This window comes from Bos indicus x Bos taurus, chromosome 1, assembly GCF_003369695.1.
Source record: "Bos indicus x Bos taurus breed Angus x Brahman F1 hybrid chromosome 1, Bos_hybrid_MaternalHap_v2.0, whole genome shotgun sequence".
Classification (NCBI taxonomy): Eukaryota; Metazoa; Chordata; class Mammalia; order Artiodactyla; family Bovidae; genus Bos; species Bos indicus x Bos taurus.
In genome coordinates, this window is record NC_040076.1 from 127,427,218 (window position 1) to 127,499,306 (window position 72,089).

At 39.9% G+C, this 72,089-nt stretch overlaps 1 protein-coding gene across 5 annotated transcripts; it reads right to left on the reverse strand.

The window, feature by feature from the left end:
• Positions 1 to 5,554: 5,554 nt before the first annotated feature.
• On the reverse strand, positions 5,555 to 41,654 carry SLC25A36 (solute carrier family 25 member 36). Of its 5 annotated transcripts, none has more exons than XR_003511575.1 (8): positions 41,359 to 41,654; positions 38,775 to 38,934; positions 28,375 to 28,539; positions 21,093 to 23,377; positions 17,182 to 17,284; positions 13,354 to 13,420; positions 10,667 to 10,956; positions 5,555 to 9,451 (listed from the first exon to the last, which is right to left on the reverse strand). XR_003511575.1 is itself a non-coding variant. In XM_027544830.1 (8 exons), exons 3-8 carry the CDS (start codon positions 28,428 to 28,430, stop codon positions 9,258 to 9,260), a joined length of 786 nt encoding a protein of 261 aa, XP_027400631.1. In that variant the 5' UTR covers positions 28,431 to 28,539; positions 38,775 to 38,934; positions 41,359 to 41,627; the 3' UTR covers positions 5,555 to 9,257. The 5 variants fall into 5 exon arrangements, 2 of the variants coding, with proteins under 2 accessions (XP_027400631.1, XP_027400622.1); XR_003511574.1 differs by lacking the exon at positions 38,775 to 38,934 and adding an exon at positions 17,963 to 18,039 and having other exon boundaries at positions 41,359 to 41,653; XM_027544830.1 differs by lacking the exon at positions 17,182 to 17,284 and having other exon boundaries at positions 21,093 to 21,193; positions 23,300 to 23,377; positions 41,359 to 41,627.
• Positions 41,655 to 72,089: the final 30,435 nt, after the last annotated feature.

Below are 72,089 nucleotides of genomic sequence, written 5' to 3' on the forward strand. Positions count from 1 at the left end.
AACCTTCTCTAGGATAGATCACATCCTGGGCCATAAATCTAGCCTTGGTAAATTCAAAAAAACGGAAATCTTTCTAAGCATCTTTTCTGACCACAATGCAGTACGATTAGATCTCAATTACAGGAGAAAAACTATTAAAAATTCCAACATATGGAGGCTGAACAACATGCTGCTGAATAACCAACAAATCACAGAAGAAATCAAAAAAGAAATCAAAATATGCATAGAAATGAATGAAAATGAAAACAAAACAACCCCAAACCTGTGGGACACTGAAAAAGCAGTGCTTAGGGGAAAGTTCATAGCAATACAGGCATACCTCAAGAAACAAGAAAAAAGTCAAATAAATAACCTAACTCTACAGCTAAAGCAACTAGAAAAGGAAGAAATGAACCTCAGGGTTAGTAGAAGGAAAGGAATCTTAAAAATTAGGGCAGAAATAAATGCAAAAGAAACAAGAGACCATAGCAAAAATGAACAAAGCCAAAAGCTGGTTCTTTGAAAGGATAAATAAAATTGACAAACCATTAGCCAGACTCATCAAGAAACAAAGGGAGAAAAATCAAATCAATAAAATTAGAAATGAAAATGGAGAGATCACAACAGACAACACAGAAATACAAAGGATCATAAGAGACTTCAGTTCAGTTCAGTTCAGTCGCTCAGTTGTGTCCGACTCTTTGTGATCCCAAGAATCACAGCACGCCAGGCCTCCCTGTCCATCACCAACTCCCAGAGTTCACCCAGACTCACGTCCATCGAGTCAGTGATGCCATCCAGCCATCTCATCCTCCGTCGTCCCCTTCTCCTCCTGTCCCCAATCCCTCCCAGCATCAGAGTCTTTTCCAATGAGTCAACTCTTCGCATGAGGTGGCCAAAGTACTGGAGTTTCAGCTTTAGCATCATTCCTTCCAAAGAAATCCCAGGGCTGATCTCCTTCAGAATGGACCGGTTGGATCTCCTTGCAGTCCAAGGGACTCTCAAGAGTCTTCTCCAACACCACAGTTCAAAGGCATCAATTCTTCGGCGCTCAGCCTTCTTCACAGTCCAACTCTCACATCCATACATGACCACAGGAAAAACCATAGCCTTGACTAGATGAACCTTTGTTGGCAAAGTAATGTCTCTGCTTTTGAATATGCTATCTAGGTTGGTCATAACCTTCCTTCCAAGGAGTAAGTGTCTTTTAATTTCATGGCTGCAGTCACCATCTGCAGTGATTTTGGAGCCCCCCAAAAATAAAGTCTGACACTGTTTCCACTGTTTCCCCATCTATTTCCCATGAAGTGATGGGGCCAGATGCCATGATCTTCGTTTTCTGAATGTTGAGCTTTAAGCCAACTTTTTCACTCTCCACTTTCACTTCCATCAAGAGGCTTTTCAGTTCCTCTTCACTTTCTGCCATAAGGGTGGTGTCATCTGCATATCTGAGGCGATTGACATTTCTCCCAGCAATCTTGATTCCAGCTTGTGTTTCTTCCAGTCCAGCGTTTCTCATGATGTACTCTGCATAGAAGTTAAATAAGCAGGGTGACAATATACAGCCTTGACGTACTCCTTTTCCTATTTGGAAACCGTCTGTTGTTCCATGTCCAGTTCTAACTGTTGCTTCCTGACCTGCATACAAATTTCTCAAGAGGCAGATCAGGTGGTCTGGTATTCCCATCTCTTGAAGAATTTTCCACAGTTTATTGTGATCCACACAGTCAAAGGCTTTGGCATAGTCAATAAAGCAGAAAGAGATGTTTTTCTGGAACTCTCTTGCTTTTTCCATGATCCAGCGGATATTGGCAATTTGATCTCTGGTTCCTCTACCTTTTCTAAAACCAGCTTGAACATCAGGAAGTTCACGGTTCACATATTGCTGAAGCCTGGCTTGGAGAATTTTGAGCATTACTTTACTAGCATGTGAGATGAGTGCAATTGTGCGGTAGTTTGAGCATTCTTTGCCATTGCCTTTCTTTGGGATTGGAGACTATCAGCAATTACACGCCAATAAAATGGACAACATGGAAGAAATGGACAAATTCTTAGAAAAGTACAACTTTCCAAAACTGAACCAAGAAGAAATAAAAAATCTTAACAGACCCATCACAAGCACAGAAATTTCAAACTGTAATAAAAAATCTTCCAGCAAACAAAAGCCCAGGTTCAGATGGCTTCACAGCTGAATTCTACCAAAAATTTAGAGAAGAGCTAACACCTATCCTACTCAAACTCTTCCAGAAAATTGCAGAGGAAGGTAAACTTCCAAACTCATTCTATGAGGCCACCATCACCCTAATACCAAAACCTGACAAAGATGCCACAGAAAAAGAAAACTACAGGCCAATATCACTGATAAACATAGATGTAAAAACCCTTAACAAAATTCTAGCAATCAGAATTGAACAACACATTAAAAAGATCATTCACCATGACCAAGTGGGCTTTAACCCAGGGATGCAAGGATTCTTCAATATCTGCAAATCAATCAATGTAATACACCACATTAACAAATTGAAAAATAAAAGCCATATGATCATCTCAATAGATGCAGAGAAAGCCTTTGACAAAATTCAGCATCCATTTATGATAAAAACTCTCCAGAAAGCAGGAATAGAAGGAACATATCTCAACATAATAAAAGATACATATGACAAACCCACAGCAAACATTATCCTCAATGGTGAAAAATTGAAAGCATTTCCCCTAAAGTCAGCATCAAGACAAGGGTGCCCACTTTCACCACTACTATTCAACACAGTTTTGGAAGTTTTGGCCACAGCAATCAGAGCAGAAAAAGAAATAAAAGGAATCCAAATTGGAAAAGAAGTAAAACTCTCACTGTTTTCAGATGTCATGATCCTCTACATAGAAAACCCTAAAGACTCCACCAGAAAATTACTAAAGCTAATCAATGAATACAGTAAAGTTGTAGGATATAAAATTAATACACAGAAATCCCTTGCATTCCTATACACTAATAATGAGAAAATAGAGAAATTAAGGAAACAATTCCATTCACCATTGCAATGAAAAGAATAAAATACTTAGGAATATATCTACCTAAAGAAACTATAAAGACCTATATATAGGAAACTATAAAACACTGGTGAAAGAAATCAAAGAGGACACTAATAGATGGAGAAATATACCATGTTCATGGATTGGAAGAATCAATATAGTGAAAATGAGTATACTACCCAAAGCAATCTATAGATTCAATGCAATCCCTATTAAGCTACCAACGGTATTTTTCACAGAGCTAGAACAAATAATTTCACAATTTATATGGAAATACAAAAAACCTCGAATAGCCAAAGCAATCTTGAGAAAGAAGAATGGAACTGGAGGAATCAACCTGCCTGACTTCAGGCTCTACTACAAAGCCACAGTCATCAAGACAGTATGGTACTGGCACAAAGACAGAAATATAGATCAATGGAACAAAATAGAAAGCCCAGAGGTAAATCCACGCACCTATGGACACCTTATCTTTGACAAAAGAGGTAAGAATATACAATGGATTAAAGACAATCTCTTTAACAAGTGGTGCTGGGAAAACTGGTCAACCACTTGTAAAAGACTGAAACTAGAACACTTTCTATACACAAAAATATACCTAAAATGGATTAAAGATCTAAATGTAAGACCAGAAACTATAAAACTCCTAGAGGAGAACATAGGCAAAACACTCTCCGACATACATCACAGCAGGATCCTCTATGACCCACCTCCCAGAATATTAGAAATAAAAGCAAAAATAAACAAATGGGACCTAATTAAACTTAAAAGCTTCTGCACAACAAAAGAAACTATAAGCAAGGTGACAAGACAGCCTTCAGAATGGGAGAAAATAATAGCAAACAAAGCAACTGACAACTAATCCTAAAAATATACAAGCAACTCCTACAGCTCAATTCCAGAAAAATAAACAACCCAGTCAAAAAATGGGCCAAAGAATTAAATAGACATTTCTCCAAAGAAGACATACAGATGGCTAACAAACACATGAAAAGATGCTCAACATCACTCATTATCAGAGAAATGCAAATCAAAACCACAATGAGGTACCATTTCACGCCAGTCAGAATGGCTGTGATCCAAAAGTCTACAAGCAATAAATGCTGGAGAGGGTGTGGAGCAAAGGCAACCCTTACACTGTTGGTGGGAATGCAAACTAGTACAGCCACTATGGAGAACAGTGTGGAGATTGCTTAAAAACTGGAAATAGAACTGCCTTATGACCCAGCAATCCCACTGCTGGGCATACACACCGAGGAAACCAGAATTGAAAGAGACACGTGTACCCCAATGTTCATCGCAGCACTGTTTATAATAGCCAGGACATGGAAGCAACCTAGATGTCCATCAGCAAATGAATGGATAAGAAAGCTGTGGTATATATACACAATGGAGTATTACTCAGCCATTAAAAAGAATACATTTGAATCAGTTCTAATGAGGTGGATGAAACTGGAGCCTATTATACAGAGTGAAGTAAGCCAGAAAGAAAAACACCAATACAGTATACTAACGCATATATATGGAATTTAGAAAGATGGTAATAATAACCATGTAAACGAGACAGCAAGAGACACAGATGTATAGAACAGTCTTTTGGACTCTGTGGGAGAGGGAGAGGGTGGGATAATTTGGGAGAATGGCATTGAAACATGTATAATATCATATACGAAATGAATCACCAGTCCAGGTTCGATGCATGATACTGATGCTTGGGGCTGGTGCACTGGGACGACCCAGAGGGATGGTACGGGGAGGGAGGAGGGAGGGGGGTTAGGGATGGGGAACACGTGTATACCTGTGGCAGATTCATGTTGATGTATGGCAAAACCCAATATTGTAAAGTAATTAACCTCCAATTAAAATAAATAAATTTATATTAAAAAAATCATAAATTCAGATTCCTTCCTCTATCACAGCTCCTGGTAACTGGTAGTGAACACACATTCACAACATTTAAACTCGAGACATTTGAGCTAAGTCATACCAACTTCAACCATTATTTTGCCAGTATCTTCACTCTATATACTATTTCAGTTTTCACAAAGAATACTGTAAGGAGGCTAAACAATGCCAGCTTTAGGCAAATTGAGAAAAGGAACATGGCAAAGTTTTCCTGGTTTCCTTACCAAAAAAATTAGGTGAAGTTTGATGGTTGCTACAATTTGGGAAAATCTAAAAAAACCAAAACAGACAAAACATAAAGTGGATAGGCACTACAAACACTTACAAATGTATTTCAATCTACCACATGTGGATTCATTCAGCTATTCTAACAAGTTTCCAGCTCTTTTCGAGTTTAATTTTTAATATTCTTAGTTTTCTCAAAGGATGAAACTAGAAATTTCTTCCTGAACTAAGAGTGGGATCACTTGACCTTTTAATTGCCAGAGACATCTATCACTAAGTCTAGCAGGTGGGACACTAACAATTGGAAAAAAAAAGGCAATGCACTTTTGCTCTACACATAATCATAAGAAAGTATGATTATATTCTTACCATACCAAATATTAGGATACATTATATGAAACTAAAAAATGAGACATTGGATTTTCATAAGTATATTTTAATTTTTTGAATTTTAACAACTCAAATGAAATTCAGCTAGTTAACATAAATACAGAGTAAATGCACATAATTTACAGCCACATAACAGGAATGCAATAGCAAACCTCACATAAATGGTCAAAGAATATCAACTCTTTGAAGTTGTTTAGCTACAACTGACAGGTCATAATTTAAATGTTCACATATGCAGGGGTACACATTCAAAATGTTTATTAACACAAAAACCGAGTAAAAGAGGAATCTTCAGTTTCTAAAAGGAGTAGCATAAAAAGCAGAGTATAGATTGAGAAATGTAAGGGCACAATGGAGAAGAGATTTGTGTAAGCTGAAAGTCTGTACACTGTATTAAATACTTTTAATTAAAATCCCTTTCCAATTTAAATCATTTAGAAATATCTGTATTCTTAGGAATGTTGAAGTCATGATCAATACTAGAGAAAAAGGCTGAACTATTACATCCACCAGCCCCAAAGGGGTCCTGATAGTACTAACAGTCTGGGCAGAAGGGCATGTAAACAACAAAAGACAGCACAGACAATGCCGGAAGATTACAGGATAAACTGATTCCTAGCACTTAATTCTTTCAAGGTCAAATCAATATTTTCAGTGATCTAAAACAAATCTAAAAAATGCTGACATATTTATACTCCAGTAAAAGAGTAAACACTCATTATTCTTAATAACCCAAACTCAGCTAGTCCTAATATAACCATGCTATTCCATAATGGGCATTTGGTTTTAGGAGACAGAGACATAGTTAAATAATGTAAATGATATTCTCTCTTGGTGTCAGTTTAAAAAAATCAATTACTTGGGGGTCCCATCTAGTAAGATTGGTTCCGCAAAGTAACACACATAAGGAAAACCAAGCTTTGGTGACAGTTTTTTTCCCTGGATTTAAAAGCACTGTGTGGTACCCCACAATCACAGGTTGGTGATTCTCAGATGTGCACTTGGAAATCTAGTAAACTGTTTCTGTGAGCCAGAAGTACCAGAGTTTTATCTGCTGCTCTATGAATATGCTCTTCAGTGTGTACCGCTTTAAACTGAAAGGATCAATTCCATTTTCTGAGAAGATTCTCAAATAAAAGTACATACCAATTTGAAGAGTGCTGACTACCTTTATACAGTAATAAAGTTATCTGATAGATGAAAATAAAACACAGAATAAAAAAAAGTTTCAATGCTTTTTCTTTTTAAATGTCTACACCCCCCCAAAAAAAAAAAAAAAACCACCTCCCAAGAAATGTTTCAGACAGACTTTATATACAATTTATATATATATATATATATATATTTTGTTAAATTATCTCTGTCATAAACTGCAGCAGATTGTACTTTTGGGGGGACAAAACAATTAAACATCATCGCTCCTTTCCAGTTGTTGCACAAAGAAACAAAGTCTGAGACTCTAAGATCCTTTTCTTCCAGCACAGAAATATACTCACTTTTAAAAGCTGAACACAATGCACTAAAAGGTCAAGGTCAATACAAACACAAACAGGAACAGAATATGAGTTCATCCTTGAAGGACACTTGTTATGAATTTGCTACAACTAAATAAGATGTTCCTTAGTTGCTGGTTTTCATATCATTCTTAACCATTTGTGGGTATTCAGATCACTAAATTATTGAGTCTCTTGTACATTCGATACAACTAATGTTTACAGATCTTCACAAGGCAAATGGCACTGTATTAGGCAGTATAAGCGGCACCTGAAAATCAAAACACTATAGGCTGACACTTTCACTACAGATTTAAGTTATAAACCCTATTACTGCTTTCTTTTTTTGGCATGTTTCTCACAATAAATGTCAAAGCTGATATGAATAATCCCAAAGGTAATGAAACTGAATTTGCCTTTGGTCTCCAAATAGACTGGAATACTAATTCCAATCGAAGCACCTCAAAAACATCCAGTTACTGTTGATTACAAGGAAGTTAAGAAGGTGGAGGAATTTAACAGGGCACTGCGTTTCACTGGTGACAGCAGAGAAAGCTTGCAATGACATGCTACGTTTTTTAATGTTAGGGGCACTGGAGTACACATAAGAATACTTAAAACATTTATTATATTAAAGATCCCCCAAACAATATACCTAAATCCCAGAAAAAAATGTTATGAATACTGTTTCTGCCTAATACATTAACCAACGTTTTAAAAAAATAATCCAACATGGGAATCCTCTCCTACTCACACCCCCCACCCCCAACCTCCCAAAAGGCCACAAAGTGCATTCACAAAGAGTCATTCTTAAGATAAAGCCATTGCACACAATGCACAGTTCATGTATACTGAAATGAGTACCACACTGGAGTTCAATGGTATAAGCTTCATACACCAGTATAACAACAACCATGAGCAAAAGTCTTTAATATTATAGACTTACAGCAAGTATCTTCACAAGGGCCATACATATAATACAGTATTAAAAGGTGCAGTTGATCTCAACAGCAAAATGTAAAAGCTATCTCTTGTTAATACACTTAATCTGAATTAACTTGCATTTTTTTATGATTTACCATTCAAGAAATTAGGATGGAATAAATTTCTTATGCAAAGTAGTTTGTTCATTTATAAAACTATAAGTCAATTAGGATCACTATCCACTCAATCAGATAACAGAGGCCCTTCTTCTATAAATGTTTATGCTGCCCTGGATACTTATATAATGTTGCCTTAAGAAGAAAAACACCTTTTAAAGGCAAAGCTGAAAACTACCATTTTCTCTACTAAATAACGCAATGTATGAAGATCTTCCAGAAATAATCCAAAGGTTCAAATTCTTAATGTGAAACCAGAGAAAGATCTAGAAGCAGTACATTTTTTTTCACTTTAAGAAAATGATACCTAGGTATGATGGGTGATAATTCAACTTCATAATTAATAAGTCACTGAAGAGACACTGCATTCATTCATGTATCATTAGGTTAGACAAGATAAGAGAACATGCTCAAGTTGTCAAAATGGCCAAGATCAACATTTTGCTGGCTTATTTTGTCCCAATCTATTACCATTTGAGTTGATACACTGGGCAATTTTAGTGTTCACACTGGGCTAAACATAACACACCTGTGAGCAGTAGAAACCAACACATTTTTAAACTAAAAGCAAGCACAATATTTAGATACTACTTCTTTTGTCAAAAACAGTGACTACTAATACCAAACAATTAACTTTAAAATACAGTGCCAAATCCTCTCAAGGAAATGTAAATACTAGTATTGTTACTTTCCAATTTCATAGGAACTATACAGAAGTGGGATGTTAGAAATTTACAACCGTTAATACTTTCTTTGGATAGTTCTAGTATATAGTTACGGATGGCTTTGTCTAGAAGACTGGAAAAGTGCTCATGGAATAAACACTGTACTCTGGTTGCCATAAATCAACAAAATGCCAATAGTATCCTGTGGCTGTGACAGAGAAAATGGCAATTTTGAGGAAGGAGTGCTTCTAAAGGCTTTTTCTTGGAGGCAGCCACGGTTTTTTCCCCCCACATTACTAAAAAGACTAAGTAATGTGGTTACAATTACTTTAATTCCTACAAGCAAACTTCCACTTAGGCATAGTTCCATGTTCCCACGCTATTTTCCTTCTGTCCGCCATGCTGGCTTTGGTGCTCCATGGTCCAATTTCTCTTTTGGTCTTCCCTCTTTACAGCGTAGCAGTTTGGCGGTGCTATCCATTGAGCAGGTAGACCACCAACTCATAGGTGGCCATCATAATGGCTGTGTTTGGAATCTGTCTCACCAGATGAGTTGTCAGACCACGGTAAAGAGACCCATAGCCTTCTTCTTGAACAAGCAAAGATAATGTCTGAAAAAAGGATCTATACTTTGTTCCCTCTTCACGCAGTCTTGTTCTTACAACTTCTGTATAGGGGAAAAAAAAAAGTCATTTTATGTAAAATGTTAATAATATCTTTATACCCTCCTAATATTGAGCACATTCCATTTATTAGATTGTAAGCGTGAGCTCAGAATAAGCGAGGAGTGATTTTTTTAAATGTAACTTACTGACACTAGTTATTTTAACAACACCAAACTCCTAAGTTAGCTAGCTAAAATCATGCATATTAATTATAAAATTTCATAGGTTCCTGAATGGAACCTATGAAAGAAGACAGAATAAACAAAAGTATCTGCTGCATACTAGATATAGATAAAAGGGAGAAAAGATGTGATTAAAAAAAAAAGGTAGAACAGGAATGATTAAAAAAAAAGGTAGAACAGGAAAGAGATTACAGGTGGTATCAAAGATGAACAGAGGACTTGCCTGGTGGTATACTGGATAGGAATCTGCCTGCCAATGCAGGGGCCATGGGTTTGATCCCTGGTCGGGACACATTCCACATGCCAAGGAACAACTAAGCCTGCGTGCTGCAACTACTGAGCCATGTGCACCTAGAGCCTGCGCTCCACAACAAGGAAGACAGCGCAATGAAAAGCCCCCGAGCTCACCAAAACCATGAGCAGCCTCTGCTCGCCACAACTAGGAAAGCTCTCATGCAGCAACAAACATAAACAAATCTTAGGGGGAAAAAAAGCCTTATGCTACTCATACATATTAAACCCCATTATGATGAACTGTATTGTTATACTATAATTCAATAAAATGGTAAAATGTTCTAATAAATGGGCCACTGGCTGAAGTGGGAAAATATTTCAGAGTTAATGGATTTACTCATACACATTCAGGGTTTCCCTGGTGGCTCAGTGTGAAGAATTCTCCTGCCAATGCAGGAAATGTGGGTTCAAGCCCTGGGTTGGGAAGATCGCCTAGAGAAGGAAACTGCAACCCACTACAGGCTGGATGGCATCACTGACTCAATGGACGTGAGTCTGGGTGAACTCTGGGAGTTGGTGATGGACAGGGAGGCCTGGCGTGCTGCGACTCATGGGGTCGCAAAGAGTCGGACACAACTGAGCGACTGAACTGAACTGAACTGAACAGTATTCTTGCCTGGGAAACCCCATGGAAAGTAGTGCCTGGCAGGCTACAAAGACTTGGACATGACTGAGAGTCATGCGAAGAGCTGGACATGACTGAGCAACTGAGTAACAACATACATCATCCCGTCTTCCTACCGTGTGGATATGCTATACTCGTGGCACATGTTTTTGAGGTGGCGGCAGCTAGCATCATTCCCACAAAATCGGACACTTCTTTTACAGACTCTTCTTCATTTTCCATTGTAGAAGCAATCTTATATTCCAGTAGTTTTTGCTTAATACTTTCATATATAACAAAATGGATAACAGTCTCTGATATGCCAGCATATGAAGCAGACATGCCCCTATAAAATCCTCTAAGTCCATCTGTCTGATACACTTTACGGACACACTCGAAAGCACCCATTCGCTTTTCCCCACGGTTCCTGAAAAGCAAAAAGGAAAAAAATCTTATTAACATAAAGTAGTACAGGTTTTTAAATAAAGTAAATACAATATACAGGAAGAGGCCACTATAGTCAAGAGTAACCCTCTTTAATTCATGAGGAAGTACAAATGAGAATTTAAAAACATCTAGAGTTCCTATTCTTTTGTCTCAAATCTGTCACATCAGACAGATAACTTATAAGGTAGTTTATTTTACTGAATGCAAAACACACTACATTGAATCTCCAGTTTCATTGAAGTTTGTATTGTAGGAATAAGCAACAAAATCCACCATGACTGCAGCTCAAGAGAAAAACAAAATAAAAACCCCTCACATTATATTAAATGCAGTTCTAAGTTGAGAAGATTTCTTTAGCATTTAATAACACATAAAAAGAATGACTGAGACACCAATGACAACAGAATATTAAGAAGTACAATTAAGGTAATTTCAGTGCACCTGAGGGATTCTTCCAAGCCCACCCAATTTCTCCCCAAAAGTCACTGGGTGAATTTAAGTCAAATTTTCTATGATCCTTTGAAGGTAATGGCTGTCTCTTTTACCTCAGTAAATAGTGAATGAGGACTTCTACAGTTATCAAGTATTTATTGAGCACTGTGCCCAAGACAACTTTCTTAGTGCTGCTTAAGGGTGCAGCATCTACTCTTGGATATAATTTTGAGTTCATAAAAATATTTATTACCTTCATTATGATTCCCTCAATAGAACTTTATCTGTAAGAAATGGGTTTAAACTCTACCCACAGGGAAAGAAATAGAAAAGTTGACTGTTTATAAATTATATACAATCTGCTTATGATGTAACAAAATAAAATCACAACTAAGACACCCACCTGATAACCTACAGATAACCTCCAACTTTATAAACTAGTAACTGTCTTGAGTAACTATCCTCAACTAATGGTACTGAATAAATACCTTCTTGGTTGAGTGATCCATGCAACCAACTGTAATTAGTTTCGGCTGTCAGACTCTTTCTTACAAGAAAGTTAAGAGAGCTCTAAGTCCTAAAGGATAACATGCAAACATATCCGTCCTATTCTCGGTCTCAGTGTTGGAAGGCAGCACACCTTCAAATCAACCTTTCATTAACCCTACTCCTAAGCCTAAAAAATTGTGCTGGCTTTACTATTACTTTTCACCTAAATCTACCCTCTAAATACTGAAGCATACATTCCCCTGGTAGTTTATAATAGTACAATACAGACTGGCATCTCATACTTTTTAACCTTTGGGTTATCTTATCTACCACTACCTTTCAGTTCTCTGACTTCAAAATAAACTTTGAGTCTTGCCATAACACTGTACTTAAGGTTTCACTAAAAATTATTCCAGATGAAACAACGACTAGACATTTCAAGTTTCCAAGTGACATACAATTCCACATGACAAAATGCAGAAAACATATCTTTAGGCAGGCATAATTGTTAAAAGATTTCTTAGATCAGTTTTATTTATAATCTACAAGATGAACACTAGGCTTCCCAAACCCTAAAATATAAGAAACAGTGAAAATCTTTTATATAAAGCCTACTTCAGGCTAAAGAGTTAAATTAGTTTCAAAACTATTAATGTGATTATTATTATTACAACACACCAGACAGGATCATCTCTCTCCTTAAAAAAGTGCTACCCTCTCCCCATCCTTCATTCTGAAGGCCAATGGGAGCTGAGACGGCAGGACTCTAAGCTATACCGCTTCTGGCCTTTCTCTCAGTTCCCAGAACCTGCCACAGGCACTAAACTTAAAGATATGTGAGGTGTGCACTGACTAGTGCCTCTGCTTAAAATGGGTTCAAAAACCATTCATTGACTATTCCACTAAAATTGGTCCTCACTGTTTCCAGAGATATCTCTAGAACCTACCAGTACCTGTTCATTACAGATACACTGAATGAATGAATCTTGCTGCCATAAAGTGACTGGGGTAACAGATGAAGTTCATGAATACTTGAGAGCTAAATTCCATGCTAGAACACTCTGCTGTACAAGGTTCTTGAGTTTGAGCAATGATCTTCAAAGACTCAGTCTAGACTCACTGATCATGTAGTTAGTTAATTTAGGTATTTAGAAGGGTTGATTATAATCAAACATGGGGTGAATGAAAGTATCACTGCTCAAGCTAGATCAAGAGGTCCTTTTTCTTCTTTTACTGAAAAACACAATGCATAATATACTTTCTTTCCTAGAAATTCTCATACCTGCAATTAACATCACTTTTGCATCTGATGGTACACCTAAGTTTCAAAACCAAATAAAACAAATTCAGCAGCAAATGAGGGCAAAAACATGGTTGGATACCTGGCACTGAAATCTCACTGATATAAATTTATAGAAAAAATTTTGTTGAAGCCAACTTTAATGAATTAACATACCTTGCATCGAGCTGTAATCGAGTCTTTATAAGCCAAATGGGGTTGGTCGCTGTGATTGCGGTAAAACCTAAACAAACATGTTTAAAATGAACTCTGGTAAAAATGAAGAACACACTATTAACCTCAAGGTTTTTTAAAACTTTATGTAAGTCTATATTTTAAAAAATGCATATAAATATTTACCTATAAACTGATGTATGCTTTACACTTTTGTTTTACAAATCCATTCACAACCATGAACATTTATACTTTATTTTCAATTTAGTCTCAAATTCTGACTCATAACTAAAAAAATTTTTAAGAACAAAATCTGATTATATGTAATTCATCTTCCAATACATTCAGAATACCCTCTGGGCACCCTCTACTCTCTAAATTTAGAAACCCATTTTTGCAGACACATAGAAATTTTGTGTATTCTAGGGCTTTTTAGCATGCAAACTCTACAACAGCTACTTGGGGTCCAACTAACATCACAAATCACTATGTTCAAAATGGAGTCTACATAAACGTCAGCATTTACCAATATTTGATCTTAAGTTGACTATATGACGAAAGAATTATTGTTTGGCCTTATGAATACTTTATGTAACCATACACTTATTAATACTGTTAACATAATGGTATCACACAGATATGGTTTCTGTTAAAGAATTAAAAAGGGCAGATCTATTTTTTCGTCCACTTAAAAACATACAAAAACTTAAACATACAAAAAGTTACAAATCAGAACTTCCCTTTCACTTTGAGACACTGAAGAGAGAAACTGAAGGTAGAAGGTAGCTTTATTATACTTTAAAACTAAAGTACTATGTATTAACTATCAGTGTGGAAGGGTGGTCCCCTAAGGTGGCTCATTTCAGGTAGTAAATTAAGATCTCTTCTATGTTTCTAGGCTAGTGCGTATCTTTTACTTGCTATCTTCCTAGAGCTACGGAAAAATAGCACATGAAATGCAATCTTGATGATGGAAATTTATGAAGATTGCCTCATCTATACAAAACAGGGTTTTCATAATATAATGCTTCTGAAATATTTAAGATTAGCTGCTACACAAATTTCATAGAATAACCTTTCATCAACCTACATTTATTCAATTGGCCTTTAAATTCAGTGAAAACTTACATGCAAAAATGTCTAAGGATCTTAACTGTTAATACTTTCTATCAAATACTAGCAGGTCAAGTACATTATTTTTAGAAAGGCTTTGAAATATAATCAGCACACTAATATTAGTAAAGTACTTTCAGGAACAAAAATGCTGTGGTACTACATTGTTTACTAATTGGAATTTAGTCTCACAGGTTCTTTCCCCTTCTATAATGTCAGATCATTAGCTAACTCAAATTGTACTCCTTTAAACCACTATATTAATACTGCAGAAATAGCCAGATGTTTCACAAAGAGATGCTCAAATTGAATCTATTATCAACTAAGATAAATGAAGCAAAAGTTTGGTTTAATAACTCCTTTAATAATTTTTTAATGATTATATAGTCTCCATTTCTCTTAAGTGCTTTTAATGCTACATACATACATATAAAACTAGAAAGGGATCAACAATTTTGTAAGAATCAGCCAATACCAAAACAATAAAAATTGAATGTGCTGAACAGGGTGTCAGGAAGATGTTTTAAAAGGTTCTTTTCATGCATATATTCTTGATAAAAGGAAAGAGAAGAAAACTATGAAACCAGATCAGTTTAAATATTTTATTTGGAATAGATTTGTGCATGGCCTGGCTTAATTAAGAATAAAGTCTCTTGAATCTCATTTTTCTAAGTGAAAAAGTCAAACTAAAGATATTTAAATTACATTGTATATTTAAATTACATTCTAAAGCAAACGTGAACCTGACATCAGAATTCTGATCATATCCCTAATTTAATAATTCTTTATTTTAAACCTAAATATCTGTATTAGCTAAATGTCTGTACAGTAATATTAGGAGTTTATCAACAAAAGGCCACTAAGCAGCACAAGCCAACAAAATACTCTGCATTACTCAAAATAGTTTTTATTAATTACTCTGTGGAAATTTTAAGGAAAAAATTTGCTTTTTATTAAACTTTGAAAGCCTAAAACTGGGTATCAAACTTAAGCATCAAAGCTTTCTAAAAAAATAAAGTTCTATGTCTAAAAATATAAACTGAGTACCTAAATTTATGAACACTCTTCCAAGTCTCAAATTCCTCAATTAGAGGCTGAAAAAACCCCATATATGAAAACTTAAAAATATTATAATACATATTTGTAATTATTACTAGGGATAAATTTTTAATTATCCATAATTAAGTTTTAATTGTGCTTTGTACATGTTAATAAACAATGATAGGAAGCAAACAACAGGTATTTCTCACTTAACTAAAATTCATTTCCAGATACAGACTCACCTATGGAACGTGACACACTAAAATTTAAGTGAAAGAATGACATCATCTTGTTCCTGAAGAGTCTGAGCTTACTACAGCTGGGACTCCCTCGCCCAGTAAAAAGCTAGCTCAATGAACACACTGCCTCACTGTCAGCGAACCATTAACGTAAAGAAAATAATCGATATATAATCCACAGGTTTTTTAGCTATTGTTCCTTTACCAGCTCTGGTCCTATTACATTCTTTTAACTGAAAACATTCTAATAAATTACAGAGACAGTATTAGGCTAATGAAATCTAGAAAACATAATCTATTAGTTAAAAAAAAAACAAGCAGGAAGAAACAAATTTATTACTACCTTTGAATTATATATGGTAAGGTGATTTGAAGCTGACAAACAGCTTAAGTTAAACACCTTCCTACTTCTTTTAAGATAAACATACACAAAGCTACTGGGAATGGTTCCCCTGAAATTTAGACATTTCCTATTACTTTTATTTTGGCATTAAAATTTTGTGACATTTTGATAATATGCTATTTCATATTAATATTCTGAGTACCCTGTTAAATATTAAAACTGACTTATCTATTTGTAGGTTAAAAAGAATCAATATTGCTCCAGTCAATAAAAGCAAAATGGCAATATACTGGCCATACTATTAGTAATATGGTTAATATTTTATTAGAAAGTTTAAGAAACCTTTTAAATGTAATTTTTAAAGTTTTGTTTCATTTAAGATTCTATTTGATAATGTAAACCAATTAAAAACCAGAACAACAGAAATCCACATAATAAACTTGCTGAAAATGTCTATTTCATTAAGTGAGTGATACCTGTAGTATTGCATTTGCAGTACTTTTTATTAACTTCTGTAAGAACAAAGCCCACCTAACCTTTGAAGAGAAATATATTAAAAACAAAACAAAACAAAAAAAACACAAAAAACTAATTAAAACTAAAATAAGATCCCATATATTCTTATCCCATATTTGGAAAGTAATGGTAGGTATTAAGATCAATGTTTTTGCAAGAAAGTAGAAAGCCAAGTATCAACAGACAAGAATGGAAAGCACTGTATTAGGCTTTTAAAACATGTTATACTAAACAAAGAGAACTACTATTTTCTAAAAGTTGTCAGATGGTATGATACCATTTACAGCTATGTAAATCTTAAATACTATTAAGGAATTCTTTGGAGGTCAAGGCTATTATGGCCAAGCTAAAGACCCCAGGCTTTTATTAACAATAACTGAAAAGTTACTCCATTCTTCCTTCTAGAAGGAGTATTATCAAGGAATCAGAATTAAAGTTTTATGAAATACTCAGATAATGCACACACAAATTCAGGAAATAAAAATTCATTTCCCGCCTTCTATTCAACAGCTATTATAAATTCCCAGGGTGTGTTTCTTATAACTAGAGGCTGCAAGAGATGCTCAGATCAGTACTCACGAGGTTTAAGTTAGTCCATATTTCTACAGGAAGTGACCTGCGGATGGGGAGCATGAGATGACACGATCTCACTCTTTTCTCGGGAGAAATGTACAGTAAATGCCTAAAATAGACACAGGCTTTTCTGTATCATAACAACAAGCAGTGACCTCATCAGAAACACGTGTACAAAATGAATCCCATTGGAAGGATTTGAGAAATATTTACTGTGAGATCTAACTTTTGAAAATTTTAAGTTAAAAAAGAAAAAGGAATATCAGAATGGGCCATAATTTTTTTGTTTTTAAAGTACCGAGTACTGAAAATTCTGCCATCTGTAGCAGTTTTGAGAGTCTAAATACTTACCCAAAAGAAGATCAATTCTGCCTTAATGAAAAAATGCTAACCTTGTCAAAGTGGAAATCTAAGAAAATATTCAGAGCAGACTGTCATATCCCATTTTCCTACCATTATTATTTACCATGCTCAGAGCTGAAATCACAAAATTTTCTGTTTTTTAACAATCAGCTTATTTGGTAAATCTAAAAACCACAACAACAAAAAACCCAGAGGAGTTCCTGGCAGTCCAGTGGTTAGGACTTGGCACTTTCACTGCCATGGGCCCAGCTCTGATCCCTGGTCAGGGAATCAAGATTCTGTAAGCCACACAGCATGGCCAAAAAATATTTAAATTAAATTAAAAAAAAAATAAGTAAAAATTAAAAAAATAGAAAATTCAAGGAACTTCATTTTATAACTATAATTTTTTAAAAATGTAACATATAGGTGGCTACAATAGTACCTTTCACTTTCTGTACTATGATCAGTAATATTGCACATCCATTTTTATGAAATATTTTGTATTCAGTTTCTTGTGCTCTACGAAACAAAAAACAGGAAGAATGTTTACATGAAAACACACAAAACATCTAACCATCCATCTAGCTGAATAAACTGCCAGGGATAAATTATTTTAAAAAATATTTTATAATGTAAAACAAAATTTCTATTTAATGAGTAAAAATTTAACATTAAGCTTTAAGTCAAATAGAAAATGTACCTTGAACACTATTAACACAAACAAATAAAACCCACTAGTATCTAGGAAATGTTAAATGATTACATTATTGGTATTTAAAAAATTAAGCAATCACTGTGTAAATATATTATCCAATAAAAATCAGAATTCATTTCTCTTAAATCTATACTGTTGTATATAAAAGTATATATAACCCAGATAAAAACTTTGGAAGACTGGGAGTTACTATAGAAGAAAAAAATTTAATACTATTCTTTCTGTATACACATCTTTGTGTAGGTGTATACAGAGGGATATGCAAACTCATTTAAACAAAAACACACAAAGACCCTAAAGAAAATAAATACCCTTGATGATTAAGATATATTTAGTCTGCCAAAGGTCATATGTGGGGTGAGGGGGGAAGGTAGTGTAACAAAGTTACTATTACTTAACCTGATTAAGTAGCCTCACAACTAGAAAAAAATTTTTAATGCATGAAAATTTATAGCTCAAGTTGAGAGTTTACAAATTCTTACATTATTTCCTTGAAACACTAAAACAAATGAAAATAAGACAGCCTTTAAATAAACTGTCCTTTAAATTAAATAGGCTTAGTATTCAATTTCTATGAATAGAATGCAAAAGGCAACTTAACCAAGAGGTTACTTGGAATAAAAATTATGTACATGATTACTAAACCCTTAAGGCATATGCTATGTGATGTGGCAAAATCTTGCAGGCATTATCAACAGTGGTACATTTTTGATACTAAAGTGACAAGGTTAGCATTTTTTTGAATAGTAAGAAAACAAATTTTCAAATGGCTGCCTCTAAGCACTTTGCACCCCAAGTTCATATTTTGAAGACCTCTAAAAATGATCCTGAAGAAAAACCAGTCTAGATTATTACAAGAGTGAAGGGGGCCAAAGGCTACCTTAACAAGTCTGCACGGGACCATTCAGTTTCACCAACCATGTAGCTAGCTATAAAAACTGCCAAGCTAAATATTATTGCTCATGAACAGGTGCAAAGAAGCTCTGAAGGTGTAATTCTCAGAAAAAATCTAACTGCAAACAAATGGAAGAAGTATTTTCAAATTACACAAGTGTATAGTACAATATTCTCTGAACAATGTAAGTCTTTCAATTTACCAAAATTCAAGAAATTCAAGTTGGGAAATAGTATCAACGCATAGATAGAACAAGTTAATATTTGTACACATTTGAGAAAAAAAGTACAAAATGGCAATTCCACTGAAAATCTTTGCAATATGATACAAATACAGTAATAAATTTTGATGAGATAGTCTAATGAAAGATGTTCCAGTGGGAATTGGTTTTCTGAAACCCTAAATTTGCAATACTCAATATATTAACAACTATCCTCAACTTAAAATAATTGCTTACCTACTTTCTTGGCATCAAGTCTTTCAAAAAAGAAAGATTAACATTTCTTTACAATTTTCTGGGGTTAAAAAAACAAAAACATGAACACTGATAATCCAGAAATATATTCTTAAAGACCCTAACATAGTGGTTATATAGCTTGAAATTAGCCACTAACTTTATAGACTCAAATTTGGAGGGAAAAATCATATATATTCATATCCAACATTTATCAAAATACATTAAAAAAATCTAACTCTCTGTGGTATTAAAGAACTGATTCTCAAAATATAACCTATGTAGAGCAACCCACTCATTCTAAGAATACGGTAATGGAGAGTCACATAAACTATCTAACTTGCCTAAGATTTCTTTTCTTTGCTAAAGAGTATTTCACCATCTTGATCTTTAAAGCTTTACTTTCCAGTTTTAAAACTCTGTGAGTCAGTCAACAATAAACTAAATATAAAAAGCCATAAAAATAATTTGTAAGGTATGTACTAGATTGTATGGCTATTGACCTCTCGGAAATTAGTATTTCAAACTTACACTTAGTTCATTAATTATGTGGTTGAAATGGATCCAATTTATTTCTAAACAGAAAACAGTTAACTCATTATCAAACACCTGACATTCAATTTCTCAATCAACAGTTGAAAAAGGTAGTTATAATTTGCTTTATAAAGTCACAGCATAATTTAGAAATGTGAGGCATGATTAAATATGTGACAATCTCAGAACTATAGAGAATTTTCTGATGAGAAATAAAGGTCATGGCTTTGTCTAACATGCATGGCAGCAAATGATTTCAGAACCACATTGGTCAAACCAATCTCCCAGCTTATCTTTAATGGCAGTGCAGAGGTCCAGGACTAGCTGTTTTAATTCACAATCATATATTCTCATGAATGATGATGAAAGAGTTCCTGGAAACATTTCTAGAGCAAGCTTGTACACACACCTGGTGCACAGCTACATTTTCAGTGCTATCTTAGTGTGATTTATGTGGAATGCTAAACATATTTTTTAATACATACATTATAACAACAGTTATCAGTAATACACCACTCGCAAAAATTTCAGCATTTGAGCACAGGACAAAATGAATACTTTACCAAGAACTGCCGGCACATTTCAGACAGAAGCCAAAACATGCAGCAAAAAAGGAAAAGGCACTAACAGAAATTGAGGAGAAAAGAGTAAATTACAGCTCTGTAATTTTAAGTATAATTATGGTTGGATTCTTAAAACAGTTAAAAGTGATCACAAACTACACAAGACAATGTAAATATTATATTACCTGCATGTATTACAAACTTCTAAATACATAAATGCCAACTGACAACAGATTTTACATATACTATTTAATCAAATTTATGGTATACTAAAAAATGTAAAAATCATGCTTGCAGATGTGAATCAATGAAAGCACATTGCCTTAACTTTACAAGGTTAAATTCATCAAAAAGCAATATTAAGTCTCTAGGTATCAGAAAATTTTGTTTTTTAATATCATGTATTCATACCTGCCATTGCAGCTGAAATCATGTGTACCTGGGTAGAATCAGGATCAAATAAACCATTCAACTTTTCCTTGCAGTTTGAATAAGCAGCAAAGTATATGGCTCTAAAATAAAGATTTAAGTTTTGTCAATAAGCATGTTGCTTAATTCATAAGATTTAAATGGCATATAAATTGATCTTTATTATTTCAGAATCCAGAAATCTAAAAACATAATCTTAAGTTATTATTTACATTTTCATGTAATATCTACATATTTTTTAAAAAGACCATAAAGTATTTTTTGTATTGACTCGTTAAAGATAAACTTAAATGTAAAGCATTCTCAAACAGATGCTCATATCTCAATATTTTAACAGCAACTGACTGAAACAAAAAGTGTTTGTATAAGACTTTGATGATCAGAAAACACATGAATAGGCTGAAAGGCCTATACAGCACTAAGGGTAAGTTAAATACACCTAAGTAGATGTGATATGGGTATTTTATGTTGTTTTTGAAGAGAGGAAGGCAGAACTGACAAATAATCAAAGCGAATGTTCAACAATTTTGACACATTGAGCTACATATCAATCTATGCTACACAGAGAGTAGTTTACAGCATCCCTAAACCGACAGAACAACTGCAAAAGAAATCAGTCACACTGGGTCATATCAGGTATTCTAACATTTGTAAACACTGAATTAAATTTGTAAATATTTTCCCTGCTAACTTATTGTGACTTTACGCATTCAACTACCTCCTCACTGTTCATAGCCTTCGGGGCATTGAGTTACTTGCTGCTGTATCAAATATCTTGTTATTTTCCAACAATCCTGATTGTCTAAGAAGGGAAAGAGTAAACAAGTAAAAATGGGGCAAATGTCACTGTTGTGTGTTTCTTTAATGTGCTTAAGAAAATACGGAAGTCAATAAAACTGAAGATGAAACACTCTATTTCATAAAAAAAAAAAAGGATACACTGAATGATATCAAAGTAGTAAGAGGAATAAACACTGCATTACTAGATATGAATAAGAAAAAATGCACCCTCATGAGAAAACGGGCAAGGAATATGCATATGTAATTCACAGAAGAGAGATACAAATGAAAAACAGTTACGAGGAGGAGGACATGAAAGCACCAAAATAAAACATGTATTAAAACAGTGAAAATCATGGCTAGTCTATTTGGCAAGTATTAAAATACATGGAGAGTTGCCAACATTTGTAATATGTGGATAAAGAACAACTAATTCCCTACTTGAGAATAAAAGGATGGCATGCCTTTTCAGAGGGATCTGAGCAATATTCGCTAACTTTAAATGTTCATATGCCCTTCTGTCCAGAAATTCTACTTTTAGGTAACTATCCTAAAGAAAAATATTTGCTTAAGTACTCACAGATAAAGGCACAGCTATGTTTCCAAAACCATTGTTTTTAACAGCAAGAATCTGGAAATAAATCTAAAGGTTTACAAATAAGGGGGTCAATCACACTATACAAGTTTTAAAAAACTCAGCGATTTTCATGGAAAAAGCTTCAAGAAAAATTTGGTGAAATAGTTCAATAGAATTCAATTTATATAAATGATAATAAACATATATACTGTGCTTTTCATGTACACAATTAGCCAGAAAAACATAAAGGAAGACTTTAAACCAGACTTTTATCATAGCTATCTATCTATGGGCAGGGCAGACTAACTGTGTGTAGAAAGGTACGCTGGGTGAGAGGGGATGTGTTTAAGGTGACATGTCAAGCTTTACGCTACACATTTTTTTAGACCTCACAATAAGAATGAATTTTGGATCAGGTTTTAAAAAGAAAGAGCCCACAAGAAGTTGAAATCCCATGAATAATGGGATCTGGTTCTGCTACACTGTTTGGATACAGAGACCTGGGTACACATTTTCTGAATGTGAACTCTGCTGTGTTCTATCATGGAAAAAGTCAACCTAAGATAAAAAGATATCAGAGAAAAAAGACAAAATATTAAGGCCTTTTTGGTTTTTTTGACTTGGTGCAAAGACTGCTTCATGACAATGTCATACATGACAATGACCACTGAAGTCCTCACACTCCACATGATACAATCTGCCCATCCTTTTGGATGGTTACTGACACCCATCTGTCACAGTGCTCCATCCTTATCATCTTGACTTCTCGTCAGCATCTTCTCTCGTTAAACTTGACTGCCGCAACTGAATTAACTTAAATGTATTTTTTTACCTGGAAGGGGCCACCCCCACCAAATTGGGGCCTAATCCTCTAAATAGGGAACGAGGCCCTTCTTTTTCCAAGATCACCCTGAAAGAGAAAAATATTATTTAGAAAGGAATGTCCTTCAAAGTGTGGTACTTTATTTATACAGAACATATAAAAGTCTAAATCTCCTATGTTTGTACTATGTTATAACTGCTCTTGTCAGTACTCCTCACCTCACTTATGAAAACGTGCTTTCCTTGACAAAGCATATAATAAAGATATAACAGATTTACTAGTGAAACTCCATTCAGATTCTTTCCTGAAAGTTTCAGAGACATAATCATCGATATAGATTTCTACATTTTCATATGATCATGCTACTCTTTTCTTTAATCTCCTCCATTTTACTATCTTTACCAGCAACTTCAATTCCCAATTAGAAATGCAGTTGCTTCCTAGTATTGGAGATCCCTTGATACTGAACACTATCCCACTGCAGCAATATGTTATCCAACCATTTTAGTGAAATGGCAAATACCTACTAATACAGTACTAATCTACTAGTAATTTACTAATTAATCTACTAATGTTAGTACCCTTACATTCTTCAGGGTACTAAAATGGTTAGTCTGCTACTCTTTCTCCCTCTAATCAGTTAACATTTACTGAATAGTTACTGTGTAAAAACTAAACACAGTAAGGAGATAGAAAAGATGGTAAGGACCCTGCCACTGAGAAATCTGCTGTCCATTTGTGGAAAAAAGAATTAGGCTGAAGTAAGTAATTTAACAGAGCATATTAATAAGTAAATACTAAACACAGGCTCAGCAGGGAGAGGAACAGAGAGGCATGTCCAAGTTATAGAAGGCTTTCTGAAGGTGAGTTATTAAATGAGATGTGGAGGTAAGAAACATAGATTGATGAAGTGTAGGTATTTTAACTCAGAGTTAACAGACTAGGCCAGTGGTTCTGAAGCATCTATATGCTTAAGAATGACTGCTTGAAAGGCAGTTGAGCATAATGCATAATTAAGGGTCTGAATTGTGGGGCCTTAATATAAGGCCCAATTCTGGTAACTGACTAGTTGTGAAACATAAAGTAATGACCTTTCTCTTATTCTTGCTTTTCATCAACAGTAAACAGAAAAACAATATTTTCAGGGGGGAGGTAGGGTGGTGGTTACTATGAGCAATGTGTGCTATGTGCTAAGTCGCTTCAGTTGTGTCCAACTCTGTGTGATGCTATGAACTGTAGCCCGCCAGGCTTGCCTGTTCACGGGATTCTCCAGGCAAGAATACTGGAGTGGGTTGCCATGCCCTTCTCCAGGGGACCTTCCCATCCCAAGGATCAAACCCAGATCTCTTATGTCTCCTGCACTGGCAGGCGGGTTCTTTACCACTAGCACCACCTGGGAAACCCAAGTTAATTAAAAAAAAAAAGAGCTTAAAAGAGTACCAGGCTTAAACACTTGATAAACCTCAATATTATCATTATTATTGGAGCATTTGTTCAAAGTTAAAATTTCTTAGATTATGCCCTTAAAGTATTCTGATTCAATAGGTACAGGACAGTGCTTAGCAACTTGCATTTTTACCATGCTGCCAGATGACTGATATAGGTGATACAGAACACTTTAGATAAAACTAGGTTAGACAGAAGCAGAATTAAGAATGACAAATTGTAGAACACATTTAATAAATTTCAGTGTTTGCTACTCCCTTCTGTGATAAATTCTTTTGAGAAGTTAAGAAAGGTAACTGTCCTTTAAAATAAACAAACATTTGCAAACACTCACAATATTGCACACAATTTCAACCTAATTTATAGATCTCTGGAAGTTCATCCACGAGTCCCTAAGAAACTAACAGAACCTAAGGGGGAATTCCCAAAATACCTGGTTTAGAAGCCACGAAACACTTCATACCCACTAGGATGGTTACATAAAAACAGATGGAGTAAAACAAAGGCTGGTGAGAATTTTTATTTTATATTTTGGCAAGGAATTAGAAACCTCATTCATTGGTGGTGGGAATGTAAAATGATGCATCCATTCTGGAAAATGGTTTGGCAGTTCCCCAAAGTGTTAAAATGACCCAGCAATTCTACTCCTAATACAATATTCAGTTCAGTTCAGTCGCTCAGTCGTGTCTGACTCTTTGCAACCCCATGAATCGCAGCACGTATATATCCCCCCAAAAAAGAAAACATGAACAAGAAAACAGGTTTCTATAATGACATTATTCACAATACTCCCAAAGGGGAGACAATGCAAATGTTCATCAACTGATGGGAGGATAAATACATGTAGTACATACCCACACAATACAACATTTGGCAATAAAGAGATGCTTGCTACAGCATAGATGAACTTTGACAACAGGCTGAGTGAAAGAAATCAGGCACAAAAGACCACATATTACATAATCTCATTTACATAAAATTCCTTGAATATGCAAGTCCTTAATGACAGAAAATAGATTAGTAGTTGTTGCCTAGGGCGGGGGGTGGGGGGGGGGTGGCGAGGAAAAAGAGAAAACAGGAGTAACTGCTAACAGGAAAGGGTTTCTTTTTGTGGTGATGATGAGTATATTCTAAATTTAGAATGTGGTGATGTGAATATACAACTCTGTGAATGCAAACTCTGTGAATATAATATACTAAGAACAACTAAACTATACACCTTAAATGGGTGAATTTTATAATATGTAAATTATCTCTGAATAGAGATGATGGGAAAAAAGGAAGAAGCCACAAAACAGATTGATTGGGGAAAATATGGGAATACGAAGAGAGGTTAAGGCAAGAAAATGCAGACTTGGAAGTCATCTGGGTACTGATGATAGGTGAAACATTAAACTGACTTTGTACGTGGGGGAGTCCTAGGCAGCACTAATCGTAAAGAATCCACCTGCCAATGCAGATGATGCAAGCGACTTGGCCTTGATCCCTGGGTTGGAAAAGATCCTCTGGAGAAGGAAATGGCAACCCACTCTAGTATTCTTGCCTGGGAAATGCCATGGACGGAGGAGCGTGGTGGGTTACAGTTCCTGAAAAACTGAGAAATTAAAACAAAAACCAGAGGGATTCCTATTAGTTCCTCTGAGGAAAGTCAGAGAAGGCAAAACCACTGAAAAATGAAATAAAAAAATATAGTATGGTCAAAAAGGTCAAAGGAAGAATTTTAAGAAGAGGAAGTCAGCGGTAATGTCAAAATCATGGTATTAAAAGATTATCATTAACCACATAGAAGTATTTATCTGTAACTATGGCAATGTTAACCTGAAATTGTTAACAATTTTATTCGGCCTACTCAAGTACTTAGCTAAGTTTGAAAAGTGATGAAACCTTTTAGTAGTGAAAGTAAACACAAAGTATGAGTTTACTTGCTACCACAAAATAAACACTACTGAACTAAGTTCAAACAGATTATGTCCCAAGTGAGCCGATAAGACAGACACACAGGCCTTGAGTTACCCATGCTTGTGCTTGGTCGTTAAGCTGGGTCCAATTCTTTGAAACCCCATGGACTGTAGCCCACCACACTCCTCTGTCCATGGGATTTCCCAGGCAAGAATATGGGAGTGGGTTGCTATTTCCTTCTCCAGGGAATCTTCCCAACCCAGGGATCAAACCCACGTCTCCTGCATTGGCAGATAGATTCTCTACCACTGAACCACCCTGGAAGCCCATTCAGTTAAACACTTAAGTTCAAACATGTAAAATCCAATTTCAATAGTTAAAAAAAAAATTTTTTTTTACTTATTTATTTGGCTGCACTGGGTCTTGGTTGTGGCATGTGAGATCCCTGACCAGGGATCAAACCCGGGGCCTGTGCTTGGGGTGCATGGAGTCTTGTGGCACTGGACCACCAGGCAAGTCCCCCATTTTCAACAGTTCTGAAATTTCAAATCTAATTTGTAATATAATCAAGTATGACAGAATGTAAAACACATCTTTTTCAAACCACCAAGAAATGCTAAACACTAAATTACATTTTAAAATCTGCTTTAAATCTTGGTTATATTTAGGCTGTTTAAAAATCAGACTGTCATTAATGGGAAATAGATGGGGAAACAGTGGAAACAGTGCTAGACTTTATTTTTCTGGGCTCCAAAATCACTACAGATGGTGACTGCAGCCATGAAATTAAAAGACGCTTACTCCTTGGAAGGAAAGTTATGACCAACCTAGACAGCATATTCAAAAGCAGAGACATTACTCTGCCAACAAAGGTTCGTCTAGTCAAGGCTATGGTTTTTCCTGTGGTCACGTATGGAAGTGAGAGTTGGACTGTGAAGAAGGCTGAGCGCCAGAGAATTGATGCTTTTGAACTGTGGTGTTGGAGAAGACTCTTGAGAGTCCCTTGGACTGCAAGGAGATCCAACCAGTCCATTCTAAAGGAGATCAGCCCTGGGATTTCTTTGGAAGGAATGATGCTAAAGCTGAAACTCTAGTACTTTGGCCACCTCATGCGAAGAGTTGACTCATTGGAAAAGACTCTGATGCTGGAAGGGATTGGGGGCAGGAGAAGGGGACGACAGAGGGCGAGATGGCTGGATGGTATCACTGACTCGATGGACGTAAGTCTGAGTGAACTCTGGGAGTTGGTCAGGGACAGGGAGGCCTGGCGTGCTGCGATTCATGAGGTTGCAAAGAGTCGGACACGACTGAGCGACTGATCTGATCTGATCTGATGTGTGAGTACTTTGAAAATTAAAAACACACACACAAGAATTAGTATTTAACATTATCACATTTCAAAAACTAAACTGTTTTAGAATTCATAATCCAAAACAAAATAAATGCAAAGTATGAGTTTATTTTGATATCTTTCTGAAATGTATCTTTAGAAAATAAATCAAATGGATAAATGTAGAAAAATATTTTAAATGTACATAATTTGGAAATAATATTACATTTTATATTATCCAATTTGCTTTTTCTCTCCATTAGGGATTGCTGTTTCTACTGAACAGGTGAGGGTAATTGTCATTAACTCTGTAAAACCTTTTTAAATATGGCAGAATATAAATAAGACAACAAGGCTATCATTAAGGTAAATCAACAACAACAAAAATTAATGAATATTGTGCTCTCACTTTAGACAATGGAGCGGTCCAGGAGACACTACTCGATTGACACTGGCTCCAGCCATGGTGCTCAGCTGAACTTCAGAGATATAAAGTGTCACAGAAGATGACTGCAGCCGTGTTTTCACAACTTCCAGTGGACATGTCAGAATAGCTCCCACTGTACCACCACATCTACAAGAAAGTACAAAGAACAAAACTCTACTTAATTCATAAATTAGTACACATGCACAGAGCTATGACATAAAATGAGCAACTGGGGCTTTGAGAAGGTACTAAAATCTACAATTTCTGTATTTAGGAGACTAAATAATTTTTTACATGTTTCATGTATTTGCACAGAAACATTTAGAAGCTAAAAGTAACAGTTTATTATCTACCTAGCAAGAAAAATTAGCTGAAGAGTCCAAACAGTGGGTGCTATTGTTAAAATGTATTGGTACATCACATCACAGCTTTAAATACTGTTATAAGGGTTTATTTAGTATTCCTTGTCCAGATAGTACTTGTGTTAAAACTGAGACAATTATGTGAGATATATCCTATTTATCAAACTCCTACCCTATCTTTCAATACTCAAGAAATAGTCTTGACAACCTGAGGATATATTGGGCCGCACGGAATGCAAGATCTTGGCTTAATTCTTACGATTTTAATAATACTGCTAGCTATTTTACAAGATTATTGTTTCTTGCATTACCAAATGTGTGACTGAGTATCTGACAAAAATATAATTTTATGAGTTATGATCCTAACTCTAGATATATGAAGATAAGAGGACATTTCCCCCTGGATCATAACAGATTAGTAAGACAGGTGGTACAGAGTCCTTTGGTTACTGTTGAAAAGACCCAGTCAAGTCACAGCACACCAAGTGGCCTATGAGCGAAATCTCTGCCAGATCTAGGAATGCCTTCCTAGCACCACGGGACAAAATGGTCATAAAATACCTCCCAAAGTGTGGTTGAATTTATGACCACGAGGGGACCCTGTCAACTACAAACTGACCCTTGCCATCTACCTCTACAAGGATTAAATAATGTGCTGCTGCAGCTGCTGATTTTCAATACTCCCTGAAAGGAGTTCAGGGTGGAGAGCAGAAATGAGGCACTCTGTGCTTGGCGAAAAACTGGCAGAACAGGTCTTCAGACAGATATTTCTAGGAGCTGATTTTATGAACCCAATTCTTGGATGTCCTTATATCTGCTGCTGCTGCTAAGTCGCTTCAGTTGTGTCTGACTCTGTGCGACCCCACAGACAGCAGCCCACCAAGCTCTGCCATCCCTGGGATTCTCCAGGCAAGAACACTGGAGTGGGTTGCCATTTCCTTCTCCATTGCGTGAAAGTGAAAAGTGAAAGTGAAGTCGCTCAGTCACAACCGACTCGTGGCGACCCCATGGACTACAGCCTACCAGGCTCCTCCATCCATGGGATTTTCTAGGCAAGAGTACTGGAGTGGCTTGCCATTGCCTTCTCCATCCTTATATCCAGAAAAGTACTAAAATCCTTCATGGTCATAACTGCTCCTTATGACCAGCAGAAACCTTCTGCAGCATCATCTTATAGGATTTGAAATAGCTCAATTGGAATTTCATCACTTACACTAGCTTTGTTCGTAGTGATTGTTCCTAAAGCCCACTTGACTTCACATTCCAGGATGTCTGCCTCTAGGTGAGTGATCACACCATCGTGATTATCTGAGTCATGAAGATCTTTTTTGTATAGTTCTTCTGTGTATTCTTGCCACCTCTTCTTAATATCTTCTGCTTCTGCTAGGTCCATACCATTTCTGTCCTTTATCGAGCCCATCTTTGCATGAAATGTTCCCTTGGTATCTCTAATTTTCCTGGAGAGATCTCTAGTCTTTCCCATTCTATTGATTTCCTCTATTTCTTTGCACTGATTACTGAGGAAGGCCTTCTTACCTCTCCTTGAGATGGATGCTGAGTTGTCAAATCAAAGGAAGCAGCATTATTCTAAGAACATCCATTCTTATTTAAGCCTTCCATGGTTAAAAAGATTTGAGGTTACATAATATACTTTATGTTCATAACTGATGTGGCTGGAAAACTACTATTGAATTTATAGCATCAGTAGAACTGAAAATGTGATATTATTTTATGCATGTCAACAAAGGAGTGACCTGTTCTTCTACAGAGAATGGAAATTGGAAGTCAAACAGCCTTTTGTGCTCCAAAGAAAAGTGAAGTGAAAGTGCTGGTTGCTCAGTCATGTCCGACTCTTCCAAAATAGGGTCTCAAACATTTTGTAACCTTCATTTAAGTTGTTAGGAGGCTTGGAGATATTAGTAGATTAATCTATCTTCCAATACAGTTTAATAAAGCACTGAATAAATGATGCAATGGATCAATGGATGAGTGATCAACTAATAGTTCTACCAGTATCTGATTTTTTCCCCAATAAAGTTACATAAATCAAAAAAAAAAAAAAAAAAATTTGTCAGTGTCAACTACAGATACCAGCAATTAAATTTGTTTTTAACAGAACTATTACTAATGGGCCAGATCATAAACTAGACATATACAGTATGATCCCTTAAAAAAAACCCTCAATAAATAAAATACACGAGGATCTGAACTGTACAGAGCTGGGGGTGAAGTGTAAGTGGGTATACACACAAACACTTGAACTGTCCTGAAGGCGTTTTACATTATAAAATGCAATAGGTATGCAGTACAAGAGTAATACTCCAGTGTTTCTCTCGCTGCTTTAAGTTATTTTAAAGTAATTATTTTGTACACTGAAATCATCATTAATTGATGTAGAGAACAAAACTATTGCTGTTGACAAACATTTAAAATCCCTATTCTGTGCAAACAGGAATAACTACATTAGATTTAGCTCCTCTCCACTGTCTAACAGAGAAGGCAATGGCACACCACTCCAGTACTCTTGCCTGGAAAATCCCATGGGCGGTGGAGCCTGGTAGGCTGCAGTCCATGGGGTCGCTAAGAGTCCGACACGACTGAGCGACTTCACATTGGAGGAGGAAATGGCAACCCACTCTAGTGTTCTTGCCTGGAGAATCCCAGGACGGGAGCCTGGTGGGCTGGTGTCTATGGGGTCGCACAGAGTCGGACACGACTGAAGTGACTTAGCAGCCACTGTCTAAAGGAAAACGCCACAAAGACAGAGAGAGGAGGAAGGTTTCAAGCAATGAAGCAAATGGGAAGGATTAACTGTCTTGGCAAAGAGGAAGAAAGGCCCGCAGAAGGAAATACCAAAGAGTAGTAACAGTTTTGCCCTGCTGTGACCTCTTGCTGCTGCTGCTAAGTCACTTCAGTCGTGTCCGACTCTGTGCGACCCCATAAATGGCAGCCCACCAGGCTCCCCGTCCCTGGGATTCTCCAGGCAAAAACACTGGAGTGGGTTGCCATTTCCTTCTCCAATACATGAAAGAGAAAAGCGAAAGTGAAGTCGCTCAGTCGTGTCCGACTCTAGCGACCCCATGGACTGCAGCCTATCAGGCTCCTCCGTCCATGGGATTTTCTAGGCAAAAGTACTGGAGTGGGGTGCCATTGCCTTCTCCGACTGTGACCCCTTAGAGGTCTAAAGACCAAGAGCACCAAGTACTCAAGATGGAGATAAGGCAAAGAATTGAACGCTGACAGGTAATGAAGCAAAGTGGGATACCCAGGTTGTATTCTCTCCCTCCCCCACCTACAGTGGGTAAAATTGTTTCCAGGAGCAGAAGCCTAATTCTCTGAAGAAACGAACTCAAACTCTGAGTTCAGGTTTAACAGGTACAATGCATCCAAAAGACTCATGTCAAGTTACAATACTGCAATCTCTCAAAATACTGAGTATACATTGGAGAGAGTGGGGCAAGGGTAGAAGCAGAGACTTCTAGAAAGAACAAAAGATCACATACATAAAGAAGCCATAATCCCATCAGATTTCGCAACAACTGCAGAAGGTAAATTATTCTAGAATTCTAAACCTAAGGATTAAACAGATAAAATAAGAAGTTCCCACTGGGAGGGAGACATGGGGTAAGGCAGCAGGGAAATGTTGGTTTTCATGATCTTTCAGCAGCCTTTTTAAAAACCTCATGTATACATCTTTATTTTCAAATAATTTTTTAATCAAAATTTCAGCAGTTAAGTGTCCTTTAAAAACAGCAAGGGTTTTTTTAACTGGAGAATGTGGTTGACGTTTCTGGGGCTCAATGGACTCCATGAAAAATGGTGTGTTTGTGCAAATGTCTATGACTCAGAACTCAACAATAAATTTGCAATCATGACCTACCTCTCACCATTTCCACCCTGGTCTAAGCACAATATTGTACTGAGGTTACTGGAGCAACCTTTTAATTAGTGTCTCTCTGCTTCTACCCCTGCCCCACTCCCTCCGATGTATACTCTAAAGTGACTGCATTGAAATCTTGAGTCAGATCAAGTCTTTTCAAAGACTTCCTAAGTCATTCAGACAAAAAGCCAAAGCCCTCACAATGGTCTATAAGACCTTACACAATCGCATCTATTTCCCTTCTCACTCTGCTCTGACCACACTGACCTCTGCTCTAATTCTTAGAATTTAACACATCAAGCATGCTCCTGTGGTTTTGGAGGACAAGCATCAGTTCAAAGGGAGTTAAAGGGACACAGAGGCTTTCTGATAACTGACTATCTTCACGTCTCACATGGTCTACACTCTAAACTTCCTTTCATATTTCCCCTGACCATCTCCACTGCAGTGCCTTAAAGCAGAGCCTCATTTCATGTCTAATCTTCTAACTGGTCCTGAGTCCCTGTGGTTCAGTGATGTGGCCATTGAGTTAAGATTGCAAGGTGTCACCAATGTAATTTGCTACTAATGAAAGTACTAAGTTGGAGGCTTTACTGTTATAATTCAAAGTGTCTCAAACATTTGCTTTAAAAGGTTTGACTAGTAAACAATTCCAAAGAGAGAATAGCCAACTTTGACAGCAAAAGAGCATATAGTTATTCTGCAATGTCAAAAATCTAGCAAGGGTAGTTTCTAAGCAAGTAAAACTTAAATGTAACTATACCTTTGTTATATCCAGGTTAAAAAACTTCAACTACATTCTCTTAGAACTATGAATCCTTGGATCAATGCACATTTTAAAGTTTCAAAGGCAAATGCCACACCTTTAGAACATATGAGGGCAAGGCTGCTTGGTGAGAGCTTACCATGTAACTATGAATTGATTTTAGAGAATATTTTTTTAAATTTAATTTTATTTTTTAACTTTACAATATTGTATTGGTTTTGCCATATATCAACATGAATCCGCCACAGGTATACACGTGTTCCCCATCCTGAACCCTCCTCCCCTCTCCCTCCCTGTACCATCCCTCTGGGTCGTCCCAGTGCACCAGCCCCAAGCATCCAATATCATGCATCGAACCTGAACTGGCGACTCATTTCATATATGATATTATACTGGTTATCAATAAACATCTTTACAAGACGTTTAAAACTATTCTATTTTCATGATGTTTGAGAAATTATACAATAAGTAAATCAAGTCACCCCAGGAATTTACTGGATTGTAGACACATTTTTAGCCTATGGTAATTTGGGAGTGTAAATGTCTCAGAACTTTCCACTGTTGCTTCTACTTGTTTATAGTATATAATGAAGATAAAAATTTTGACATGTCAGACGTTCTAACTACTCAAGGGCCTACAGATCCCTTGAGAGTAAAGCAAAGGCTAAAAGCTGCTTAGAATGGAATTGTTTTCCCCCTTGAAGCTAGGCACAATGTAACCAAGAAACTGGTTAAAAAACAAAACACAAAAAAATCTGGGAAAATGGGTCTTTAAGAAAGAGAAAGGCCTCTGAGGGCCTTAAAGTACTACACCCAAGTTACAGCAACACAGGAATCAGAAACTTGAGAGGCTGGGGGAAGACAGGGAAAGGGAAAAAGAAATTATTCACTAACATGAGTAACAAGTTTATCAGTTTCAGCCAAGATGCCAAGAGTCATAAATCCCTAGGGTCAGTGCATATGCAGAACGCCATCATCAGGACAGCCTCAAGGGCCTGAATCACTAGATTCAGTTTCCCTGGGTTTAGAGACTTTTACTAGACCTATCTGTGGAGGAATCTAACTGGTGTCCCATGTTTCTGCTTAGGAAAGGATGAAAAGTGAAAGTGTTAGTTGCTCAATCCTGTCTGACTCTTTCATGGACTGCAGCCTACCAGGCTTCTGTCCATGGAATTCTCCAGGCAAGAATATTGTAGTGGGTTGCCATTCCCTTCTCTAGGGGATCTTTCCAACCCAGGGATCGAACCCAGGTCTCCTGTACTACAGGAAGATTCTTTACTGTGTGAGCCACCAGGGAAGCCCCAAGGAAAGGATGGGTCATGAAAAAGCAATGGGATTTAAGACTGTGGTTGTTACACATACATGTTTGATTTTGACCTTCTGAGCATGTATGGATCAGGACACTTGCTTTTACTAGGCAAGGTAATTCATAAATGGACAAAGTCTATTTTGCTTGGGTCCACAATATTGATGTGTAGGCACACACACATATTTATATGTATGTACATATATACAATAGGTACTTTAGAAATATATTTGTTAACACTAAGCAAACCTATTTTGTTAAACAACTGCAGTGTTTAGCTTTGAAAGCAAAGTGAATAGGTTAAAATATTTTGTTATCTCTGCTGTAGGTAACACTCCCTTGTAATTTCCTAATTAGGACATTAGTCAAATTAAGAAATATGTCTAAGAAAAAGACTCATTAAAATGTCAGAATTTTGCAATCACAAAAATGTAGCCTATCTTTGAAATTCTAGTAAGTCTTAACTGAAACTGTTTTCTCTGATAATATATTTGTAGAGGTACTTATTCTGAAGCTTTAATGTTTGAGCAAGATACAAATTCTTGAAGAATGAAAGACATATTCTATATACTTGACAGAATAACTTATGAAAAGTCAGACAGATGTGAGATGTGGTTGAGAATAATGGTACTTGGTGGGGGTGGGTATCTGTAGTGTTTCTCATGCAGGAAAAAAATTAACAAGCTAGGCTTTTTCAAAATGCTAAAGCAAAATCAAAGCACTAATAACATTAAAAAAAAAAAAAGACGTTAACCAACAACTTAGATAAATATGGAAAAACAATGATATCAGGATTAAAATTCACTATAGAAGCAAAATATACTGAGGGTATGAGATAGGTCTAGTAAAAATAACAACTCCCTCCCCCCATTATTGCTTTGTTTCTTTGCTCCCCCCAGCAACAAATCTCAAAATTCCATTTACTGTCTAATTTCTCTCCCACTTCCATCAGATTTCCACTCCCAGCTCTGCCTTGAAAACTGCTAATCACAGTAACCAAAGGTCTCCACAACTGTTAAATTCAGTAATTAAGAACTCTCAGATCTCATCGTAACAGACAATAACATAGGACAACTAATCAGCCACTCTTTCCTAATATTGTATATATTTGTTTCTTCATTTGACTTTCAGAGCACATTTTTGTGGTCTACTTTGCTGGTTCCTCTTGTTCTGATCCGTTTTGCTGAAATTTCCAGAGGTCCTCTCTTTCGCCCTATGTCCCTTAGTGACATCATGTAAGCTCATGTCACCATCTATATACCATTAATTACTAAATATGTGTTTCTAGTCCAGACCTCCTTTCTGGGCTCGCCTAATACATGCATCCTGTTCAAACTTACGTCTTAAACGGAACTATATACTTATCTTCCTCCACTCCAGCCCTATTCCATCTGCAATCTCGCCCATTTCAATTAACAATAATTTCTTCCCCTTCAGGTACCCAAACTAAAAATCTTGCAGTTACTCATTTTTCTTCACATGTCACATAGACTACAACCTTCTTTGAAGAACTGCTGCCCCTCATTTTGATTATTTCAACAGCCACATCACTTCCTCACCTCTGGCCTTGCCCCATGTACAGTCTACTCTGTGCATGGCGACCAGAGTCAGCCTTGAGAACTCCTGCAGTGACTCTTCCCATCTCAGGAAAAAAAGCCAAATGGCCTAATACGGCTCTATTACTTTGGCTATACTTACCCAAGGGCCTTTTCACTGCCTGGTCTACCTAAATAGTTAACTCTCTGCCCTCCAGGTCTTTGTTCAAAAGTCACCTTCTCAGTTAGGACTCCACCAAGACTCCCTACTTGGAGCTACAGTGTTGCCCACCCCCATTATTCCCTTTTATCCTGTTCCATTTTTTCCTCAACCATGGCACTGAAACCTTTTAATTAATGATATAATTTACTTAGCATAACAATTCAATCCCCTCTTTTCAGATAATTGTGGGCATTTTTCAATATTACATTAAAATTGGACATGTGGTAGGCTCTTGAAATTAGCTGCAATATGGAATCTGGACTACACCAATAAACTTTCACTTTGTTACATTAAAATCCATTGCTTTATGTTCTGTTCTGACTCCTTTACCTATGTATTACTCTATAACATCATGTATTGGTCATTTAAAAAATACTGGTTCACTGGATTATACAGGTCTTTCAAATGCTGATACATTTTATTATACAATATCTTAAAAATTATATTCCCTATCTACTCAAGATTTCCAAAGTTCCAATTAGTGTTTGAAATCTCCGATTTTATCACATGGCAACAAATGCTACCAGTGGTTTTCCTCGAAGCAACAGGCCCACTTCTTTCATTTTTTTTTTGAGAAAGTATTTGCCAAATATTCAAGACTGAATAGTCACAGTTGAGTGGGTCTCATGAAAAAAGAGGCTAGTTCAGTTTGAGGCTGCAAAAATTGCAGAAGTACTTTATTCATGTTTCCCATTTTCTCACGCAGAATATAAAATGAAGTTGTATACACAAGCGTCAAGATTTAAAACTAATTTTTACTGTTTCAAAAACACTCTTAAGTGAACCTGTGTTTTTAAAGTGCAAGTGCTAGTGACCGCCAGCACAGTCTGGGGATGCTGCCGTGACGCATGCTAAGGCATCACTGCTTTTGCACCAGCGGTCCAAACATCAACAGTGAAAAGGCAACACTGTGTTAATATTTTTATGAGAAGAGCTTTAACATCTCAGACCACTAAAAGTTCTTGGGAACTCCCAGGGGTTCCTGACCTACAATGCTATACCACAATAATCTCCTTACAGGAATATAAGTTTCTTCAAGAATATTCTACATCAGGATAAGCAACTTACCTTAGTCTTACGATCTATTAGGCAGAATTAAAGAATGTATTTTTAAGGAGAAAAAGTTGTAAAGATCATGAAAATTAAGGCTAAGCAAAAATGTAGACAAAGTAAACTGTATATAAAGCACATTAATTATACTTTTAAGTATTCTACTTCTGCCCAGATCGTACAAGGAAACAGGTGAAGTCATTTAACAAATATTATGACAAAATTTCTGCAGAAACAAGATATCTGACACCCACTGGAGATTCTTACTGAATAAATGAAAAATAAATGGTTTAATAAATGGCTTAATAAATGACTGGGTTAATCCCAGGATATAAAAAGAAACAATCTTAGATAGCCTGAGATTGCCCACTGTATATTTTAAGCTCTCACTGTCATAGGAGCTACACAGGAAAAAAATTCATCCACCTAAGTTGGGAGATTTATTCCTCCCATTTGAGGCAATCTCTCTCTCAAATAGAAAACCCCCCCAACTGCCACACAAGTAAACAATGTAGATCTATCAAAGAATGTAAAAACATACTGCTTAAATCTTCATACACAAACACTGTTATTAAAAGTATAGCTAAAATAAAATTGTATTTACATCCTTTTTGCAGGCTGTCATGAGCGGCCTCCGTTAATACAATCAACCTAACCGATGACCTGACTCTGAATATTAACCCTGACAAAAACTTAATGGGACCAAAGGGTGTGTTCAAGAAAGCACGAGTTACACATGTGAGGCTGTCACTCAGACCCAAGGTCCAGTGCTGCTGCTGCTGCTGCTAAGTCGCGTCAGTCGTGGCCGACTCTGTGCGACCCCACAGACGGCAGCCCACCAGGCTCCCGTCCCTGGGATTCTCCAGGCAAGAACACTGGAGTGGGGTGCCACTGCCTTCTCCAGAGCTAGAATGTTTTACAATTTTCTGATTTAATAAGATCACTACAAGGCTCCTAAAAAATCTAAGATGCAAACACATATTTGAATAAATACTATTATAATCATCAAGAAAACAATTCAAAGGCTCTATCTTAAAATGATTTTTGTCTAATGATTAAATGTGACTGTGAAAGGTTTTTGGTTCTTGCACAATAGCTAATAAAAAGAATTCCTTTTCTCTATCTGGTTATTATTAAAGGAAAAAATACATTTCCCTAACTCTTAATTTACATAATTCCATCACGATAAAAAAATGAAATCTAGTTTTCTATAAAGAACGTCCAAGAAATGATCGACTAAATACACGACTTGCGATGTACCGTGTGCGTGCATGCTCAGGTGTGTCCAACTCTTTGCCACCCTAGGGACTGTAGACCACTAGGCTCCTCTGTTCACGGGATCCTCCAGCTAAGAATCCTGGAGAAGGCTGCCATTTGCTCCTCCAGGGGATCATCCCGACCCAGGGATGGAACATGTTTCCTGCAATGGCAGGCAGATTATTTACCAGGTGAACCATCCAGACATCTTCAACCAAGAACAATGTTACCCACAAGTCAATTTGCATTTCTACAATGCTTAGCATACAGATTTTCAGAACATTCCACAGCACTGATTTCATTTAAGACAGAGCTGGAAGGTTCCTTAGAGATTATTTACCTTTCACTAAACATGTATGAAAAGGTGTTTGATGTTGGATAAGCACATTTTTTATACCTTGCTATTTCCCCATATTTTGAAGGAGCTAAGTCAGATGATCTTTACCATCCTTCCTAGTTCTAACGTTTCTCTAAGAAAGATAAGCCAAATTTTACTGAAATAACTTATGCAACTACATATAAACATATAATGGATACAGGATGCAAAGGAAGAATTTATATCTATCTTATGTCAGGTACTATAAACAAATACTTCATTTAAAACTCTAAATAACCTGCACATGCTAAGTTCTTTTTTGGGGGCTATTGAAAAGTCAAAGTTGCTTAGTCGTGTCCGACTCTTTGTGACCCCCATGGACTATAGAGACCATGGAATTCTCCAGGCCAAATACTGGAGTATGGACAGGCAGAGGGGCTCCCAAACTGGGAAGTTAGTGCAATCAAGCTAACATTGCAAATAAATATGCCCTATTTTTAACAAGGCTGCCCAGGTGACTCGGTGGTTAAGACTCTGCCTGACAAAGCAGGAGATGAGGGGTCAATCCCTGGGTGGGGAAAATCCCCTCGAGGAAGAAATAGCAACCCACTCCAGTATTCTTGCCTGGAAAATCCCAGGAACAGAGGAGCCTGGAGGGCTACTGTCCATAGGTTCACAAAGAGTCGGATGTGACTGAGCACACTTTAAACAAAACTTGACAATATGTAGAGCATTAAAAATTTTAGGACCTAGACCAGGGCCTTAGAAACGGTCTCAACGTCCTCATTTTAGAGATGAAGCAACTGAGATCAAAGAGTTTGTCCATTTCTCATTCAGATTAAAATAGTGGCCAGAAGTAGATGTGTCTAACTTTCATGAATTACCTTATGATCTGATTACAGAAGGGAACCCGATTATTTGCACAAGACATCTTTACAAGAATACCTACATGGCTAATGGGTTTAAAAATGATTTAATTTGCCAAGATTATTGGTAAACATATAATATAGAAAGCAAACCCTGCCAAAACTTAGTCTCGCAAACTAAATGAAAACTACTTTAATCTCACAACAGTGCCTGGTCCACAAGCGGTGTACAGTGTTTGTCGAGTTAACGTGCTAAGCTAAGGAAAGCATGGTCATCACTGGCGATAGAGTCCACACGTCTAACTCCAACGAAGCCACTGCGAACAGAACCGCGTATGTATTAGTTTAATATTCTTAAAGTAGCTGATTTAGAAACAAACTGCATGCTTTGAGGGGATGCGACTTTATATGGTCACAAAGGCAGAAAAGAACCTCAGCATAATTCGTCGTATCCATTTTCGATAAGACTATGACCCTGCAAAAAAGAAGTAACTCCTAAATTTAAAATTGCTATGCCTCTCCAAATTTGGAAAAAACAACCTAAAAAAGGAGACTAAATTGGCTGAACAAAAGATCTGTAGTACTCAGGCTGGCAAACAAGGAACGAAGACTTTTAGTCTTAACCTTGTACAAACAGTAACCATTGTCAAAGCTTCTGACCTCTCCCCTACCCCCACTTTTCTTCTTTAAGCGGACGAAAAGCAGTGGATGTGCAAGAGGGTTGATTTTCAGGAAAAGAATCTGACCCCGGACGCACTGTCGCTTTGAGACAGCACCTCGCAACCTGGAAAAGCTCAGGAAGGAAATTTTCTGAGCTCGAAACATACAGCTACTGCGAGCAACCGAACCCCAAAGCTTTCCCGCTAGAGCCGGAAGCCCCAGGACGACTCACCGGGACTGACTAGGGCCCGGAAATCAGCCGCGCGAGGTCCGAGGAGGGGCGTGAGCTACGTGAGGCCCCGCCGCAGCCCGCGCGCCAGGGAGGGAAGAAGGAGGAGGTGCGGCGCCCATTTTGTCCTCGGCCTCCGCACTTTCCGCCCCCGACCAGGCCGGGCAACCTACGCGAGGCCTGCAGCTGCTGTCCTCCCGCGGCCGCGCATCCCCGACGCCCGCTAGGCCGCGGCGAGTGGACTGGGCCTATGTGGATCCCAGCGCCGCCAGCCACTCCCCAGGCCTCGCTCTGGCTCCGCGGGCCCAAAGCCTGACGTCCAGCCGGCTTCGCCCTCCCACCCTCCCCGCCTGGGCCTCAGCCCTCTGGGCTTCTTCGGCTCCCAGCTCCAGTCCCCTCACCCCTGCGCTTCCGGGCCGCATCCCCCTCACCCTTTTAGCCTGAGTCTCAGGCCACGGCCCTCGGCCTCAGCCCGGAGCCCTCAGCCACAGTCCGCAAGCCCCGGCTGCAACGTACCCTCCGGCAAACAGATGCACCAGCGTGTCCCTCTGGCTCATTCTCTCTGCCGCATGTCCTCCGGGCGCTGAGGCGGGACGCGGATCCGGCCGCCCGCGAAGGCCACAGCTTCCGCCCCGGCCTGGAGCAGCACGGCGCCCCACTGACGGCGAGGGGAGCTGACGGAGACGCGGCTGCAGAAGGAGCCGGCGCGGCCCTCCCCGTAGCGCTGCAGCCGGGCCGCCTCCCGCTCCCGCTCAGCGCTCACCACCCGCGCTAGAGGGCAGCGCGGCGGCAGTGAAGTGGGAAAGAATATTCCGACCACCGCCCCCCCGACATAAACAGAAGCTACCATTGGTCCGCGCTGCATGACGTCACGAAGCCGGCATGCCTCTTTCACGTGATCGCTAAGGCGTTTCTCAATGAAAGGGGCCGGGAGGCGGGGCCAGAGCGCGTGCACAGAGGGTAGTAGGTCACGGTGTCCTCGCACCTCCAGCGTTTGTTCCGAGGGCTGCGCCCGGCGCGGTCTCGACCCGAGCAGCCTAGCGGATTCGAGCTCCTCGATCCCCCGGCTCCCGGTCTGGGTTCCTGGTATGCAAGCGGAGTGGGGGTGCGAGCCGGCCCAATCTCTGATTTGATTTAAGGACTGCTTGTTGGTTTTTTGTTTTTTGTTTTTTTTAGAGCTGTTTTACATTCACAACAAAATTGAAACGAAGGTACAGAAAATTTCCATTTGCCTCCTGCTTGATTTGCGTTTTAATAATTGGATCTATGACCCAGCATTTCCGCTTCCTGTTATCTGTTGATATCTCAGTTGTGGCATCATGCGTGGAATCAGTCCTGTCCGACTCTTTACAGCCTCAGGGACTGTAGCCTGCCAGGCTCCTCTGTTCTTGGAATCTTTTCAAGTCAGGAATACTGAAGACGGTTGTCTTTTCCTACTCCAACTGATACCTCAGAGTAGCACGCAAAACAGTCCAAGAATGAAAGAACAAACAAAAACAAAAGGAAACAATCCAAGAAAAGGCTCGAACAAAGATACTACTACTTGATCACAAACAACAGTACTGTATTTACAAACAGTGCTTCTAATAGTGGAAAACTGATCAGTAGGAGAATGGAGAAATGAGTCACAGAATATTCCTACTGTGGAGTATTATGCAGTTGTAACAAAGGGTGCGGTAGATCAATGTGGAAAAAAATCTCCAAGGTGTAGTAACTAAAACAGGCAAATGGAATTAAAACACTAAGGTTTATTTTAGAAAGGAGAAAGAAAACCATTATTTACTAATTTTTCTAACTAGCAACTCTTTCTTATATGTATACGTAAGAAGGTCAAAGACTGAGGGAAAGAAAATGTTTTATCCCTTTAGAATATGATGATTAAATATTTGAAAATTTTCCTAATTAGTAGTTATTTCTGAGGTGCAGAATATAACATAACACTGAAACTATTTGTCGCTCACAGTAAATAAATGTTGATCTTTTCCACCTCTTGGCAGTTTCCATTTCACCTTCAAGGCCCTCACCACACGTTCCCACCCTTTCAAGGTCACTTACTTCATGAAGTCCTCCCTGATTACCTCAGCTCTCTTTACTTGCTCCTAAATTTCCACAAAATGTATGTACAGATTGCACGTCACTGTCAAGAGTTCATGCACTTCACAGTAAATGCTCATATGTAAAGTGGGCATAGGAGTACCTATCTCACAAGGCAGTAATGAGGACTGAACACCTTAAAATTCTGTAAAACGCTGTAACAGTCTGTGTAAGTGCTACCTGTAATAATAAGTAGTATTATTTTACTGTGTTGTATTCCTAATAACAAAAATGATGGCAGCTGATATTTCTTGAATACTTACTAATATGCCAGGCTCTGATCTAAATCCTTTACAGCATTCTCTTGCTAAACTCACAAGTACCCTGCGAGGTCAGTGATCTTACCCCCCCACTTTTTCCATGAGGAGACTGAGATATAGAATAATTGACTTGCCCAAGATTCTCTCTTTTACCCAGAAAGAGTTTGGATTTGAATCATCCAGCAGAGTCTCTCTGATCTCAGTGCTTCAGTTGGTAAAGTAATAGCTGCACATCAGAGAGGGAAATTTTGAAACAAAACAAAACTCCTAGAGAAGTAGAAATAAAAATTGACACCCTGGCCATACTTCCCTCAAACCTTTGTGTTAACTTTTGGTGGTGGTGTTGTGGGTAGGTGGGTAGATCTTTTTTTTTTTAATATACGAGTTTTATTGAGGTATCATAAAACATGAGATAAAATTCACCCATTTAAAGTATAGTGAGTAGTTTTTAGTATATTCTGATGATTGCACAACCATCAGTTCAGTTAAGTTCAGTTGCTCAGTCGTGTCTGACTCTTTGTGACCCCATGAACTGCAGCATGCCAAGCCTCCCTCCAACTCCTGGAGTCCACCCAACCCCATGTCCATTGAGTCGGTGATGCCATCCAACCATCTCATCCTCTGTTGTCCCCTTCTTCTGCCCTCGATCATTCCCAGCATCATTCCCAGCATCCATCACCACTACCTAATTCTAGAACATTTTCCTTATCCTGAAAGAACATTTCCTCACTCTCATACTTGTTATCAATTACTCCCATTCTCTTCTCTTCCTATCTTCTGCCAACCACTAATCTACTTTCTATCTCTCTGGATTTGTCTAATCTGGACGTTTCATATAAATAGAATTATACAGTATGTGTCCTTTTGTGTTTAGGTTCTTTCACTAAGCATAATGTTTTCAAGGTTTATTCACGTTTTAGCACTTATCAGTACTTCATTCGGAGAAGGCAATGACAACCCACTCCAGTATTCTTGTCTGGAAAATCCCATGGACGTAGGAGCCTGGTAGGCTGTAGTCCATGGGATTGCTGAGAGTCGGACACAACTGAGTGACTTCACTTTCACTTTTCACTTTCATGCATTGGAGCAGGAAATGGCAACCCACTCCAGTGTTCTTGCCTGGAGAATCCCAGGGATGGGGGAGCCTGATGGGCGGCCATCTATGGGGTCGCACAGAGTCGGACATGACTGAAGCGGCTTAGCAGCAGTAGCAGCAGCAGCAACAGTAGTACTTCATTCCCTTTTATGATAGGATAGCAGTCCATCATATGACTGTACTACATTTTGTTTATTCTCAATTGACGCCATTTGGATTGTTTCCACTTTTTGGCTGTCATGGATAATCCTGCTATGAATATTTGTGTACAAGTTTTGGCATGCATGTATATTATCAGTTCTCCTGGGGATGTACTTGGGAGTGGCATTGCTGGGTCATATGATAGCTTGATGTTTAATGCTTTCAATAACTGCCAGACTGTTTTCCAAAGTGACTGCATCAATTTATGATGCATTTTCTTTAAGACAATAACTGTGGCTCCATGTTTTTCGCATAGTGAGTACTGTGGTGATTACATTTAATGAAGGTTCTGAAACTGGTAAGGAGGGAGCCTGAGTTCTTAGGTGCAGTAAATTATTCCGACAAGAGCAATAGCAGTTCATAATGTGACTGTTTCTTTTGGATCCACCTTCAGATGCCATCATGGAAGGAGACTCTGTCCCCTGCACATTCTGACTAGTGGCCCTGGGGGCCAGCCACTGGGGTGTGGTTGCTGAGGCTGTCATTCCTGCAGGGATTCTGGGGTTGCATTGGCTGTCCTGTTTCTTGAGTTTCTACTGCCCTGTGTCATCTGCCAGCTCTTTTATAACTTTCCTTCCTCATTCCTATTTTCTAACGTCTTCAAGTGCTTCACACAGGACCAGCACAAAGAAGAGGTTACTTGAGCCCTTGCCCCTTAAACAAACAAGTTTCCAGGTACTTTTCCAGAATATTAAAGTAGGGTGGGTGGGGCAGAGACCTTGCTTTGTTGTCAGGTATACCTGTACCTCTTTCAGATCCCCATTCCAACTGAGGGATTTTCTGGGAGCTGTAGCTTTAAACTGAATGTAGAAAGAGAAGCTGATGGGGAAAGCATGGCCACATCTGGTTGCTTGGCTCAAAACAAAGAAGCTCATTGTGAAGTGGAGGAGACTGCTACTCTGTTTTCTGATTGGTACTGAGCTCAAATTTTCATTGCTAAAGGCTGAGAAGTTCTGAGTACCTATTTGTTGGGAAGTGGAGCACAGATGGGCCAGTGATACCATTTCCCTCCCCCACTTTGCCTCAGTTGGTCTTGTAGATACAGAAAATTCATACAGGTTCCAAACCTTAGATTGGTAACATTAGTTTTAAATATTTGAGTGGATTTTTTTTGAAAAGGTTTGTGTCTTCTTAGCTTTTAATGGGAGGTTTGGAGAGATTGTTTTATATTCTCTTAGCCAGATGCCATTAAAATTGTTTTCCTTATGTTGCTTCTAATAAAAAGTAATAAATTCAAACAATACAGAGGTGCATGAGTTAGAAATTAAAACCCTCACCTCAACAACCTCCCTTCCTAAATCCTGCTCCTCAGAGGACATCATTGGCAAGTGTTGGTTAAGCACCCTTCTGGGTACTTAATGCCATGATAGTAATCATCTCAAAGAGCTTTGGGTGTGTGCAGTACTCACCAAGTACCAGTCACTGTTGGAAGCACTTTTCATGTATTTAACTTCAGAACCTAATGAAGGACATATTACAGATGAGCAGACCGATTTACAGAGGGGTTAGAGGATTTGTTAAGGTGGCTCAGCTAACACATAGCCGAGCTTGGATGGAAACCTAAGGACTCTGGCTTCAGAGTATATATGTGCGTGCATGCTTAGAGTTGTGTCTGACTCTTTGTGACTCCACAGACTGTAACCCACCAGGCGGCTCTGTCCATGGGATTCTCCAGGCAAGAATACTGGAGTGGGTAGCCATTCCCTTCTCCATGGGATCGTCCCAACCCAGGGATTGAACCTGGGTCTCCCACATTACAGGCAGATTCTTTACTGTCTGAGCCATCAACGAAGCCCCTTACAGTCTGTACTCTCATCCTCTATTCCACACCATCTCAATTGTTCAGTGGTTGATTGAGAATACTAGCAATAATTTCATAAAAAAGTGGAGGGGGATGACCTTTGAAGGAACTTAAGGAGATGTGATGTCAAGAGGATGAAATGTACACTTATACTGAACCCCAGACCGGGTCATGAGGGCAGCTGCTCATTCGGGTTTCAGGTCCCATTGAGCCACCTCTCCCATCAGCAGCATCACTTACTCTGTGTCACATTTCTATTCGGTCATGGTTAAAGGCTCTCCTTAGTTACACAGGTGATAAGCAGAGCTAGCATGAAAATAGATAAGGAGGTGGTAGAAACGGACTTCCCCCAGAAGGATTCAGTTAGCTTGTTGGAAACACTGTCCTCCAGGGAGTATTTTAGTAATGTGTCCCAGGAGGCTTGGAGAAAAATCCCGCAAAACAGAAAATGACTTTTTCTATCCTGCGAGACAGGAGTTTTAGGACGGTAGTGAGACCTTGCAGAGAAATCCAGAGATTTTCTTGAGATAAGGGTGTATAATACACTTCATATGGACAATGCCTGGAACCTCACAGTTTGTGGTAATACAGAAGTTGTGCCCTGCCTCACATTTAAGAGACCATCTAGGGAATTTCCATTGGATGGGAATTCCATTTGGAAATTTTTCATTTCTATTGGGAAATTCCATTGGAATTGCCACTGGATGGATCACCATCCAGTGGTTAAGGTTCTGTGCTCTCACTGCTGAGGGCCCAGAGTTGACCCTTGGTCAGGAACTAAGATTCACAAGACAAAAACGAAGCCATCTAAGCATCCTTGCTTTGAAACCCCACTTGCTTGTTGGCATTTGAATATTGCTTTTAATGTTTTCTTGTTGTTTAGTTGCTAAGTCGTGTCCAACTCTTCCCAAACCCATGGACTGCAGCATACAAGGCTCCTCTGTTCTTCATTATCTCTGTGCTGTGCAAATCACTTTCATTGTGTCCAACTCTTTGTGACACTATGGACTGTAGCCCACCAGCCTCCTCTGTCCATGGGATTCTCCAGGCAAGAATACTAGAGTGGATTTCCACACCCTCCTCCAGAGGATCTTCCGGACCCAGGGATCGAATCTGCATTCTTATGACTCCTGCACTGGCAGAAGATTCTTTGCCACTAGCCCCACCTGGGAAGGCCTCTTACCGTCTGCCACCCCGTTCTCCTCCTGCCTTCAATCTTGCCCAGAATCAGGGCCTTTTCTAATGAGTCAGCTCTCCACATCAGGCAGCCAAAGTATTGGAGCTTCGACTTCAGCATCAGTACTTCCAATGAATATTCAGGTTTGATTTCCTTTAGGATAGACTGGGTAGACCTCCTTGCTGTCCAAAGGATGCTCAAGAGTCTTCTCCAGGGCTTCCCTTATGGCTCAGATGGTAAAGATCTTCTCCAGCACCACAATTCGTTGCTTTGTTTTTGTCTCAAAGGAAAGATCAGCATGTAATTTTAAAATGTCTTGATTCTAATAAAAGTCAAAACACAGGAGCGTTTTCATAAATAATTAAGTAATCTTTGGTTGAGCCTGTTAGCCATTGAAAGGACATCTTACATCTTTGCCTTATTTTCAAGCTTCAAGTACATTTTCTTTACCATTGTTCGAGGAATACACCACAATTGTGGAGAATAATCTTGGGTTGTAAGGAAAAAACTGTGTCCCAAATCTGTGTGCTTGAGAATTTCTTAGGTACAGCACACCTGGTGATGCTCCTGCAGGTACAGTTGATCGTTGTAAATAAACCACAAGTTTTGTGCACAGTGTGGCCTCAGCTGTTCTACCCAGGGCCAGGGATGAATGGGCGGAAACCCAACAACAAGGAAGGCATCACTTACTCTCCCAATGTGGTGGCTTTTGTGGATTGTCCTGGAATGTGGCAGTCCACAGCTCTGCTGTGCTTCTTGACCTTGGGGCTGCCAAGGGTGTTTGAACTCCTACAAATGGGGTGGGATGGGTGGTCAAAGAGTTTATGGCCTCATTATGTCCTGTGAGGTGTCACCAAGCAAATACTGTGACACCCTAAAACCTTCACAAAGATGCATATAATCACAAAGTTTTTTTGTTTCTAATATTACAATATCATTTTTGTTTCTATCCTTTCCTATGAGCATAGCATCCCTTGGAGGGGAACAATGGGCACAAGACAACTAGGAGCCTCCCTCAGGCTGTCATATGCAGGCAAAGTCACACACACTTAGATTTACTTTGGTATATGGCTGCTGCTGCTACTGCTAAGTCACTTCAGTCGTGTCTGACTCTGTGCGACCCCAAAGACGGCAGCCTACCAGGCTCCCCCGTCCCTGGGATTCTCCAGGCAAGAACACTGGAGTGGGTTGCCATTTCCTTCTCCAATGCATGAAAGTGAAAAGTGAAGTCACTCAGTCGTGTCCGACTCTTCACGACCCCATGGACTGCAGCCTACCAAGCTCCTCCGTCCATGGGATTTTCCAGGCAAGAGTACTGGAGTGGGGTGCCATTGCCTTCTCCATGGTATATGGCTACCATCACTCATATCTCACACATCCAGAACAGACACTTTAAAGGATGCTAGACACCTTCTTGCCTGGAGAATCCCAGGGACGGGGGAGCCTGGTGGGCTGCCATCTATTGGGTCGCACAGAGTCCGACACGACTGAAGTGACTTAGCAGCAGCAGCAGACACCTTCAGGAAGCCTTCCTGAATTTCTCCAGGCTTTGCTGGAAGCCTCGTTTCCTCTCCTCAACAAACTGAAAACCAGGGATTGGGACACTTTCTGATGCAAAAGGTCATATAGTAAATACTTTGGAATCTGTGTGTCATGTGATCTCTGTTACAACTACCTGACTTCGGCGTGAAAGTAGCGACAGAATATGTAAACAAACACCTGTGACCGTGGTCCAGTCCGTTACAAGAACTGGTGGCAAGCTGAATTGGGCCCATGATTAATGTTTCCTCAACCCTTGCTCTGGATCGTAGCAGGCTTCCTATTAGGAAAAACCCTCTTATGTTTGCACGGCCCTGACACGCCACTTCCTATACTCTGTACCTACAACCCCAAAGTGAAATAAACCATTGATTTGCTTTTCCCACCACTTGTGTGAGCGCCATCATTTACGTACAATGAGCACGACAGTCCCCTCCCGTGGGCAGCAGCTAGGGGACTGCACAGAAAAATAGCTCCTTAAAAGTGAGCAAGGGGAATGTGAAGGCTGGGAGACAGCGTGTTGCTGCAGGAGATAGAGCCTTAGAGCTTCTAGTTATAGGTCAACTCATCAGAAAGCGTCAGATACCACAGCTGTTGATCAGTCGCCCAGTCGTGTCTGACTCTGCGACCCCATGGACTGCAGCACGCCAGGCTTCCCTGTCCTTCACTACCTCCCGGAGTTTTCTCAAACTCATGTCCCTTGAGTTGATAATCCATCCAGCCATCTCATGCTCTATTGCCCCCTTCTCCTTGTGCCCTCAATCTTTCTCAGCATTAGGATCTTTTCCAATGAGTCCACTGTTCGCATCAAGTGGCCAAAGTTTTGGAGCTTTAGCTTCAGCATCAGCCCTTCCAATGAATATTCAGAGCTGTTTCCTTTAGGATTGTCTGGTTTAATCTCCTTGCAGTCCAAGGGACTCTCAAGAGTCTTCTCCAGCACCACAATTCGATGCTTCGTTTCTATCTCAAAGGAATAAAGGCAAACAAAAAACCCAATCCAAAAAAATGGGCAAAGAACTTGAATAGACATTTCTCCAGGGAAAATATACAAATGGCAAATAACACAGGAAAAGATGCCTAACATCACTAATTATTAGAGAAATACAAGTCAAAATTACAGTGAGATCCTACTTCATGCCAATTAGGATGGCTAGTATAAAAGCAAACAAAGCAGACAAACAAAAATCAGAAAATACCAAGTGTTGGCCAGGAAGTCGAGAAATTGGAACCCTAGTTTGTTTAAAGTGGTGGTGGTGGTGCTGCTGCTGCTAAGTCGCTTCTGTCGTGTCCGACTCTGTGCGACCCCATAGATGGCAGCCCACCAGACTCCTCTGTCCCTAGGATTCTCCAGGCAAGAACACTGGAGTGGGTTGCCATTTCCTTCTCCAATGCATGAAAGCGAAAAGTGAAAGTGAAGTCGCTCAGTCGTGTCCGGCTCTTAGCGACCTTATGGACTGCAGCCCACCAGGCTCCTCCGTCCAGGGGATTTTCCAGGCAAGAGTATAGGCAAGAGTGAGGTGCCATCGCCTTCTCCGGTAAAGTGGTGCAGCTACCATGAAAAACCCTATGGCAATTTCTTAAAAACTTAAACAGTTATCCTGTGTTCCAGTAATAGCACCTTTAAGTGTGTATACCCAGAAGAATTGAAAGCAGAGACTCAGATACTCACATCAATGTTCATTGAATCACTATTCAAAATAGCTGAAAGGTGGAAACAACCCAAGTGTCCGGCATCAGATGGATGGATAAACCAAATATGATATATACATGCAGTGGAATGTTTACTCAGCCTTAAAAAGGAGGGAAATTCTGACACGTGCTGTAACATGGATGAATCCTGGAGACACTATACTAAAGTGAAATATGCTGATAAGCAACCAATATTGTAGCATTTCCCAAACATGAGTTACATAGAATTGTGAAATTCATAGAGAAAAAAAGTAAACCAGTGGTTCCTAAGCTTTTGAGAAAGGGAGGATTGAGGAGATAGTGTTTCAGTTTGGGGTGATGGAAAAGTTCTGGAGATGGATAATGTATGGTGGCGCAATAATATGAATGTACTTAATGCCACTAAATTGTACACTCTGACATGGTTAAAATGGTAAAGTTTATGTTATGGAAATTTTACCAGAATAAAAAAGTACTACAAGCAATACACATAGCTGTAAAAAAGTAAATATATAGTATTAGAAAAGTTAGTAATTACTTCAGCCTTCCTACCTCATTCCTCACTGTCATCCTCATTTTTGCTCCTAGAGGTAACCACTTTCAACTTTTTCTTTAGTTCTAGATTTCTCAATTATAGCAATTCATGCTGTTTCTCTTGATTTATTAATTTCAAATGTTATCCATTACCCTTTGGGTAATAAGAGATGCAGATTTAGGGTTCTTATTCCACCCCTAAACTCCTCATTTTTCCTGATTCATCTTCCCAATAGTTGTATCACATTTTATTAGTTAAATTGACAATTATTTATCTTATCAAGACTATGTAGATTTTGTCCACTACAAAGCCAATTGATGTACAAGTTGTACACCATATATCTACATCATATCTATCAATGGCCTAAAAATATTATTTTCCAAATGTTTTAATATCAGTCTATCAATCCTACTTCTTTTCCCTCACTCTAGAGGCTTTCCTCTTGGATTCTTCTATCTTGCTGCTCCAACCTGGATTAGTTATAGGTACTCTCTTGGCTACATGATTGTCATCCTGGGATTTACATCCTCTTACCTATATCCTGGACCTCATGTATTTTTTTTCCTTCTTTATTTGCTACTTCATACTGCTGAAGTACTTCAGCAGATGCCAAGGAAAAGTTGCATAGGAGGTATTATTATCGTTAGATTTTGTATGCTTTTACTTTATCTTCATATTAGATAATTTGGCTAAATATGGGATTCTATTCATAAAACTAATGGAGGTGATGGAATTTCAGCTGATCTATTTAAAATCCTAAAAGGTGATGCTGTTAAAGTGTTGTACTCAGTATGCCAGCAAATTTGGAAAACTCAGCAATGGCCACAGGATTGGAAAAGATCAGTTTTCATTCCAATCCTGAAGAAGGAAAATGCCAAAGAAAGTTCAAACTACCACACAACTGAACTTATTTCACATGCTAGCAAGGTAATGCTCAAAATCCTCCAAGCTATGTTTCAACAGTCTGTGAACCAAGAACTTCCAGATGTATGAGCTAGATTTAAAAAAGGCAGAGGAATCAGAGATCAAACTGCCAACATCCGTTGGATCACAGAAAAAGGGGGGGAATTCCAGAAAACCATCTGCTTCATTAACTACGCTAAATCCTGTGACTATGTGGATCACAACAAACTGTGGAAACTTCTTAAAGAGGTGGAAATACCCAAACATCTTACCTGCCTCCTGAGCAACCTGTATGCAGGTCAAGAAGCAACAGTTAGAACTGGACATGGAACAGTGGACTGGTTCCAAATTAGGAAAGGAGTATGTCAAGGCTGTATATTGTCACCCTGCTTGTTTAACTTCTATGCAGAGTACATATGAGAAATGGTGGGCTGGATGAAGCACAAGCTGGAATCAAGATTGCTGGGAGAAATATCAACAACCTCAGGTATGCAGATGATACCACCCTAATGGCAGAAAGCAAAGAGGAACTGCTGCTGCTGCTGCTGCTAAGTTGCGTCAGTTGTGTCCGACTCTGTGTGACCCCATAGATGGCAGCCCACCAGGCTTTCCTGTCCCTTGGATTCTCCAGGCAAGAACACTGGAGTGGGTTGCCATTTCCTTCTCCAATGCATGAAAGTGAAAAGTGAAAGTGAAGTTGCTCAGTCATGTCTGACTCTTAGCAACCCCATGGACTGCAGCCTACCAGGCTTCTCCGCCCATGGGATTTTCCATGCAAGAGTACTGGAGTGGGGTGCCATTGCCTTCTCCAAAAGAGGAACGAGAGAGCCTAGAGAGCCTTTTGATGAAGGTGAAAGAAGAGATTGAAAAAGCTGGGTTAAAATTCAACATTCAAAAAACTAAGATCATGGCATCTGGTCCCATCATGTCATGGCAAATAGTTGGGGAAACAATGGAAACAATGCAGATTTTATTTCCTTGGGCTCTAAAATCGGTGCGGACAATGACTGCAGCCATGAAATTAAAAGACTCTTGATCTTTGAAACGAAAGCTATGACAAACCTAGACAGCATATTAAAAAGCAGAGACATCACTTTGCTGACAAAAATGACTATAGTCAAAGCTACGGTTCTTCCAGTAGTCATGTATGGATGTGAGAGTTGGACCATAAAGAAAGTTGAGCGCCGAAGAATTGATGCTTTCAAATTGATGCTGGAGAAGACTCTTGAGAGTCCCAAGGAGATCAAACCAGTCAATCCTAAAGGAAACCAACCCTGAATATTCATTGGAAGAATTGATACTGAAGCTGAAGCTCCAATACTTTGGTCACCTGATGGGAAAAGTGGGATTCTGGATTGAAAATAATTTTCCCTTTTTTTTGGCTGCATCAGGTTTTAGTTGTGGACAAGGACCCTCTAGTTGTAGTGCACAAGCTTATTTGCTCTGTGGTATGTGGGCTCTTAGTTCCTTGATGAGGGACCAAAACTCTCATCCCCTGCATTCCAAGGCATATTCTTTTTTTTTTTTTAATATACATATATATATATAAAATTTTATTTACTTTTGGCTGTGCTGGGTCTTCATTGCTGCTCAAGCTTTTCTCTAGTTTCAGTGAGCAGGGGGTTGGGAGGCTTCTCTTCACTGTGGTTCTGAGGCTTCTCATTGCAGTGGCTTCTCTTGTCACCGTGCTCTAGGGAAAGCATGCTTCAGTAGTTGTGGCATGTGGGCTCAATAGTTTGTGTTTCCATGCTCTAGAGCACAGACTAATAGTTTTGTTGTTTGGGGTTTTTTGCTCTTTGGCATGTGGGGTCTTCCCAAGTCAGGGATTGGACCAGTGTCCCCTGCATTGGCAGATGGATTCTTAACCACTGGACCACCAGGGAAGTCCCTCTCTCTGACTTTTGAAGTCACTGTCCCATTGATTTCTAGCATTCAGGCCCACTATGGAGAAGCTTGACTCTATCTGTAGCTCTGGTCTTTCTACAGAGCATGTGTTTTCTTTTCATTTTCTCTTTTAACCTTTTAGGGTCTTTCTTCTATGGTTTTGGGAAATTTCAGAGAGTACCATGTTGATGGTGGAGTCTCTTCATTCATTGTGCTGAGTACCATATGGGCCTCTTATGCTTGGAAATGAATAACTAGAATTCACCCTTGGAGTGTTATTTAATGGTTTCACAAGTGCTCATTTGGGTCTTTCAGCTCTGAAACCAAAAAGTATAGCTGATCTTTTTTTTTTTTTGCTGGTATCTGGCAATAAATTCGCACTGCATCAGTACTCAGAGTCAAGGGCCAAATGTTAAAAGGATAGACTTCTGGTTTGGCAGCAATGCTGTGGGAAAGCAGCACTTTGCAAATATTTGGTGGGGAAGAGAGTGATAACAGTTTTATTTCGTAAGTGGCCGATTCCCTTGAGTCTGGATGCCACCTCCACCCTCTCCCCCACCCAGAACCGATTTAGCAGCTTTCCATCTTCTCCCCAGCCTTGACCTCAGGCCATGCCCTCTTACCCTGCTGGGGAGTTGCGTGAACAGAAGAGAAACAGAACAGGACCGGGGAGTCTCACTAACCTTTGGGTTAGGGTCAAAGATCAGTGCTGGAAGGGAAAGCTCCACATTCCATAGTCAGAATTGCCTTGGGAAAAACCTTTCTATCTCCCAGAAGTATGAGATATTAAGAACTTTTTGTACTTAATGTTTCTCTCTGCTCCTCAGTTAATCCTTTAGTGTCTTCTTTCAAGATGTCGATGAAACCGTCACCATCCAATTTTTGGCCACAGCTGAATACATTGTTTTCCCTCTTTATTGATTGGGAAATACTTAAGGTTGTTTTCCCAACTTTTCCATAAGTTTGGCTATGTAAGTCTTTCACTTTCAAACAAGGTGAAATAATGAGGGATCAGAAATATCATGAAAATCCAGGCAAAATATATAGAACTGTAAACAAAAAGAATAAAGAGCATTGCTCAATGTCCACTTACACAAAGAATTGAGTGCCGCATTTGGCACATTCCACAGTGCCAGTGTCGGAGAAGGCAATGGCACCCCACTCTAGTACTCTTGCCTGGAAAATCCCATGGGCGGAGGAGCCTGGTAGGCTGTAGTCCATGGGGTCGAGAAGAGTCGGACAACTGAGCTACTTCACTTTCACTTTTCACTTTCATGCACTGGAGAAGGAAATGGCAACCGACTCCAGTGTTCTTGCCTGGAGAATCCCAGGGACCGGGGAGCCTGGTGGGCTGCTGTCTATGGGGTCACAGAATCGGACACGACTGAAGCGACTTAGCAGCAGCAGCAGCAACAGTGCCAGTGTACCCTGAGGTGAATTCGGGATGAAAGAAGCTGGAAGCATTCTGTGCTTTTGAATATCCAGGCTCCTAGACAGTTTTTAGGGCTTCCCTTGTGGTAAAGAATCTGCCTGCAATGCGGGAGATACCTGGATTTGATCCCTTGGTTGGGAGGATCCCCTGGAGAAGGGAAAGGCTACCCATTCCAGTATTCTGGCCTGGAAAATTCCATGGACTGTATAGTCCATGGGTTTGCAAAGAGTCGGATACGACTGAGCAACTTTCACTTCACTTCAGAACTTCAGGCAGTTTTTAGGGCTTCCCAAGTGGTGCAGTCGGAGAAGGCCCTGGCACCCCACTCCAGCACTCTTGCCTGGAAAGAGTCAGACATGACTGAAGCGACTTAGCAGCAGCAGCAGCGGTGCCGTGGTAAAGAATCCAGCTGCCAATGCAGGAGATATGGTTTCGATCTCTAGGATCTCTAGGTTAGGAGGATCCCCTGGATCAGGAAATGGCAACCAGTTCCAGTATTCTTGTCTGGAAAATCCAATGGATGGAGGAAGGGCGGGCTAGTCAGTCCACCGGGTCGCAAAGAGTCAGACATGACTAAGCACACACACACACGTGCTCACAGTTACTACAGTTTCTGCAGTTGTTTATTTAATTTAAGGTTTCCCTGCTGCAGTTGTTTATTAGAGTTATGCAACTAACTTTTATTCAACACATTTTTATCAGTTAGGAATCTGACGTTTAGTGGATGCTTCCATGGGTATTATATAATTCTGTTCTTATAACACACCTGTGAAGTTGGATTTCTTTGTTTTTTTTTTCCTGCTTATAAGAAAAGGAGGGACTTCCTTTGTGGTCCAGTGATTAAGACTCCACACTCCCAAAGCTGGGGGACTAGTTTTGATCCCTAGTCAGGGAACTAGATCCTGCATGCTGTAACTAAAGACTCTGCATGCCTTAATTAAGACCCGGTGCAACTAAATTTAAACAAAGGGGGTGGGAAGCCAGGGAGGAAGTGGTGGGGAGAGAGAAGAGATGCAGATGATGAAGGGAGGGAAGAAAAATGAGAGAGAGAGACAGAGAGAGAAGGAGAAAGAGAGGCAGAAAAAAGTTCAACTCCCCCAGATTGGCACTTCATGGTGAAATATCTGTCTACCCCTCCCTGCAACTCTCTCAGCCCTTCCTATAAGCACAGGTCACTCTAGGCCAACTGAATTCCTGGCGTTGCACACATTCACACAGTTGCTTCACTCCTCTGGGCTTTCAGAAATGTCCAGGTCTGTGCTGGCCTCTCTAGACCATACCCTGTCCACTCTAAAGGCCCGTGTACTCCCTGGGAGCCAGGATTCCTGGCCAATGATGGGAACCATGCTTCCCCATGCTGGGAACCATTCCATATTTGTCTCTGTAGCCTCTTGGGCACTTGGCACTGTGGACATTAACTAAATATTTTCCATGTGCCTACCCTGTGCCAGGTACTATCCTAGCAGGGCAGCGTGACACTCAAGGGGTGAGTTCTCATAGAGTTTATATTCTTTACAATAGACAATGTGCTGATCAACAAATAAAATAACTTCATGCTGTGAAAGTATTTTAATGTGAAGAAAAACAGGTGATGAGAAGCTGTGGTTTAGATTGAGTAGTTACAGACATTCTCTCTGAGGACATGGCATTTGTGTTGAGTGCTGAGAAGGCTAAAAAAGAACCAGCCATGTAAAGATGGGGCTTATCTTAATTCCCTAGGGCTACCATAAGGAAATACCACAGGCTGCATGGCTTAAACAATAGAAATTTATTCTCTCACAGTTCTGGAGGCTCGAAGTTCAAGGTCAAGGTGTTAGCAGGTTTGGTTTCTTCTGAGGCTTCTCCTTGGCTTGCAAGTGGTTGCCTTCTCACCACGTCCTCATATGACCGTCTTGCAGTCTGTGTCCCTGTTCTAATCTCCTCTTATAAGGACTCCAGTCCTGTTGGATTAGGGTCCACCCATATGACCTCATTTTACTTTAATTTCCTCCTCAAAGGCCCTGTCTCCAAATCTAGTCATATTCCGGGGTACTGGAGGGTAGAACTTCAACATATGCATTTTGTGAGGGTACAATGCAGTCTGCAACAAGAGTGAAGTGCGTTTCTAGGTATAGCAAGTGAAAAGGCTTTGAGTGAGTTTAAGGAAAAGTGAAGACAGAGGGGTAAGAGTAGAGTGAGCAGGAAAAGGCAGGTTGGAGATGGAGTTGGATAGGTGGACAGGGGCCAGCTTATGTAGGCGCCTGTTGATCATGGCAAGGATTTTACCTGAAAACAAACAACCTAAAACTAGAGAATTATGTTTTATTCAGCAGTCTGACTGAGGACTTAAGCCAGGGACACAGCCTCTCCGATAGCTCTGGAGGACTGCTCCGAAGAGGTAAGGGAGGAGCCAGGGTGTACAGGAGTTCAAACAAACAAAAAACAGGTAGCTGAACTTCAAAAGATTACTGCTAATTAAAGAAAACCAGGCATTTCAAGTTAATGAATTGAGTGCTTTTCTCTGTATGGGAAGATGCACAAGTCTGGGCTCATTGAAATCGATCCTCAAAGATTAAAACTGTCCTTTTTTTCTGCATCCTAAATCCCCTTGGGGTTCACAGTTGGGGACTGCAGTGGCTGATGGCTTGATGGCTGCAGCATTCTCTGTTTACTGATATGGCAGATAACATTTTTAGTCTGCATATTCTAAGTGAGATGAAAACCCAGTGGAGGGTTTTAAGCACAATGATGTGAGGACCTAGTTTTCTTTAAATTTCTTTCTTTTTAGTTTTTTGGCTCAGAATAAAATACTGCATTTTATTTGAATAGTCAGTTTACTATCTTTTATATAACTTTTCCCTGTCCCATTGCCCGACTCTGCAAACATACGAAGAGAGCACTCAGAGAAATAATAAAGACCTAGACTTTGGAATTGGAAAGCTCTGGGTTTGAATTCTCCTTCTTTGTGATATTAAGCAACTTAATCAACAGTCTTTTTCATTCAACTGTAGAACTGAAATAACAATGTTCACCTTACATCGTAATGATAATTTAAATTATGCCTCCTAAAGTAATGGTCATATATACAACTGGTAGGGATGGAGTGAAGGGACAAAGTAGGTGACTAAATAGTTAATACCATGCTGCTGCTGCTGCTGCTGCTAAGTCACTTCAGTCGTGTCCGACTCTGTGCGATCCCATAGATGGCAGCCCACCAGGCTCCCCCATCCCTGGGATTCTCCAGGCAAGAATACTGGAGTGGGTTGCCATTTCCTTCTCTAATGTATGAAAGTGAAAAGTCAAAGTGAAATGAGAGAGTCAGTTCCTAGGCAGGTTGATAGGAAGTCTAGGGGTCCCCAAAGAGAGAGGGGTCTGGAATTCTCAAGGAGGAAGAAAGGACAAACTTTTTTTCTTTCTCCACATTCCTTAGGATTATATAACAATAATGTATCCTGCCTGAGGACAGTCTCTGGATTAAGGACAGTCTTTGGATTAAACCTTCTGGCTAATTCTGTTATCTTAAAATGTAAATTATGGGAGTAGGTCTGATGAGGTCTTTACAACCTCCAGACATTCTTTGGATTCACTGGAGAGTATATAACTTCATTGTTAACACTAGCAAGCGGGTACTCTTTCTGCCCCCTTCTGATGCCTATGTCAGAAGCTTTCTCTATCTCCTTTATACTTTAATAAAACTTTATTACACAAAAGCTCTGAGCGATCAAGCCTCGTCTCTGGCCCCGGATTGAATTCTTCTCCTCCGGGGGCCAAGAATCCCGGTGTATTCGTGTGATTCAACAACAACCTTTCATCTTGGGGGCTCGTCCGGGATCCTTCAGGACAAGGTAAGGAAGCTTGGAGCTTTAGTTCTTTGTTCTCTTAGCGAACACGTTTTCTGCTGTGCTTTACTAACTCTACCGTGTGCTTGTGTGAATGAATGGCATGCCCTGCATGAAGCAAGTAAGGGGCCCTGCTCTGCGGTTCCACGGTGATCTCATACAGCTTATGGCAGAAACCTGTCGGGGCGTTATACCGACCTGCCAATGCCAAGAGGCACCCAATGTCTCCTTCGGGAACCGACCAGAAATGGGCAAAGCGTGTGGACCGAACTCTCCTTTCTCGGTCAAACTTTTCGGTCTCTTTGACCATTTCATAACTCCTTGGGAATTAGAAGTACTAACCTAATCTATCGGATCATAGACTTTCAAGGGACTTGTGATCTATACTGTTACTGTGTACTGTGGCTTAGGTCCCAAACTTGGATTCGTAGTCAAGAAAGTGTCTAGCCTCGCTAGGAATCGAAAGTTCGGAAGCTAGATGGAGCTCTAGCTCCCAGAACATCTCTGAGGTTAAAGGTTACTCAGATTGGGACTGCGATGGGTTTTTTTTTTTTTGGTATTGCTGGCTCTTAGTGGATCAGAGGAGGCTGTTATACTGGTGTGGTGATGCTTGGAAAGAACATCTCAGTTTTATGTTCGTGTCGGTCTTATTGTGGTCAGGAAATACTCAGGGTCGTGCACAGGCACTCAGGTGACGAATGTTTCCCCTAGTAGTCTTAGCTTGGGAGGCATTCCGGAAGGTTACTCTGATTCACCCCGGGTGACATCAGAGGCAAGCAAGGTTAAGGGTGAAGAGCTGGACGTCAAGTAGGGATGCTATCAAGTCTACCCCTGGTACATCCCCACCCCATCTCAGTGGTAGAACCGGGAGGGACGAGTACGGCGCCTGCGTCGGTAAGGGACAGACTAAGTCCGACCAGGAAGGAAAAGCTTTTGGTGTAACGTCTGTCTACACCCCCATCTAGAGCAGGGAGGGACGCCTCCGGTAGAAAAAATGGCGCTGGTCGCTTTTTTTTCTCTCTTACAGATGGGAGCTAACAATTCCAGCCTCACTCCTTTGAACTGTATCCTGAAAAACTGGGATAGATTTTAATCCCCAGGGCTTAAAGAAGACACACCTGGTCTTCCTATGTGATACTGCATGGCCACGGTATCCATTGGAGGACGGCGAACGGTGGCCAGTTGGAGGGTCTCTTAAGTATAATACTGTTCTACAATTAGACCGGTTCTGTAAGGAACAAGGGAAATGGGTAGAAGTAGCATATGTGTTGCCCTTTTTCTCTCTGCGAAATATGCCAGACTTATGTCCTAAGGGTATAGATTTGGGTGTGAAACCTTCAGCTCCCCCCTATCCTCTTACTTTGCCCCCGTACCAGGGACTCCAAACTGGGATTCAAACTGCCCACATGGAGGTCCAAACAACTCCTGTCTCAGTACGACCTCAGACTACTCTGGTTTCAGTAGAAACTCAGACCATCGAAGTAAGAGATGAGATGGAGGACAGGAGACAAAGAGAAGAGGAAAAACAGGTTTCTCCAATCTATCCCTGGGATCATATGCGCAGAGCAGCCAGAGAGACTGAGGAACAGCCACACAAGCTGTTGCCTCTTTATGAAACACCCACCGGGAGAAATAATCAGTCTGTGAGAGTTAATAAGCCTTTTCTTATCAAGAAATACAAAGAATCAAGGAGGATCTGGGAGACTATTTAGAGGACCCAGAAAAATATATTAGAGCTTTTAAAGGTGTTACTCTGATTTATGACCTCACTTGGAAGGATGTGATGTATATCTTGGGACAAACGCTGACTCCCGAGTCAAAGACTCGAGTTTTGGGAAAAGCGGTTGCTTATGGAGATGAATGGCTTGGTAATGAATCAGTAGGGAAGAGGGAGAACGAGATAGCGGCCCTCCCCACTGGGAATCAGGCGGTCCCAACTATAGAACCAGACTGGGACTACAACACAGCTAAAGGAAGATGGGATCAGAGTCATTTTGTTAGATGTATTCTTGAGGGACTTAGGCTGGCACGTTCTAAGCCTTTAAACGATGGCAAATTGGCAGACACAGAACAGGAGAAAGAAGCTCCTGGTAAATTCCTAGATAGACTGAGAGAAGGCCTTCGCAGATTCACTGAGATTGATCCCGAAAGTGAAGAGGGAAAAGTGATCTTAAAGGATAGATTTCTCAGTCGGCTCCAGATATCCGCCGTAAGCTATTAAAACAGGCGTATGGACCAAATCAGAACTGGCTCAGACAGTATATTATGGTAGGGAATATGAGGAAAAGAAAGAAAGGCAAAAAAAAAAAGACAAAGGAAAAGGCAGAAGCCTTCGCCAAGGCTATGAAAAACGTTCTTAAACAGCCTGAGAAAAATGCCCAGAGGGGCCCAGGTGAAAAGGGATGGGCTTGATATTACTGTGGAAAGGAGAGGCACCTCAAGCGGGATTGCCCTCAGGCATCTAAGCCGCCCCCGGCTCCGTGTCCGGTCTGCAAAGGACCACACTGGAAGAGAGACTGCCCCCAGAGGCGTAGGTCTCCCGGGTCGGACTCTCAAGACAATCAGGACTGAAGGTGCCCGGGGGTCCCCACACAAGCTCCCGTCCTAATTACACCTGAGGAACCCCGGGTATTAATAGTTGTGGGGGGCCAATCCGTCGATTTCCTTTTAGATACTGGGGCAACTTATTCTGTGCTTACTGAAGCCCCTGGCCCACTTTCTTCCTGATCCGCTTCCGTAATGGGACTGTCTGGACGAGCCAAAAGGTATTATTTCAGTTATTCTTTATCTTGCAACTGGGATTCTGTGCTGTTTTCACACGAGTTTCTGATTGTGCCAGAATCTCCCTCACCCCTTTTGGGAAGGGATATACTGAGCAAGGTCCATGCCTCTGTTTTCATGAATATGGAGCCCTCCCTTTCTCTCCCTTTAGTTGAACAAAATATAAATCCTAGAGTATGGGCTGATGGAAAATCTGTGGGTCGAGCACAAAATGCTATTCCCGTAGTTGTTAAGCTCAAAGACCCACACGTATTTCCACATAAGAAGCAGTATCCACTGAAACCTGAAGTTAAGGAAGGGTTAAAACCCATCATCGAACATTTAAAGGAGCAGGGACTATTAATTCCCTGTAACAGTCCTTGCAACACTCCTATTTTGGGTATAAAGAAATCGAATGGTAAGTGGAGACTAGTTCAAGATTTACAAATAATAAATGAGGCTGTAGTTCCTTTACACCCCGTGGTGCCTAATCCTTATACTCTATTGTCTGAAATTCCTGAACGGGCCAAATATTTCTCAGTACTTGATTTAAAGGATGCCTGCTATTCAGTGCCTTTGGCAGAAGAAAGTCAATTCCTATTTGCCTTTGAAGACCCTACACAGCCAGCTTCTCAGTTAACCTGGACAGTTTTGCCCCAGGGATTTCGTGACAGTCCTCACTTATTCGGACAAAGTTTGTCATGGGATCTACAAATTTTTAATAGCTCTGAAGCAGTGGTGTTACAATATGTAGATGATGTTTTGCTCTGTGCTGAGACAGAGGAAGCTGGTTCGCGAGCCTCAGAAGATTTCTTAAACTTTCTGGCAGACTGTGGTTACAAGGCATCAAAAGAAAAGGCTCAGCTTTGTCAACAATCGGTTAGATATCTGGGCCTAATCATATCAGAAGGGACTGGGGCCATAGGCCCTGAGAGAATTAAACCTATACTAAATCACCCCTTACCTATGACTTTAAGACAATTGAGAGGATTTTTGGGAATCACAGGTTACTGTCGCATTTGGATTCCGGGTTACGGGGAACTTGCCCGGCCTTTATATAAACATAGCTGAAACTCAGCAGGCCCAAACCGACAAACTGGTTTGGTCTCCAGAAACTCAAAAGGCTTTTAAGGTTCTTCAGACTGCTCTCCTGCAAGCTCCAGCTCTGAGCTTGGCCACAGGGTCAGAATTTAATTTGTTTGTCACTGAAAGAAAAGGTGTGACATTGGGAGTTTTGACACAACCCCGAGGGCCTCACCAGCAACCTATTGCTTATCTAAGCAGAGAATTAGATGTAGTTTCATGTGGATGGCCCCACTGCCTAAGAGTAATTGGGGCAGCGGCTTTATTAGCACCTGAAACTTTAAAAATAATTAATGGACGAAACCTTACTGTACTGACTTCTCATGATGTGAGTGGAATCTTAAATTCTAAGGTTAATATTTGGATGACAGACAGTAGGCTTCTTAAGTATCAGTCATTGTTGTTAGAGGGACCAGTAACTAAGCTTAAAGTTTGTGGAAATTTAAATCCTGCCACTTTCCTTCCTGAGAAGGAAAATGAAACACCTGATCACGATTGTTCTCAATTTCCTAACTTTAAACTATGCAGCTCGGGAGGATCTAAAGGATATCCCATTAGACAATCCTGACATGGAAATATTTACAGATGGCAGTTCTTTTGTTCAGGATGGAAAGCGTAAAGCAGGTTATGCCGTGGTGACTGCTGAACAGGTTTTAGAAGCAAAATCTCTCCCCCAGGGAACTAGTGCTCAGTTAGCGGAGCTCGTGGCCCTGACCCGAGCTCTAGAATTAAGCAAAGGGCAGCGGATGGGCCTGATAATCTATATGAGTCTACTTCTGCTGACTCCAAATATCCTGAGTCTGCCCTTGGATCCTCAAGACAATGTCTTCCTGTCCTGGGCTCACTCCTATGCTGCATTCCACAATCAGTCTAACTGCTGGGTCTGCAGAGAGCTCCCCTCTTCGTCAGTGGAAGGCTTCCTGTGGTGGACATCCCCACTTCAAGAAAAAGACTTTCTCCAAGTCTGTGAATACCTTCGACAACAATCACATGCGATGCCTCTTCTTCATCTGATGACATCTACCAACCCTAAAATGGACTGGTGCAACACTTTGTACTCTAACTATGGACATAATGTGACTTTTAATTTTGATTATACATTGTCTCGGTTCAATGACTATTTTGCTACATATAAGGAAAATAGGTCTAGATCTAATGGTTTTTTACCTGACGTTTATCAAATATGGGATGAGGTTACATGGCTAACTCCTGAAAAAGGACATTTAATATCTACTGCCTCTATATGCTGGGAACAAACAGAGCCGGCCCCAAAAGTTAGCCAACAACTTATTTACAATGATTGGAAACAAATGGGATATTTGTCTCAGGAAACATGCAATGTAATCATTCCCGTGTTTTCCAATCCCAGTTCAGGTTCTCCCTTTGTCTGGCCAGGCACGAATTGGGACTGGATATCTCAGTCGCGCTGGCTTGCTCCAAACGGGACTTATTGGATATGTGGCTCTTACCTATGGGCATGGCTCCCCCCTGGTTGGATAGGGAGATGCACCCTGGGTCTAGCCTTTACTCGTGGCTTTATATTTTCAGAGCTTCCAGAAAAGCCTGCTAATTTACCCCACCTTAAAACTCAGTGGGCAAGGTCTGTATTTTATTGGTATGATTATTTGGCTGCAGCGTTTGTTCCCTCTTTGGGAACTACAGATGTTATGTTACGAGTGGATGCTTTGACTAATTTTACTCAACAGGCATTACAAGATTCTCAAAAGGCTATTTCAGCTCTTAATGCTGAACAAGCACAAATTAGAAAGGTGGTTTTACAAAACAGATTGGCTCTAGATATTCTGACAGCTGCACAAGGAGGAACTTGTGCCATTATTCATACCCAATGCTGTACATATATACCTGATATGAGCACGAACGTCACTCATTTTACTAACCACATGAACAAGATGATTAGGGCCATGGACACTCCTGAAGCCTCAATTGCTTCACTTTGGAAAACGTTAACTAATTCCCCATGGTGGACAACTATCTTAATTACAATAATTCTGGTTGTTTTGTTCTTGCTGTTTGCTCCCTGCATCTGTAATTGTATAACTGGATTTGTTTCTAGCCGCATGAAAGCTTTTAAGTTACAAATGGTTGCTCAAACTCCTGCTACTGCTGTAGCTTCCTCCAGCTACTATTTGGGGCCCCTGGATCAGATATCCTCAATATGAGGATTAGGAGAATATGTTGCCTCACCAATTTAGGGACAACGCCCCTTGTCAGCTTGGAAGCAGTTATGGAACGAGGACGACGCCCCTTTTCCCTAGGCAACATAATTCTCCTAAGAGAAAAGGGGGGAATGAGAGAGTCAGTTCCTAGGCAGGTTGATAGGAAGTCTAGGGGTCCCCAAAGAGAGAGGGGTCTGGAATTCTCAAGGAGGAAGAAAGGACAAACTTTTTTTCTTTCTCCACATTCCTTAGGATTATATAACAATAATGTATCCTGCCTGAGGACAGTCTCTGGATTAAGGACAGTCTTTGGATTAAACCTTCTGGCTAATTCTGTTATCTTAAAATGTAAATTATGGGAGTAGGTCTGATGAGGTCTTTACAACCTCCAGACATTCTTTGGATTCACTGGAGAGTATATAACTTCATTGTTAACACTAGCAAGCGGGTACTCTTTCTGCCCCCTTCTGATGCCTATGTCAGAAGCTTTCTCTATCTCCTTTATACTTTAATAAAACTTTATTACACAAAAGCTCTGAGCGATCAAGCCTCGTCTCTGGCCCCGGATTGAATTCTTCTCCTCCGGGGGCCAAGAATCCCGGTGTATTCGTGTGATTCAACAACAACCTTTCAGAAATCACTCAGTCGTGTTAATACCATGAGGGGACTGCAAATAGAAAAAATATGGGAGACCCCTATAAGTTAATGATTACTCAAGAAAGGAGGTTTACTTAACCACCAAACCAAGCAGTCTTGCTTAGCAACAAAACCAAGCAACGAAAGCATGAGACATGCCCCCAAACAATAAAACAATGGTGGAATGAGACCCACATCCTGCCCAGCGAACTCAGTAAGTTAATGATCCCTAGGATATGCTTTCTACACATAAAAAAAACAGTAATTTGTGGACTTAGCTTGACCATATAGAGACAGGAAAACTCCCCTCCCTTATCTGGAGGAGGAGCTGATGATGGAAGCATGATGTCTTCTTGAGAAGACAAAGAAATTTTCCTCAACCTACCCACTTTTCCTTTTATTATGAAACTGTAGCCCAGGAAGTTTCTGGGCATGAAATTTCCTGCTCACCCATTTGTAAACCTCACAAGTGTCCTTTACTAATAAGTAACTTCTTATCTGTCACTTTGTCTCTCGCTGAATTCTTTTCTGCACTGAGACATAAAGGACTGTGGTACCAGTGGTCTTTGTAGCCCCCCAAAATGATGCCAGTGGGTTTCATAATCAATATATATCAAATAATTTTGAAAACTATAGATTTTTAAAAACATCAATTGTATTTTATTTCTTTTTTTCTCTTAACCATTTTTTAATTGAAGTATAGCTAATTTACGATGTTGTGTTAGTTTCAGGCATACAACAAAGTGATTCAGATACCACACACACACACACACACACACACACACACACACACAGATACATATATATGCATGCATGCTAAGTCACTTCTGTTTTGTCTGACTCTTTGCGACCTTGTGAAATATAGCCTGCCAGACTCCTCTGTCCTTGGGATTCTCCAAGCAAGAATACTGGAGTGGGTTGCCATACACTCTTCCAGGCTATCCTGACCCAGGGGTTGAACCTGCATCTCCTGTGGCTCCTGCATTGCAGGTGGATTCTTTACCACTGAGCAACCAGGGAAGCCTATATATATGTATATATATTCAATGCCTATATATACACACACACATATACATATATAAGACTTCCCTGGTGGCTCAGACAGTAAAGAGTCTGCCTGCAATGTGGGAGACCAGGGTTTGATCCCTGGGTTGGGAAGATTCCCTGGAAGAGGAAATGGCAACCCACTCCAGTATTCTTGCCTGGAGAATCCCTTGGACAGAGGAGTCTGGCGGGCTACAGTCCATGGGGTTGAAAAGAGTTGGACATGATTGAGCAACTAAGCATAGCATAACATATATATATATATATATATATATACACACACACACACACACTCACATACATATGTATTCTTTCCATTATAGGTTATTACAAGATATTGAATATAGTTCCCTGTGCTATACAGTAGGTCCTTGTTTATTTTATATATAGTAGTGTGTGTATGGTAAGGGAGGGTAAAGTTTTCAGTTTCGAAAGATCACTCTGGCAATGTGTGGAGGCTAGATGGAAGGTGGGTAAGAAAGGAAACAGATGCATTAGTGGGAATTGCAGATGGTGGCTTGGACTGACTACTCTCAGGGGAATAATGAGTTGGCTGGAGTGCGGGGATAAATAGGTGAATGGGGAGGAATAAGAAAGTCTATGATATGTTTCATTAAAATGTAATTTCCAAACAAGATTCATCATCACAGTGAGTAAAAGGTGCTAATTTAAGAATTCCATGAATAAAGTCATTTCAAAGAGTCTTGGATAATTCGATTGGAATAGTGCCATTCACTGAGCCTCAGTTGTGTGATAGATAACTTGCTTTACATGTAGTTTCACGTGTGAAGTTTCTCATCTTCATTAGAACCCCTTGAGAGGGAATTGCCACCATTATTTAGAGATGAGAGAGCAGAGGCTCTAGTGAAACCATGGGAGATCAGGAAATATCCTCTCCAACCCCCAGAACCCTGCTTTTCCCTCTGCCCTGGGCCCTTCCAAGATGCTTTGCTCACTGTTCACTGTGGGGCTCAGAGGAGGGCTGCTGGCTCCTCCACCTTCTCTGAGCAGCTGAGCCCAGCTCAGACCTGCCAGCAGAGTGAGCCTCGTAGACCTGTGGCTGTGGGCCTTTAATGAGATAGAGTTGATAAAAACACTTAATGGCACAATTTATTAATTTATTTCCTATGAAATGTTAATTATGAGCTCCTGCTAACACAAAGTTTGGGGAGCAGTGTGTAACTTTGACTTAGGGCAGTGTTCAGAGTCCTGAGCCCTCTCCCATCCCCACTCTCTATGAGTTTTGGTTTCTGAGCTGAATTCCAGTTCATGATCCTCTTTTCTGTCCCATTTAGTCTATGAAAAGGAAAATGAAATATTTACAGAGAAAGAAAGAGAGGGAGAAGCCCACGGTGGGAAGGGAAGCAGCTGCCACTGCTGGGAAAACAGAAGCATTCCAGTCGGAGATGGGGTATAGGGTGTGGAGAGGTCAAGGTGAACCACCTCTTCCTGTGTGGACCACTGACAGGGTGGGGGGTGCAGGGGTAGCGAGCCTGAGCCAAGGTCACCGCCCGCCCCTAGGTGGTTTTCTGTTGGCCATGAGGAATGTTAGCAATGGACACCAAACAGAAATGGTCTTTATTTGTACTCAGCTCACAGCATACAATGCCACCTTCTCTTCCGGGGGCCCCAGGGCTAGGAGCTGTTCTAAGCAACAGTCAACAAGAAGGCAGTGACTAGTATGTAGGCTGGGTAGCCAGGGATTTTCAGAGATGTTTCAGCCTCTGCCCTGGGGCGTTCTCATCTTTATGAAGTGAAGTCGCTCAGTAGTGTCTGACTCTTTGTGACCCCATGGACTGTAGCCTATTATGCTCCTCCGTCCATGGGATTTTCCAGGCAAGAGTACTGGAGTGGGTTGCCATATCCTCCAGAGGATCTTCCTGACCCAGGGATCGAACCCAGGTCTCCCGCACTGTAGGCAGACGCTTTACCGTCTGAGCCACCAGGGACTCCTCTTAATAGTAGTAGCAAAAGGGTCTTTTCCCCCCATAGAGGAAAAAGTATCTTATTCTGTGATGGCCTGCTGATAAAGGAGGTAACTGAATCACCACCCTTAGGGAATGGACCGCCTGAGAGAGTAGACAGGAGAGTAGACAGGAGGTCCCACCCAGGTTTATGATCTCTGTTCTCAGGGAGCTTCCTAATTCGTCCCTGGGCAAATTCCAATGTAGTTTACACAACCACTATTTCCAGTAAAGTCCAGGAAATGGTGAACACTTGCATGAAAATAACTTAGGTACTTTGTCACATTTGAAGAAGTTTTAGTTGACATATAGACACCTCTTGTTTTAAGTAACCATTCAGTTCAGTTCAGTAGCTCAGTCGTGTCCGACTCTTTTTGACCCCATGAATTGCAGCACGCCAGGCCTCCCTGTCCATCACCAACTCCCAGAGTTCACCCAAACCCATGTCTATCGAGTCGGTGATGCTATCCAGCCATCTCATCCTCTGTCATCCCCTTCTCCTCCTGCCCCCAATCCCTCCCAGCATCAGAGTCTTTTCCAATAGGTCAACTCTTCGCATGAGGTAGCCAAAGTACTGGAGTTTCAGCTTTAGCATCAGTCCTTCCAAAGAACACCCAGGACTGATCTCCTTTAGGGTGGACTGGTTGGATCTCCTTGCAGTCCAAGGGACTCTCAAGAGTCTTCTCCAACACCACAGTTCAAAAGCATCAGTTCTTCGGCGCTCAGCTTTCTTCACAGTCCAACTTTCACATCCATACATGACCACTGGAAAAACCATAGCCTCGACTAGACGGACGTTTGTTGGCAAAGTAATGTCTCTGCTTTTGAATATGCTATCTAGGTTGGTCATAACCTTCCTTCCAAGGAGTAAGTGTCTTTTAATTTCATGGCTGCAATCACCATCTGCAGTGATTTTGGAGCCCCCCAAAAATAAAGTCTGACACTGTTTCCACTGTTTCCCCATCTATTTCCCATGAAGTGATGGGACCAGATGCCATGATCTTAGTTTTCTGAATGTTGAGTTTTAAGCCAACTTTTTCACTCTCCACTTTCACTTTCATCAAGAGGCTTTTTGGTTCCTCTTCACTTTCTGCCATAAGGGTGGTGTCATCTTCATATCTGAGGTGATTAATATTTCTCCCTGCAATCTTGATTCCAGCTTGTGCTTCTTCCAGCCCAGCGTTTCTCATGATGTACTCTGCATATAAGTTAAATAAACAGGGTGACAATAAACAGCCTTGATGTACTCCTTTTCCTATTTGGAACCAGTCTGTTGTTCCATGTGCAGTTCTAACCGTTGCTTCCTGACCTGCATATAGGTTTCTCAAGAGGCAGGTCAGGTGGTCTGGTGTTCCCATCTCTTGAAGAATTTTCCACAGTTTATTGTGATCCACACAGCCAAAGGCTCTGGCATAGTCAATAAGGCAGAAATAGGTATTTTTCTGGAACTCTCTTGCTTTCTCGATGATCCAGTGGATGTTGGCAATTTGATCTCTGGTTCCTCTGCCTTTTCTAAAACCAGCTTGAACATCTGGAAGTTCACGGTTCACGTATTGCTGAAGCCTGGCTTGGAGAATTTTGAGCATTTGACTTCCCTGGTGGCTCAGACGGTAAAGCGTCTGCTTACAAAGCCGGAGACCCGGGTTCAATTCCTGGGTCAGGGAGATCTCCTGGAGAAGAGAATGGCAACCCATTCCAGTATTATTGCCTCCCCTCGCCCCTACCCAAAAGAGGGGCTCAAAGAAGTAACCATTAGACACAGACTTTAAAAGCTACCCTGTTTTTTAGGGGAGATGTATGGAGAGAGTAGCATGGAAATTTACAATACCATGTGTAAAATAGATAGCCAAAAGGAATTTGCTGTATGACTCAGGGAACTCAAACAGGGGCTCTGTGACAGGCTGAAGGGTGGAATGGGGAGAAAGAAGGAAGGGAGGGAGGTTCCGGAGAGAGGGGACATGGGTGCATCTATGGCTGATTCTTGTTGATATATGACAGAAAACCAAAAGATTCTGTAAAGCAATTATTCTTCAATTAAAAAAATTTTTTTTAATGTCGAAAAAAATTGGATGGCTAAAGACAAATCGACCTAAACATAAAAAAAAAAAAATTCTGTTTTTTAGATCCAAATGCATATGAGAATTTGGTACAGAAGTGGCATTTCAAATTAGTGGAGGCAAATGAATTATTTGATAAAACATATTGTGATTACTGGGTTATCCCATTTGCAACAAACAAAACTTGGACTTCTAAACTCACTCCTTAGATCAAGATAAATTCCAGATGGATCAGAGATTTAAATACAAAAATGTAAGCCAGGTCAAAAGAATGAGAAGACAAACCACATACCGAGAGAAAGTATTTGCAAAACACATATATTATAATAATCAAGCCATGAAAAGACGTGGAGGAGGAACCTGAAACAAATAATTACTAAGAGTAAAAAAAGCTAATCGAAAAAGGATCTGTACTATATTATTCCAAGTACATGACATTCTGGAATAGGCAAAACTATGGAGACAGTAAAAAGATCAGTGTTTGCCAGGGGTTGAAGGAAGGAGAGATGACTAAGCCAAGCACAGAGGGTTTTTAGGGCAGTGGGGCTATTCTGTATGCTATAGTGGTGGAGACAGGTCATTACACATCTGTCACAACACATGGAATGTACACCACCACAAGAGAAACCTAAGGTGAACTATGGACTTTGGGTGACAAAGATGTGTCAGTGTAGCTTCATCACAGGTAACAAATGTGTCCCTCTGCTTGGGATGTTGATATTAAGGGGGCTGTACATGTGTGGAGTCAGGGAGTGAATGGAAATTCTATACTTTCAACTCAATTTGATCGTGAACCTAAAACTGCTCTAAAAAATAAAGACTCTTAAAAAAATGAAGCTAGCAGAAACAAAACAAAAAAGTGGAATCAAGCATATTGTGCATAATAACCAAAAAACTGTAAAATATCCAGGGAGTGAAATACTACTCAACAATAAAAAAGAAAGAAGGTACACACAATAACATGAGTAAATTGCACAGACATTGTGAAAGAAGCCAGATACAATTCCAATATTACATTTTCGAATACGCAAGACTAATCTAGAAGGAGAGAAAGCAGATGCCTGGTTGCTGGGGTGGGTGCTGGAGGTGGGATTGACTGTAAAGGGGATGGAAACACA

Excerpts from the sequence above, each read along its gene's own strand:
- SLC25A36 (XM_027544821.1), bottom strand. The coding sequence starts at position 41,399 with ATGAGCCAGAGGGACACGCTGGTGCATCTGTTTGCCGGAGG. Across the intron at positions 13,421-21,092 it reads GATTTCAGCTGCAATGGCAG|GTTTTACCGCAATCACAGCG; the intron begins GTATGAATACAT and ends ATGTTTGTTTAG. Across the intron at positions 9,452-10,666 it reads GAGTATAGCATATCCACACG|AAGTTGTAAGAACAAGACTG; the intron begins GTAGGAAGACGG and ends TCCCCTATACAG.